Below are 62940 nucleotides of genomic sequence, written 5' to 3' on the forward strand. Positions count from 1 at the left end.
AGGTGCAAACGTATGCTCTGTAATGATTGAAGGACATATCGAGTCACTATAGAATTTCTGCTGACTTTCATACCTTCACCTCAAAAGAATTGGTTTCGCTCACTTCAAAAACATACTAAAGTACTGCCTTGAAATTCCTAATGGGCAGCCCATCCAGACGTTGATCAGATTCACAATAGTTAACTCCAAACAATGTACTAAACCAGACAGCTCCAGACCATTTGCTGAGCTCCAGTGAAACACCTCAGGCCCTTACACCAGCTCTAATTAATAACCAATCAATACTATTTATTAAGTAATATTTATGACTAATGGCACACAAGGCAATCAAATAAGTCACTGACTTTTTATGGGAAATTTAGCTCAAAGACTATTCTGAGATTAGCATACAAAGCAATACATCTATGGAGAATGTAATATATTCAATTCAATTAAGGAGAAACTGATAGTTCAAAAAAAAGATGAGAAAGCAAGGGATTCTGAGAAGCGGCTCACTTTAACCGAGCATATGCAGGGCTCAGCTCTAGAAGGGGAACACAGGAAAATAAAGATGTCACCTTAACATTTTTTGGTACAGCAAAGAAGTAGACAAACTCTAAGGTTTCTTGCTGCAGCATAGAAAGAAAAGCATCTGGGTAGGATAAAGAATTGGAAGATGGAGGCTATGGCATTGCAATGAAAGTTGTATCCCTTTCATTTGTCACACTCACATATGAAAAATAGAAGGGCTTGTATCATGGCATCACTTCTGCCAACTTTTCTGATTTCTCCCCACTGGATATCACTGCAATGGGTGGAGTGGAAGACAAAAGAGACACCAATACCAAAAGAAGCCCTGGGATACCAGCTCCACCTGTTTTCGGCTTATATCATGGTATGGCATGACGAGATCATTGAATTCTATGAATGCTTCAAAGTCTTAGTAACAGACAACTATAAATGAACTTCTATAAAAGTGCCTTCACTGGCTCCATTATTTTTCTTAATGTTTCCTATCCTCTGTTTGACATGTACAACCTGCATGACTATTTGAGTCCAAGGCTCAGCTATATCCACTTGCATGCTGAAGCAACTTTCAAAATTTCTGGTGATGAATCTGAATATCCCAGTACAATCCCTTCAAAAAGGCCTTTTAGTTAAAAAAAATATATCATTTACAATATCTATTACCCATCATTCCTTTCCCTCATCCCCTTAGCCTAGGAATGAGAAGATAAAAGCATCCTATTAATTCCCTAAGTTCTCAAGTCATTTGATTTTCATTTCTGTTTCATTTGCTGAACTTCCCTAGAAAAGTATAAAAATGATGCTCCCACATTAATAACAGAAGAGAAGAACAAGAATCCCAAAAATTTCTATCATTTTAAAAAAAGAAAAGGTTAAAATAAAACATTGTAATTTTGTGTTTTAACTTTATTTTTTAATATTTTTTTTTTATTTAGAAAAGAGAAAAGAAGAAGATTCAAAGATCCATTTTTGGTGACATCCAGGATCCAATTAGTAAATAAGCACCCCATTTGAAGACCATGTTCTGACTTTTTTTCTTCTTTTGAAATACATTTTGAAAGATCTTGTCAGCATTACAGACACATAACAGTCCCTTTTTTCAAGAAAGTGAGCGAGAGGGGCTACTTTCAGCATGTCTACCTAGCATAAGGCATATTTAATATTGTATAATAACAGTCATTCACGAAATGTAGAAAATGAACTAGACCAGGGGTGTCAAACTCGATTTCATTGAGGGCCACATCAGGGTTGCATTTGACCTTGGGGGGCCAGGGTGGGTGTGGCTAGGGTGGGTGAGGCCAGGGTGGGCGTGTCCAGCTCGACATTACTCGTGTGGTGGCCCAAACGCTCTGCCAGTGAAAACAGGCTCCCAAGCTCCGTTTCCGGCTGTGATGGCCTCATGCAACCCTCTGCAACGGCCTCCTGCGGCCCTCCTGAGCTCCATTTTCGCTGGCAGAGGCATTGTGGGCCGGTCCCTTACAGTTTCCAGGGTGGCCCTGTGTGCCAAATCTAAGCACCCTTCAGGCCGGATCTGGCCCATGGGCCTTGAGTTTGACACCCTGCCTGAACTAGATGAACACATGTCTTCCTAGACAAAAACAAGTATGCTCTGATGTGAGATTCCCCACTCTACTATGCTGTTTTACCCATGAATTACAAGTGTAAGGAATTCCACCACGCAACAGTGCTATAGCATAATAAACATTTGTAATTTAATGCCAGCACAGCAGTTTAATCATTTTATGTCACCAGCCACAGGGGGGAATGTTTTACAGAGCAAAGACAGGCATCTACTATACAATGTGTCTCTTTGGAGGCAGAAGAAATATTGATCTTTGGTGCAAAGAGATGGCATGCTTTTAGGGAGAAGAAAATGCATTTTAACCTCCTAGACCTGTCTTCTTTACAGTAGAGGCTTTCACGTTGAACTCTTATGCCACCTCATGGCCAGGGAAAGCAATTGTCAATGTCTCTCTCCGTCTCTCTCTTTCTCCCTCTTCAAGGCTAATCCAAAATAAGTGGCAGGCTAAGGCCAAAAGACTAGATGGCTTCATAGCATCCCAGCTACCACAAGTGACAAATCTGGGAGTTGATGGCCTAGCACAGGGGTCGGCAACTTTAAACACTCAAAGAGCCATTTGGACCTGTTTCCTAAAGAAAAGAAAACACCAGGAGCCACAAAACCCTTCCCGTGCCTGACTATTTCCTGAGCGGCCACAAAACTATCATATGTAGTTGAATTAAACATTCTGTTTTCTTCTGAAACTTTCCTTTTCTTGGATTTATCCATGGTTGGCCTACCGGGAGTCGAAAAGCTTAATAATTTGTATGCCAGCAGGTGTCGCATATTGGCGGTTGTGACGCATATTTTGAGCAACAGGGAGCCATAGCAGAGGGATGAAAGAGCCACATGCAGCTCCAGAGCTGCAGGTTGCTGAGCCCTGGCCTAGCATGTTCTTGAGAGTGGCAGACTATTTTAAAGGGGCTAAATGAAGTTATAGGGTAACCACAACTTGGTTCTTCAACAGAGGAAAAATGAACTTTGTCTTCCCATACGGTTGCCTAAGGTAGCTTCCTTCCTTCGCTACATGGTAGGACGGGTCCCATAGTGAGTACCTTTCATGAACTTTGGATTCTATGAAATAACAGTGGAGATTCTGATTTTATTTCCAGCTTAATTTCTAGCTGCAAGCCAGTGAAGCCCATATCCAAACAAAGCTTCCTTATTGGATTATCTCAGATGGACAGGTAGATAATAAGATTTGAGTGTCATGAATGTGCAAAGAATCATCAGATTGTGATCTGCTAACAAAGAAAAGTAAAAGCAGTAGGACATTCATTGCCGTATTAATGATAGATGCCTGTAATCTTCTGACTAAGACAGGAGTCAGCAACCTGCGGCTCTGGAGCCGCATGTGGCTCTTTTATCCCTCTGCTGCGGCTCCCTGTCACTGGTCAGCACCACAATTTTGAGAGGAGTTTCTGGTTGTGGGGGGAAGCATGGCATGCCAGGAGGAGACTCTATGGCAAGGGGCGGGTTTTCCGGTCAACTTCACAATTGATAGGGCTTTTGGTTAGGACAGGTAGAGGAAAAAGGACACCGCACTAGGAGGAGACACTATGGTGGGGGAATTGGACTTCCGGTCGGCTCCAGAATTGAACCGGTGGCTTCTGGTTAGGACCTTTGTGGCTCTTTGAGGGTTTAAGGTTGCCGACCTCTGGACTAAGAGATTCTCTTGTTCTTAGCCAAATTCATTAGCCATAGTCTTTGTTTCACATTAGAATAAAACATTTTATTCACGCTGACTTCTTCCCAATGCAGTCCCACCAATGCATGGAGAACAACATGGCAGTCACTAATGGCTTCAGTAGTGCAGCAGGGAAATAATCATTGATCAGATCTGGACCACAACTCTAAAGGTCAAGAGAAAGATGGTTGTGTTCAGATGTTTCAGGGCACAGAAACGTTTTCTCTCTTTTTCTCTCACCAGTATGTACACTTGCACATTTGTGTACACCATATTTGAAAAGCAGAGACCAGGATGAATGGATGGATGGATTGATTGTCCCCTGAATACTAACGCAAAGGATCTAAAGAGCCTTTGCACCTATAGTTCAGAAGCTACGACGTTCCCTTTGTACGAAAGTTTCCTTTTGCTTGCAAAATTCATGAAAAATAATGAATTATTTATTCTTTTAAATTTTATTTCACACAGTCTTGGTTGGATGGCCAGCCTAGTTTTGATACAATTTGAGTGATGTTGAGTTAAATATGATATTTACATTCTACTTCCCATGTTAGAAAACGCTGAGATGTGAAGAACAGTATACGTAGTCCTCGACTTACAACCATTCATTTAGCAACCGTTCAAAGTTAGAATGGCACCGAAACAAGTGACTTATTACCATTTTTCACACTTACGACTGTTGCAGTATCCCCCTGGTCATGTGATCAGAATTTGAATGTTGGCAACCAGCATGGATGTATGACGATTGCAGTGTCCCGGGGATATGTGGATTGCCTTTTGCAACCTTCTGACAAGCAAAGTCAGTGAGAAAGCCAGGTTCATTTAACAACTGCGTTGCTAACTTCACAATTGCAGTGATTCACTTAACAACTCTAACAAGAAACATTGTGGGGCAAATGGGGCAAAACTCACTTAACAATTGTCTTACTAAGCAATGCAAATTTTGGATTCAATTGTGCTTATAAGTCGAGATCTACCTACGTGTACTCCTGAGAAAGCATCAACATCATTCTTTTGCAACCTTCTAACAGAGCCTTGATAGTACAGTGGTCTAAGCACCCTGTTATTAACACAGCTGCCTGCAATTACTTGCTGGTTCAAATCCCTCCAAGGCTCAAGGTTGACTCAGCCTTCCATCCTTTCTAAGGTAGGTGAAATGAGGACCCAGATTGTGGGGGCAATAAGCTGACTTTGTATAAATATACAAAAGTATGAAGGCTATTGCTTAACGCATTGTAAGCCGCCCTGAGTCTCTGGAGAAGGGCAGCATATAAATCAAATTAAAAAAAAAAAAAAGCAGTCAACGGTGTTGGAAGAAATGTCCATCTGGGTTCAGTTCCAAGTGGGGAGAAAGACACTGGAAACATGGAGGCTATTTGGAAAGATGATCTAATGGTAGATAGGACCACTCGGTTTGAGGTTCTGGGCAAAATGAGCACATGGGTGAGAGAGAGATTTATACCCTCTTCTGGCCCCCGCCTTGGAGCTTCGTGTTCCTGTGTAAGAAATGTATACTGATAGGTTGTCAGACTCCCATGGGGCCATATGCAGGGGTAACTGTGTAGGTTGTCTTGAGTACCAGGCTTGTTTGAATCTTGCTGAGTGATGCAATCTCCCCAGGTGCCATGTGGTGAGTTCTGTTGCTAGATGGGTAGAGGGCTAATCCTATCATGTCCTGAGGGCCATGTCTTAATCCCATCACCCTGGAGCTGAAGGGGTGGTTGGGGAGCAGGGAGCTGCAGGAAGTTGACTTTAAAACATGTTTCTCTTTTTCTCATCCAGGGAAATATAATATTCTGCCTTTTTAATATTTCCTAAAATATTTCATTCTTCTAGGAGGGGGGTGGGTGCTAACTTTCTTCAACGGGAAGCCAGATTCACTTAACAATTGTGTTACCAACTTAACAATTGCAGTGATTCACTTAGCAAACGTGGCAAGGTCGTAAAATGGGCCTAAACTCACTTAACAGCTATCTTGCTTAGCACCAGAAATTTGGGGCTCAGTTGTGGCCGTATATCAAGGATACCTGTAATTAATACATGTCTGTGTTTTCCAAAGGATCGAACAAGGATTTGTTTCATAATTCAGACAATAAGACAAATGGATTGTGTTTTGTTTTTGTAGTTACCATGCTGTTCTTACTACAGCTAGGAGATTTGATTGTAGTAGAGGATTTGCTTCGCACAAGAGAAAGGAACATAGCTGCTTTGAAGTTTTGTCCCTCACTTGCCTAGTAAAGGGATGTAGTGTGATGATTATGAAGCAACAACTTGTGTGATGACTTGGAAGCAACAGTGCAATTTTAATCATAGTACAGTCTGAATGTGCTGTTTAATTAGGAAGAAAAGTGCTTGATTGCTAACCAAAAGTGTATTGAGACATAGTTTCCTCTTCTTTGATCAGCCCCTGGTGACCTCGTATCATGTTTTTGCTATCCTTTTATAACTTGGAATGTCTGTGTGTTTTCAGTTTGTTTCTTATGCTGGTTGGGAGATCTTGCCTTCTGGGACAGGTGGCCTCTTTTTCAGCACCGTTTGATACACTGCACTTCAGATCCTGGATATGCCATGTCCTGATCCAGATCATATGGACCCAGGGCAGATCCACCTTTTCTGCTTGCCTTATCACCAGTAGAGGACACCCAGCAAAGAAATGAATGGCATTTATTTTATTTTTATTTATTTTATTTTTGAATTTGTATACCGCCCTTCTCCCTAAGGACTCAGGGCGGTGTACAGCCACATAAAAACATAGAGTACAAATATTAAAATACCATTAAAAGTTATATATAAATTTGGCCCCATAATTAAAAACAGTAACAAACCAATTAAAACATTTAAAAAGTGTTAGGCCAGCCCGGCTTGCTGGAAAAAGAAAGTTTTAAGGGCACGGCGGAAGGCACCGAGGTCTTGGATTCTCCTTATCTCAGGGGGCAGCTAATCCAGAGGGTAGGTGCCCCCACAGAGAAGGCCCTCCCCCTGGGGGTCACCAGCCTGCATTGTTTGGCTGATGGCATCCCGAGGAGGCCCTCTCTGTGGGAGCGCACAGGTCGATGGGAGGCTGTCAGTGGCAGCAGGCGGTCTCGAAGATACCATTGTCCTCCTCCCACTCCCAGTCCAGTGCAAATGCATTCCAGGCCCATGTTTTCCAGCTTTGATTCAAAACTGCTCTTTTCCAGCCTAAACCATATTAAGCCACCAGAACAGAGGGGCGTCTATGTTTTGTTCTAGGAGCAGCTCTGATTGGCTGAAGTGGCCAGTATGGTTCCTCCTTTCCGTTTCCCCTAAAATAAGACATCCCCTGATAATAAGGCCAATCGGTCTTTTGAGTGCCTGCACTAAAATAAGCCCCCCCCAAAAAATAAGCCCTCCCCAAAAATATTTAACCACTTGTGCAGCTGGTCCCCGCCATTTCCTCTGGTTAGGGTTAGGGAGACAGAACTGGAAATCAGGTAAGAAGGCCCCAAAATAATAAGACATCCCCAAAAATGCTGGGGGCACATGTACATGCGTGGGGGTGGGGCTCGTTTGGGGGACACGTGCATGTGCGGAGGGTGTGGTGCATGCACATGGATGGGGTCCAGGTTGCGTGTGCGGGACCACGCACACATGCGCAGGGGGTAGGTCACATGCGTGGGGCTGCACACGCATTGCATTTCAGGGGTTCAGGTGTGCACGCTTTGGGCACTCAGCCCGGAAAAGGTTAGCCATCACTGGTATATTGATTGTTGGCAGTTGGCCAATAAAACCCACTGATAGCATAGTAAATATTGACAGCTGGAACTGGGGAGGGAGATTGGGTCTCTCTTTCCCCAGAGTCTGTGGGTCGTTTATGTAAATGAGGAGCTGTAGTAGACTCCACGACCAAAGTTCTAGGAAGGTGAAGGAGCAATGGTGGAAATGAAATCTTATCATTTGGGGCAAAAGTTTTAACATTTATAGAATATTGTGAAGTGGACCCCAGGCCTAAGATTTGGTATGGTGTAGTTTTGTTTAATTTAAGGCAGTGTGTATGAGCTACAGCCATGTCATCTTCTTTGGACTCCTCTCAAAAATGCATGGCCATTTAATGATGTTTTGTAATTTTGGTTCCATGACAGCACTGGAAGATTCTCTTACAAAGCTTTGGAACAGGATAACTGTAAAAGTAGACCCATATATCTAGAAGGGAAAGGGAAAACGAGAAAGGAAAGGGAAAAGAAGCCTTTAAAGTGCTATGTCTTATTGGCACAGACGGGGGTGCTATACAACAACTGCTAGAACAGCGGCTATCAGAAGACTCTTGATGAGGAAAACAGAAAAAATAAAAGACATTTAAAATGGAAAGATATGAGGGGGAAAAAATCTCTCTAAAAAAATTCTGTATTTTCTATAATTTCTCTCAGTGGACATTACAGTTTGCTCCCAGTTGCCTTTTACAGAAACATTAGCCATCTATAAAAATCAAGACATCTAATGACATGTTAGTTTTCCCATCTCTTCTAAGAATTACTAAAACTTTACCTGAGCACAAGAGGCTGCTTCCATGGGGATTCTGTAGGTGTAGAAGGGATCAAGATTAAAATGCCTCTTTTAAGCAAGAGCAGAAACCAGTGCTCCCAACAGAGGCCAAAGAATCTGGCAAGGAGAGCCTTTATATTTTAAAGATCAGTTGAGGGGGTCCTGGAGAGCAGCCCCCAAGCCAGATGTAGTATGGAAAAGTATCTTTCCAGCCATCGAAGTAAATGCTGAGCAAGGAAATCCAAAGTTTATCCAGTTTCACTCAACTAGAAACAGCCACGTTTATAAGGTATAATTTTAAAATGTATAGTGTTCCTTTTAATGTATTCAAGGATCCGTTTTGCATTTTTCTTGCCCTATCAATTATTGATACGTGAAAACAACAAAATACACTGATTCTTTGAGTTTTTGCTTAGACAAAAATCCAGAAATGATGTAGACATTCAACTCTTTTCTTCAATTTAGGATCATAAATTTCCTCAGAATGATGTACAATATTAACTATACCCCAATAATGTATATTGCCCAGCTACATTTGCCCAGAACAAAAGTATCATGGCAAAACCAGGATTTCACACCACATTAGACAGGCTTACATGATGTGGAACCCCAGTAAGTGAGCTAAACAACATATGATCAGTCACTGGTTTCCATTTGTTGTGGCCCCGCCCTCTGAGCCTATCTCATCGGAGGAAGAAGGCTCCAAACATGAGGGAGAAGAGTCAGCCAGGCCTCCCTCTCCAGGCCCCTCCCCTCTGGCACTGTCTCAGGTGCTGGCCGAGGGAGAGGAGATTAGCCAGGAGCCAGGTGTCTCTGATGAGAGTGAGGAAGGAGAGCCGTCGTTCCTGGATGCACGCCAACGAAGGCGTGATAAACGGTTGCAGCAGTTAAGGAGGCGTGCTAGGGATTAGAACTGAGTCACTGGACCACACCCCAGAGACTATATAAGAGAGGGTGGTGGCTGGTAAAACTCCGTGACGAACAAAAACTAACTCTGGCTAGTCACTTGAACAATGCCTGAAGCTGCCGAAGGGATATTGTTTTGCTGGACTATTTACAATGCGTATGTAATGTTATGTTATCTGTTGAAGTAAAGCTCTTGGCAGACGGTGCTTATATTGTTGCCAAGTTTGAGATAATGACCCTCGGCTGGCTGTGTTTGTGTGTGTGTGGAGACGGGGACAGATCACCATTTGAGAGAAGAAGAAAACAACAACTTGCCAGCCTTCCTGGACATCCTGATCAGTAGAGATCACAATGGCAAATTAGAAACACAAGTCTACAGAAAAACCACCCATACTAACCAGGTGCTCCACTACCAAAGCAACAACCGAACCTCCCACAAGACAATAGAGTAGAGTAGAGTAGAGTAGAGTAGAGTAGAGTAGAGTAGAGTAGAGTAGAGTAGAGTAGAGTAGAATAGAGTAGAATAGAATAGAATAGAATAGAATAGAATAGAATAGAATAGAATAGAATAGAATAGAATAGAATAGAATAGAATAGAATAGAATAGAATAACAGAGTTGGAAGGGACCTTGGAGGCCTTCTAGTCCAATCCCCTGCTTTGGCAGGAAACCCTACACCACTTCAGACAAATGATTAACCAACATCTTCTTAAAAACTTCCAGTGTTGGAGCATTCACAACTTCTGGAGGCACATTGTTCCACTGATTAATTGTTCTAACTGTCAGAAAATTTCTCCTTAGTTCTAAGTTGCTTCTCTCCTTGATTAGTTTCCACCCATTGCTTCTTGTCCAACCCTCAGGTGCTTTGGAGAATAACTTGATACTCTCTTCTTTGAAGCTACATAAAGATCTTATTTAAATGAGTCCAAACACACTATAGCAACCCAGAACAGCAGAGTAAGGAAATAGAACATCTATAAACATATTCCAACAAAATGGATATCCATGCAACTTTATCTAAAAGTCCCTGACCACTCAACCCAATATAACACAACCAACACAAACCTTTAAAAAAAATCACACTACCACACATCAATAATATCTCAGAAACCACCAACAGACTACTACAACCATATTGAATCAGCATAGAATACAAGCCAACTAAAGCACTTCAAAACATCCTAAGCAGACCAAAAGACACGGCAACCCCAGAAGAAAAAACAGGAGTCATCTACAACATTCAATGTAAGGAGTGCAACAACCACTATGTAGTGTAGGAAGTTAGCACCCACCCCTTTCCTGGAAGAGTGAAATATTTTAGGAAATATGAAAAAGGCAGAATATTATATTTCCCTGGATGAGAAATGGAGAAGCATATTTTACAGACAAAGCAGCTCCCACCTTCCTGCCCCCCACCCTTTGTCAATGGGCCATTAAGGCCTGGGCCAGTCTATTCTACATAACAAAGATCTGCCTCCTTCAGGCAGAACCATAGTAGGAATTGCCAAAGATCCAACAAAGATAGGATTAGCCCTCTACACAAAAGCAGCAGAAACTCACCACATGTGACCTGTGAAGCACATGTGACCATCAGCCAGCAAGGCTAGCTAAGACCCCCACCCCCTGGGAGTCTGACAACCAATCGGGATACTCTTTTGGGGCCCCAGGAAATGCAAAGCCAGAGAGAGCATAAAAACCCAAGAACTCCCTGTATCTGCCCTTTTTCTGTTCAGGAACTCAAGCCATGTGATCCTGTCCACCATTAAACCATCTTTCCAAGCAGTCTCCATGTTTCCAGTGTCTGTTTCCCCACTTGGAGCAGAACCTAGAAGGATGTTTCTTCCAACAGTAGGACAAACAGACAGAAGACTGGTAGAACACATCTACAATCATGAACTAGCAGTCAGAAGACACGATGAAAATTCTTTAATTTTATCAACATATAGACAGATGTAACCATAGTTTCAATTGGGAAAATGTCACCATCCTAGACCAAGCCAAGTCCAAAAATGCCAGGGAATTTCTAGAAGCCTAATACTCTGACAAATTAGCCATCAATAGACACATAGACATTAACAAATCTGTAGACTATGCAAAAGAGACTATCACTCAGCCCAAAAAGGAACAAAAAGACCCAAGCAGCTCTCCACCAGCAATCAATACCCAGATCAGCATAGATTAACTCCAAGGTTAACATCAGACCAACAATCAAGTAAACAACACCCCATCAAGAAACTGCCGAAGAGCCAACAGTTAACAGCCCAACCAAGAATCTCTAAGACCGCACCCACCCATACAGACAGGGCAAGCCACCAGAATATAAACTGATAGCAAACAGCACTCCATACTAGCACTGATGATGACAAGCAAGCTCAGAGAGCACCAAGGACCCCTCATTCTCACATATTCCATATTTTTCTGACTATAAGACGCTCCAACTATAAGACACACATTAGCTTTAGAGGAGGAAAACAAGAAAAAAAAATGTCTGCCTCTGCCTCCGCCACCCGTTCACCACTCGTTTGCTGCTGCCCGTTCGCTGCCGCCCATTCGCCGCCACCTTGGCCCATTCAGCGTGGCCCGTTCACTGCCACCAACCCCACTTCCCGCCACTGCAATATTCGCTGTATAAGACGCACAGACATTTCCATTCACTTTGGGGGGGGGGAGGAGAAGTGCGTTTTTATAGTCTGAAAAATACGGTATTTGTCATCACACACATGCCCATATGTTGTGTGTGACTCCATGATCAGCAGCTGTGGAAATCAGCAGTTATCAGGAGATCAATGTATAGCTAAGGTGTCAGTGCTGCCAGGGAGTTATACTCAGTGGTGGGTTGCTACCAGATCACCCAGGATTGGGTGAACTGGTAGCAGCGGTGGCGGGAGGCTCTGCTCACCTGCCCGGATGCTTCTGCGCATGTGCAGAAGTGTTGCGTGCGCGCTCTCACAAACAAACCGGTAGCAATGGATTTTGAAACCCACCCCTGGTTATAATTATTCACAAGTTAAGAATAAAACGTTTTCTTCATCTCCCGACTTTCCCCCCAAATTCTAAGATCCTATGTATGCCCCCCCACTGAGGGGGCTCCAGGTACTTGCCAGGAAAACAATGGAAAAGTATTTTCCTTACTTCTTTCACAAAAGGGTGGGGGAGGACCCTTTGAGATGATAATGTTGCATGCCACAGATAACAAGGCTCCGAGTGTGTGATTTGCTTAACCATAATTAGAGAGCTTTGCATAACATTCTGTGGGGAAAAAAGCAAATTACATTTTACCTTAGTGTAATGTGCAAACCCCATGCAGGAAGTTTTCAACACAAAGGACATCCAGAAGAAGTAAGAAAACATATCTTTTCTTAGCCAGCCTTGTCAAACATCTCTCACTAATCATAAAGCCCTTGCTTCCAAGATCTTTCTGATTGCTTCTTCCAGGCTATCATGGAAAGAGCTTGACCTTCAGGGGCTAAACTTTCCATCTTGCCTTTGCAAACAGGTGGCAGTTCTGCATTCTCCACCTCCTCGGCTAGTCAGCATTACAGTTCATTTGCAGTTGTGGAGAGGTAGCAGAATTGTTCTCTTCCTTTGCAACATGCTGCATATTCAGTTACCATATCCTCACTTTATTAAATTTATAGCCCAATTTTCTGTTTGGGTAAGTCAACTTTCATTTAAAGCATACAACTTTAGTGGCATCCATTTTTTTTTTTAAATCAGAAGATACTTAAAAAGCTCTGATTTAAATTATAGTAAAGAAATGTAAGGATATTTTAAAGACATCAAAATGACTAATGATACAGGAGAGACCTGCAATGTGATTGATTACTGCATTTGCTGGTAAGTTCCTCATAAAACACATATCCACACGCACCAATGAATCTTGCATTTACAAGTACAATGTTTCATCTGACATGGCAATTCACCACTTACTTGCTAATTGTGTGTGTGTGTGTGTGTGTGTGTGTGTGTGTGTGTGTGTGTGTGTGTGTGTACTACTTCAGAAACTGTTTGCCATATATATATGGTTGTGGTGAATAACTGAATAACACCAGGGTGGTTTATCTGTCTAGCACTGATAATTTTGGATAGGTTTTCAGAATGTAATATTGCAGTCTCCCTCAATTTGATGCTCCACAGTGTTGTGGAAGTAATGCAAACTGTACTTCAACAAATTTAGGAGCCCTCAGGGCAGTAGCTTGTTGTTTGCACTGCAACTACTGATGTCTTATTTCTTTGTGCATTTAGTTAGTTATTTAGCGTTTATACAAGAAAAGAAGACGTGGCTGCCTGAAGGAGGTTGACCATTTAAGCACAAAATGTAGAATAGCAAATGTTTAAAGACAAGAATAAGAGGACTAAGAAACCAGGCTACAGAGCAATTAATCTGTGAAAAGCAAAGAAAAGTAAAGTTGGGGGGTATCATCAGGATGTAACCAAAAGGAAACAGAGAACCACTTGAGGAATGAGACTCACCCAAAGGTACTCTCTTCATATCAGAAGGCCACAATATGGTGGGAGGAGTCTCAGTTATGACATCACCTGGTTAGACTATCCTTAAAGAAACTAGAACACCCTGGTGTGAGTAGTTGTTCCACCATGACAGTGGTTCTTTCAAACATAAGCACAGAACTACAGAGAGATCCACATTGTAGTTAGGCCCAACCTTCTACAAGATGACATTTGGAGGGCCATAACCTTTTTCCCTTTCTCCCAAAGTGCAAAAGAGAAGCGTAAAAACACATCAGCGCATATACGTCAAGCAACCTTTCTCACTAATACCGGACACTCTTCCACGGTCAAAAGCCCTATTTTTCTATCCTGGGGACATGGTGTTTTCTTTCAAAAATGTGCATCAGTAATATTTCCTGAGTTTGTTTTTTATATACACAAACCATTAAGTCTTTAATAGCTCACCTGCTACCAAGGATTTCTATTCCTTGTTATGCCAAAGACTTCTGAAGATGCCCAATTCATAAATGTTAGTAATAGAAGAGACTTTTGATGGGGCTTTGTAGCGCTGGAGATCATGAATATTTTAGCTGAAACCTTTGCCGCAAAAGGCAGCATGCATGGTGCGTAGGGAGACATGCCAGCTTCTTACTAAGGCTGGTAGCACTTTAGAATTTCCACTGCCTCATCCTTTGGAGAACTTATCAAGTCCTCTCTTTGCCAGACCCAGCAGGTGCAGCTAATAATTATGATTCTCCCTGAGTCATGCATGTAAACAAAGGAGAAGAAAAAAAAGCAAAGAAGGGGATTTGTTCGGGCTGTTGGTGAAAAGGGACAAGGGCACCATCTTACTTTCTTTTCTTTCCTTTCTTTCTCTCCGTTCATCCTTCCTTCCTTATCACAAAAATTGGAAATACTTAGACAGCAGCTGCCCAATCCCGATGCTGCCCCCAGAGAGAAGGCTGGGATCATTGCTCTTGGCACTGCAGAAAGTTTGGATGACACTTCTTTTCAAGTAGACATTTGATCTGTGTTAGATGGAGACCAGGGAGCCATTTTTAGTTACGTTGCACTGAGTTCGGAACACTGTGTTGTATTGTGGATTGTTTATTGTTTTATTATTCACCATCCAGAGTTGATTGATTTGGAGAATATAAACATGATACAAATACATTTTTTTAAAAAAAGTTCTTAGCCACGGTTTGTTGAGCAAGCCACAATTCATATGTAATGGGTTAAAATTCTGATTTAAAGTTTGCAAAGCTAAAAATAAACTAATGTCATTTTAATGTACTAAATGTGTGATGACACAGGTGTGCTGATACATTCACACTCTTGACAAAGAGGAATTAATTGAATATGATTAAGTCAAAATAACTCCCAGGGTGTTCAGTGAGATATACACACAAGACTAAGTTTATGACTATGAAATACAGTCCTGTGGCTTGTTTCCATAGGAAAAAAACTCTTTGGGAGCTCCAATCAATAAGACTAAATATAGTTCAAGACAATGGCCTCATAATCATGCGGGAACAAATATGTAATGGGATACCATTACATTTTAAACTGCAATGAAAGCAATTTATTTTGTTTATAAGAAAGATATGCATTTATGAAATGACTTTAAAAAAAATTCTCCTCAGAGTACTTGTACATAGATAGGTAGGGTGTATGTCAATCTAATAAATAACACAAGCTCTGGCTTTTAACCCTCTAATTGTGGAGATTTCCCCATTGAGAGTTAGAAATCACATCTTTGTGTTGATGAGAGAATTTCTTGAAGTATTTCATTTCATTAATCTAAATGTATAGTAGAGTCTTTACCAAAAACACCTGTTAGGAAACTTTTGGGAATGATGCACAGGAAAAGCCAAAAACTTAAAACTCAAACTTAAAAAGCCTTCATTTTGAATTTAAGGAGGTGAATCTTATATAGGAAGGCATAAATACGTTTATTCTGAAAATGTGTTGCAGGACTGTAGTAAGTCTGCTAACTTATGTAGGAGTATATTTTCTTGCACTAAGTAGTTCTTTATATACTTGCAAATGAAGCAGCTTTAATTAGAAATCCTAAATTCACTCTTTACCCAGGATCCCAGTGAATTTATAGAATATACACACACACACACACACACACACACACACAATCTCCCAAATTGCAGCACAGAGTTGTTGCTTTAATTCATATTGGGACTACCTTTTGCATTTTCATGCAATATTTACTGATGGAGGCTCTGTCTTTTCAGCATAGTCAAGCAGTATGTTCAGTTATGGATAGCATAATTCACATAATATAAAGATATAAAATAATCTCAAGATACATGCTAGTTTTGCCTGCTTAGAAATGACTTTTATTTAGAACATGATTCATATTTCATGCTATTGTCCTAGGCAAATATAGCCTTCCATAAACATTTATTAATCAAAAGAACAGAGCTAAAGTATTCCCAGTGTATTAATCAAATCTACCATGTGTGTGTTGGTCACAAGCGTTATTCAAGTACCAGTCCAAGGAACCTTCACTATTAGATATGTTGGCTGAGACTACTGGGAATCGTAGTTTAGCAATCATTGGAGGAAGGTAATTTCTTTGTTTTATTTTTTTACCAAGTATATACTGAGCCATGAAGCAAGCTTCCTTATTCCTGTTCCCATGACAATAAGGACTAGAGAGCTTGACTACTGTGCAATGATATATTTAAAAAGGATGGGGGTAAGCAGTATTTTTTTAAAACAAAAAACATTTACCATGAGGAAAAAAGACATGGTAATCTGTTGCCTGTTACTCTTAAACTGAAGGTTTCTGAAAGAAAATTGGAATAGAGGCATATAGTTTTTGCAGTGTAAAATTAATCCCTGAAATATATGATTAAATCCCCTTCCATTAGCAGTCAGCTCAGCTTCTTTTCAATTGCATACTTGTAAATTAGTTTGTCATTCGCTGCTATATTCCAAAATTATAAATCCTACATATCCAAATGTTTTGAATGAATTTGTCTGCAAGTGCTTAAGGTTGGTGGTAAGGAAATACAGGTAGTTCACATTGTTCACACTTATGACTGTTGCAGCATCCCCATGGTCATGTGATTTACATTTGGATGTTTGACAGCTGGTTCATATTTATGATGGTTGCAGTGTCCAGGGGTCATGTGATCACTTCTTGTGACCTTCTGACAAGCAAAATCAATGAAGAAGCCAGATTCACTTAACTTGTTACTAATTTAACAACTGAAGTGATTCACTTAACAAATGTGACAAGAAAAGTCATAGAATGGGGGCAAAACTTACTTAACAAATTCCTCACTTAGCAACATAAATTTTGGGCTCAATTGTGATCGTAAGTCGAGGACTACCTGTATTCAGCCTAATGTAAGGCTCCAAACTTGGCAACTTTAAGACTTGTGGACTTCAACTTTAAGTCCACAAGTCTTAAAGTTGGAGAAGTTGGAGAGCCCTGGCCTAATGCAAGAGCTACAAAAGACTTTGAAAAAAGCAGTATCTTGTGTCCTTGTTTTGGCTAAGAAGAGTCCTAGGTGATGTTTTTTGACTTCTTCCCTAATTTTGGAATCAAGGAGAACAAGTGAATGAATGAAATAAAATAAAATCACTCATATGTCACTCAAATATGCTTTGGATTTAGCCTTTGTATCCAAATCAATTAATGTTTTATATCTAGATGAATTTATGGAAAATATTGTTCACACCCAATCCAATGCTATCCCTTTGTAGAAGGAACACACTTCCTCTTATCACACTTCCTCTAATATTATGGCTATTGTCTGTCCTTTGAATGGAACATGCAGATCCAAATTCTTACTTGTTGATAAAGTTCAGTAGATGATTTTCTTCCAGCTATTTTTTTTTTCAGCCTAGCTTATGGCACTGAACTATCATGACATTTTTTTTTAAAGGACAGGGAGAAGAAATTTAATAAATAAATAAAAATAACTGTATAAATAAAATAACTGTACCATGGTCTAAGCCTGCGTGGGCAACTATGACAACTTTATGGCCTGTGATTGCTCAGGAATTCTGGGAGTTGAAGTCCACAGGTTGCAAAGTTTGCCCACCCCTGTTCTAAGCTGTACTTTTTTAAAATGATACTTTCGCTTTTGTGAGTTTAAAGCTGAGATAAGTTCTGATTACATATGTGGCTAAGCTTTATATGTGAAATAGCCTAAAATGAAGTTCTGTTACTTATCCAGGAGGAAAAAAAGGAAAACATCTCTCCCAGACTTGATGAAAACTGTTCCTGGCTGAAACAGTATTTTCATTTTAAACTGTGCCTTAATTTGAGATGTTTCTACTTACTCCTTAACCAATCTTAAAAATCTTTCACAGAGCTAAAACACAGACATGACACACAGAATGTACAACTGTGGCTTGAAAATGAAAAAAAAAAAAAGTAAGAATAGAATACAGTTTGAGAGAAACAGAATATTTACTCATGTTAACATGTACATAAAATACTATGAACTTAAAACAAAACCAGCTGTGGAACTATTATCATGGGTATAGCACTTTTTAGAGCACGCTGATTTACTTTGACTGAAGTGGCATAAAAGCCACTTGCTAACAAATAAGCAAACAGACAAACAAAGCTGGTTTCTTCCACTTAGACTTGAGTGATTCTATTTGCTTCTCCTGGATAAAAAGAAAACAGCAGCAGAAACATTTGTGTCACTTTGCCTTATCAGGAATCGCTTTGTGTTATCAGGAACCGCAAGTGGATGTCCTATAAAATAAGCTATCAGATGAATACAGATATATTGCCATTGCATGAAGAGAGAAGAGACAGATTAACTTAATCAAAGGTTGTACTAGAAGTGTAGTAAGCTACTTTCTTTAGGGCTCATGATTAGCACATGCTCAGATTAGAGTGCGCATAGTACTATAGTTTAAATTTATTATTTATTAAATTTATGTAGTTGCCCGACTCATACATAGGTGACTCTGGGCCGCTTCGACATTTATCAAGATAGCATAATTCCCATTTTTTGTTCGCTTGCTAGATTTGCAGAAATAAAATCTTCAATATTTAGGTACAGCTGAAAGATACAGGTCATTATTGCATACACATTCAGTGAACAAAAGCCATCGATAAACACAGTGAATAAATGAGAATGCATGTATGTACATTTGCCACATGGCTCTGTGGTAGGTGAGGAACACAAGTAACCTTGCTCCCATGTCTAATTATTTTCAACTTTTCAATAGTGTACAAGGGAAATAAGTGGCCATCACTGTTAAGTATTTTTTTGGAAAAGGGAAGTTTGAATGTCCCATTTGCTTTTGATTACAGGTTAAGATAACATGAACCAAAATTTAGAATTTATCTAGAGCAGAGGTGTCAAACCCAATCACATTGTGAACTGTATCATGACATATCGAGATATTTTTTGCCGTTGCGGGGCCAGATGCGCATGGCCTGCAGGGGCCGCCGCATGTTTGACATGCCTGATCTAGAATGTTGAACATCAGATTTTTCAGAGCAGTGAAAATTAAGAAGATTGAAATTTGGATGTCTGAAGTAATCCTCTGAACAGTGTAGAATTGTTACAAAAGCTGGTACAACTATATTACCCAGTGCATATATATGCACCGTGGATAATGTACTGTGGACACACAGTATATGCACAGTGTATAACACATAACACACTGTGTATACCTAGTCCTGCTCCCCTTTCTGAGAACTTTCTTTACGTAGGATCTGATCTGAATGCTGGCACAATCCAGCAGTCCCCTGGATTCCCTTGCAGGGGAACTAAAAGTAAAGGAAATAGCACAATTGACAAAAGCCCACACTGCTAAATTGCACTTTGGCATCAGATCTCTTGTTCAGTCAGTTTTTACAACAGAATAAGAACATTTTGTTGATCTGCCATAAACTTATTATTAGAAGTATAAAGCTATGGTGATTTGAAAACGAGAAGTTTGTTTGTACTCACACAGCATCAGGCACTTTATTGTTAAGATGTTGCTTTTCAAGAAACAAAAGATTTGATCTAGTTGAGAAGCTGCCAAATTAGAATGTGATTCTTGATGAGAGTTAATTATGTTTCCCAGTGAACACTTCAATCTTCTAGGATAATGATATGCAAAAAGGAAATGCTTTTAACTAAATACACGTTTAGCTTAGACTATGAATTACCTGTTAACGAGCTACTAATTTTATATATATAAAAAAGGAGCTACCGGTAAGTAATGATGTGAATTTCTAAATTCACTAGGCATTATCATCTGTTCCTTAGGGTGATAATACATTTCTGCTAAAAGCCTGCGAACCAAGAGAATCCCCTTGCCCAATTATCTTTCCAATATCCAGATTTTCACAGTGGGTAGGGTTTCTTTGCCCGAGCTATTGTGTATCTTGGGCTCCAAGGATCTGGCATCATAAGGATCAATTGCAGGATCAAAGGCCTCACTAGAGTTTATTGACTACTCCTACACGCATTGCTGGGATGGGAAGGGAAACCCTTCTCCATTTCTAAGTAAGAAGAATATCATTCATTGGAAAAAGAAAAGTGCAGATTCAGGACCCACGGCCTCCGTTGTCATTTTGTTCCCTAAAAAGCAAGAGGGGGTGTCGTCCTTCAACACGGGGAAGAGGACAACTGGTCATAATCAGGACATTTAAGCAGAGCCGGGTAATTACTGTTCATTTGGAGGGAGGCATCGCTGGAGATGTCAGAAGGGCTGCGTCCCCGGACCCATGCCTCGGGATGAAGGAACTGGCCTGAGTAATCGGAGCAGTTGCTAAGACGGGGTCGGTAGAAGCCAGAGTGTGGCCGGTACATTTCTTCAGCAGTGTACCTTTTCATGAACAGGTAAACAGACATGACACCTGCACTCTGGAAGAGAAAGAGAGAGAGAGAGAGAAAAAAAAAGAGAGAATTAAAGCAATGCCTTGACACTTGGTTGGCACTTCTGGTGGAAGGATAGGATGCAATGCGCTATTGATCCAAGTGGACAAGGCAGCCATTGCAATGAAACATGTAGCTTTCGGCATCAACAGCGCCATTTCTCACAATCTGCCATGATTAGAACTCTTCTCACTAAAAGGAGCAGATCTGTGGGAAATTTTTGCTGGTCAAACTACTTTGTGGTTAAAATATAACATCAAGTACCAATTCATTTGCTATTGACAGAAAAGCCATCAATCACTGTCACACTAGTCCACATTTTTGTCTGACAAAAATATTCCTTTGCGGGAATATTTTTCTAAATCAATAAGCAATTTTGAAACCTGTGATGTTTACAAAAATAGACCCTTGGGGGGGGGGCTTCTAATTCAAGGCTTTTGGGGGTAGCTGAGAATCACAATAACCTCACTGGATAGCTTAGAGGGAAAACGCTTTAATAGGAGTCCAATTTCGAGAAGACAGAATAATTTATTTGTTCTTTTTTTCTTATATGAGTAACATTCTTGGAAACTATCTTTTCCTGATTGCATTCAAAATTTTGTAATTTCTCTCAACCCCTTTTAGGCAGCATAGGATTATGAGCTACACCTTCAAAAGAAAATTCCTCAAGCAACTGTTCTCCATATAAGAGAGAGGCCCAATATATTTACCAGCTTGTCTTTCTTTCGAACGATAATCACAAGGGAACAAAATCTCACTTGTTCTAACAGAGGAATCAAGCTGAAGTAATCAAGACCAGAAAACATGGTGTTCAGGAAAACTACGATAAACTGCTTAGATGGAATAGAGTTTATGTCAACTTAACAGAGAAATACAGGAATTGGGCACAATTTAATTAATTCCTGGCAGTATAGAACAATTTGTTACTTTAGCTCAATTTACTGATTTGTCTATTGCCTGATCCCTCTTGTTCTACAAGTTTCACTCAGAGAAAATGGTTTTTCTCTAGTATCGTTTTCAAATGTTTTTCCAGTATGGATCACAAATGTGTATTGAAAATATGCTTTGGAACTGGGAGGAACCTGTTATAAGCAGAAAACTGAACAGACATTTACGACAGGGCTGTGATATGCCTAAGTGGACTGAGCATTCATTAGAGTTCAAAATAAATTTCTAAAAATATTTCACAGTGTGGCACATGTATGAACTTCACAATTTTGATTCTGATGTTAATGAGATCATAATGATAGGGTACGACTCTGTTGCATACTGTGTGGAAGGGAGAAAAAAAAATCCAGCAGTAAAGCTAATTTACCTTATTTTGAAGCAAGGAAAAAAAGCCCTCTGTTGCTATAATCAAAATGGTTTCCACAGCTATTAAAAGTCTGGAGTCTAAATTGGCCTGAGTTAGACTAATGTTAAGAGTTAAAGATTTAACTCTTTTATCTATTATAAATGGCAGACCTCTGACATGTAATCTCCAATACTAGAATTCTCCAGCTAGTATGGCTGTTGCTGAAAATTATGGGAACTTGATGGTCAGATAAGGACATCAAGGTGCTCAGATGGGGGAAGACTGCTCTGATGAAATGATTTTGTTATTAATTTAAAGGAACAGCAATCAAAAAATATGATTGCCATGCAATACAAGGGCGTTGCCAGTCCTCTTGGCCCCTTCTTGCCCTCTTTGCCCCTAAATAAATATACAGAAAATATAGCAAACTTATGTTACCGAGTTTCTCATCAGGTGACAACAATATGCACCTCCCATAGTGTATCCAATGTGCTCCTCTTACCTCAGTTAGGAGGAAAGAAATAGCAGAAAAACCAAATGACCAGCCATATTTGTAAGTGAAGTATGTCTCCGAATCCTTGGTTCTATTGAGCATTTCATCATTGATGGTGGAGATGTATAATACGAGCCCCACCACCAGAGATAAACCTGGGAAGCAAAAGGTTTTGGTCAAAATATACAAAAAACAAAACAAAACAACCTACTGCAGAGAATCAAAGCAACCTTCAGCTTGCTTTAGGAGAAGCACAGAAAACACATGATCTCTCCAATTGCTATAGGAGAAACCTCCTCATTCTGGTTCCTACTAGAATAGTGCATCATCACCACAGCAATACCAGGTGTGTGGACTTCAAGTCCCAGAATTCTCACCGAGGACTATGCTGGCTGCGGGATTTGAAGTCCACATAACTAGAAATTGCCAAGATAGGCAAACACTGTAGAATTATTGGAAATCACCTTCCAGATGACCATCCTGGGACTGGGGATTAAGAGAGGTGAAGTCCACACTTACCATGGACACAAAATTAGAGAAAGATGTTGTAGGACTCATCTCTACTCCTGGGTGTGAACAGGAATTAAAGTCTAAAAATATCTAAAGACCATAGATTTCCCAGTTTGTTTTAAGGTGGCACTGCATTTGCAAGTGTGGATAGGGAAGAGGCATTAGGCCAAAGTTGCATCTGTGGTTACTGAGAAATGAGGATTTAGTGCTGAATTAAGCGACAGACTTAAATTCTTAGATACTCTTCTTCTGATCTACTTGTAGATTGGGGACTGTAAGTAAAAGCTTTTAAGCTCTGCAGCTACAGTTGCTTGTTTAATACTCTGTTAATGCTATGAATAAAATATGGGCTTTCCCTCTCAGATGGAGACACGTTTCTAGAAATCTTTTTCGTTCAAGCCTCGTACATTAATTCCATTCACCATTATGTCATAGATCAAAGAAAGTTTGTCTAGAGCTACATGGAACTGAAATGTAACCAAGATTGCAACTGTGAGCAAACTATAGGCTTTTATTGCTGATTTTTTGCTTTAAGAACTTCCTTTACAATCTGCCCTGTAAGTACATAAATAAAATGTCTCTTTATATTTTTCTTTATAATTTTTTTTGTCTTTTAATGACTCCGTAATCCCTTGCATCGGGGTGGAGTGGGGGCAACTGAATGGAGCTGGGAGAGTGTTTACTGGCCCTTCCTGTCCCCAATGCAGAGTTTGCAGCTGATATTTACTCATTGTGCCCAGAGAGAGAAATACCTGCCACTACCTAGGATTGAACTCACAGCCTCCTGATTGTGAGGTGAGAACGCCACCTCTAGGCCACTGCACCACTCTATACTGTATTATTAATATATCTCCTTGATATTGCTAAGCTAAATAATCTTCCATATTGTATTTTATTTTGCCTTATGAATTTAGATCTCTATTTCAAATATTTCAGTTGAAATATACTCAAAAGCAATTTTATCAGAAATATGTTATTGTTCTTTAAATAATACGACATTGTAATGTCGTACAGGATGTCTCATTATCGGCTATTGCAAGAATAAGGCAAAACTGTGACAGAGTATTTCTAAAGTATCACGGAAACATTCAATTTAATGGAAATTTTAGCTGCACAGTTTCTTTTATCTGGTTTGGTTCTATTTATTTTATATTTAGAAATTCTATTTGACGTCCATTGTTATGCATCCTTGTAATAGACTTTGGCCCTTATGAAAAAGAGTCTCATTTAGTGACTATGTGAATGATATATCACTCAGGAACAAAAATTATCTAATCTGTTTACATGCAAAATTTAAACACTTTCAAAGGAGCAAACTTAAATAAATAGGACATTTTTATCAGGTTGCTATCATGGAGTTTGTCTGACTCCCATCTTCTTCTGTTTTGGGGGTATTCTTATAATTAACTATAATATCTGGCATTGAAAGGATTTGGTTGATTGATTCTGTTTCTTTTCCATTCTTCCTCCAAGTAATTCACAATGACTATAATCCTAAAACTGTCTTTGTTTTATTCTTACAATCTTGTGTGGCAGTATAAGTAAGCAATAGCCTCCACCTCAAAATCATCTAATGCCAACTTTAAAAAAAAATATTACAGTCACTGACCAGAATTCTACAAAAAAACAATAAATTACAATAATGGAAAAAGTTTCTATTTCAAAAAAAATAAGGTAACATTCAGTTGTGGCTAGATCACTGAGGCGACCAGGGTCTGCCTTTTACAGATAGCATAACATACTCAAAGAAAAACTAGCAATTAAGCAACTGCACAACTATGGCACCCTGTTCCAGTGAAGAGAGGCACGCTGTCATGTCACAGTACAAGGAAAAGCTAAATTCCACATATGCTAATATTCCCAAATTGTTGCCTATTCTATCTCACTTCTCAGACACCTGCTCCAAGGGATTGAATTCAAATGTACCTTCCAACAAAGGTTGTTTTGAAAAGAGAAAGAGAGAGGGGAGGGAGAGACAGAGGGAGGGAGGGGCAAGAGAAAGAGAGGGAGAGCGAGGGGGGAGGGAGGGAGGGGGAGAGCGAAGGGGGAGGGAGGGAGGGGGAGAGAGAGAGGGAAGAGGGAGGGAGGGAGATATGCCATCTTAAAACTCACCAGACAAAATAAAGAAGATTCCAGACACGAAAGCCAAGATGGTTCTATGTGGCCTGATATGCCCAATGTTGCTCAAGATGAATCCAATAAACATGAAAAAGAGACTCACCAGGGGGAACGGGGTGGCAGAACGAATCATTTCTATAAAAATCATAAGTGAGAAAGAGTCATCGAGGGTCAAAATAAGATCACAAGTAGAAGGGATATTGTTTTTTACTTATAATTCATGAATTTTCCAGTTTCTTTTTTCTCGTCTCTCTTTCTATGCAGTTTGTAGTAACGCTTAAATTTCAGGATCACTCCCAAATACGTAAATATATTCTTATCTGATATTTTGGAAACAAGTGTAATGAGTGTCATGGGAAGGGATTCCCTACATCACTACAAAAATATACAGACACATGCCTACAGAACGCCCACTAGTAGAAAAGATCTTTCTGCTTTGCATGCATTTTACATTATTTCTTTTCCAAATCCGTTTCCTTGGCTTGTGTTTTTTTTAATGTTAAGTCCACTTGAAAAGCTAAGGCTGCAGTAAGGAAATCTCAAGACTCCATATGATTAACCTTATGGAGGTAATGTGCGTGTAACCTTCTGAATTACTGAACCACTCTGTGGACAATGTGCATCAGTAGAGAACAAGGACCACCACCAGAAGACCTGTCAATCCAGTGGGAGGGAAGGGTCACCTCTATTATAGCTGCTGGGAGACTGAAAAAGAGGCTATGTTTGAGAGTAGTGGTAAAAGCATCAGAGTTAGAGCCATACTGTCCTACCTCTCAGAAAAAGAGACCTTAGGGCCCTACTGCTATGGGGTAATTCCATACTGAATGAGGCAAATGATACCTTCATGGATTACTGTGTATCTCCTTATATTAAGTCACAATGGCAGCTTCCCATCCATGAAGGTGGGCCCTTCACCCACAGGACATTTGGTTTCATTCATAGGCCTCCTTTTAAAATTTTCGTAACCAAATTTGTGATAGGGAGGTTTCCTTCCTTTCCATTTGCCTTTCTTCTTTTGTGGAATGGAGAAGGATTTGAAAGGAAAAGCTATCAGTATCACTTTCATCTGAGCTCTGGGTTGTCCAATGGTATCATTTTTGTCAAGGCAATCTGATTTCTTCCGGATGTTTTGGATATCAGCTCCTTCAGAGGTCAGGGATGGTGGGGTTTGCAATCCAAAACATCTACAAGTCATGAGGTGTTGTTGTTTTTTTTTTATTTATATGCCGCCCTTCTCCGGAGACTCAGGGCGACTTACAATGCGCTGGTTACAGGCTTACAGGTTGCCTACTTTGGGCTTGTTACTTGCATGATAAGTTGACTAGGATGACATTGCATGTTCTGTCCACATTATCCATTGCTTGGATTCTCTTTCTAAACTGTTTCTGGTGATTGGTACCATCCTTGATGAATGATGGCATTGTTGCCATGGACACTAGGAGAATGCCTGGCAGCATTGCTCTTAATGCATTAGCTCTTATTTGAAATAGTAACCTATTGGTTTGCTGCTTGAACAATTATCAGATCACAGCAATAGTACTTGGAAATCAACAGTGGCCCAGTGGAATGAGATAGCAAGAACAGCAGTGAAGCCTTCTCTTTTCCTTCTCTTCGCAAGCTACAATAGAGTTACCTAATAGAGTGCTTTCAAACCGCTAGGTTGGCAGAAGCTGGGACAAGTAACAGGAGCTCACCCCGTTACATGGCACTAGGGATTTGAACCGCTGAACTGCCAACCTTTTGATCGACAAGCTCAGCATCTTAGCCACTGACCCACCGCATCCCTCTTTTTCTATATAAAAAGTCCCTCCTTTTCTATATAAGGACACATAAATCTTCCCCGACTCAGAAAACAGGAAGCACCTACTTAAAACATTGATAGTTGATTCAGAGGTCAGCTGGACATTCATGGGCATGACATACTCTATTGTGAAACACCTCCCATGTTCTTCACCTGCAAGAGGAGAAATCTTAGAAAAATGCATTGCTTTCTTTCACACCCAAAAACTTTATTCAAAACCAATAGCTTTACAGGTTTTGAATCAATTGTTCTCTTCCCCAATACTGATCAATGAGTTCCTAAATTTCCAAAGATTTCAGGCTAGTCCATGCGAACAATTGTAAAAAATGGCATGAGTAAATAGCAAATATAGAGAATCTAGATGGATTTAGTGGTTTGTAAAGGATTGTGGGATAGGGGTTCTCCTAGAGAATAAAAGAAAGAATAAAAAAGAGTGAAAGCTACACAGTTAATGAATGATTGAGATAACTGGGTACGTCTGGTCTAACAAAGAGGACTATGGGAGATATGACAGTGGTCTTCCAGTATTTGAGGGGCTGTCATGGAGAAGAGGGAATGGACCTCAAAGTACCCGAAGGTAGGACAAGAAGCAACCAATAGAAACTTATCAGAGAGAGATAAGCAACCTAGAACTAAGGAGAAATTTGACTGTGAAAGCAATTAACCAGTGGAACAGATTGCCTTCAGAAGTTGTGGGTGCTCCATCACTGGAGATTTTCAGAAGAAACTGGACAGCCACTTGTCCAGAATGGCTGCTCAAGTAGGGGGTTGGACTAGGAAAACTTCAAGCCCTATTATTCTCCCTTCCAACCCTATTATTCTCTGTTCTATGTTCTAAGCATAAGAGGCCTTTACTTACTCTGAAGTAAACTATAGTGGTCCCAACCAGAGCTTTCCTTAGAGTGCCAAATGCAGGCATGAACCTCCTGTCCACATCAGAACTCTAGAGGAAGCAAAATAATTAAACTCTCTAATCCAAATAAACCCCCTAAATCTGCTCCTTACTTTTAAAAAGCAATTCACACATCCGCCCAAGTGCTAACTGCTCATATCGTGTCTCCAAAAATATGCCACTTAAACACAGGGTTTGCAAAGCATCATGAGCAAAAGAAGATGATTTGTATGTACTTAGACATTTTTCTGATTCATGTTAGTTCTGAGACTTTGACATTTATTATTGTTTCATCTTTCTAATGACAGATAATAAATGCAAGGCAGGGCATCACTTTCTTGTTCTTCTTGGGTTTCTGGCTCGACTATGGACAATTAGCTCTTGAAAGGATCCTGAATGCCATTCACCTAGCTAGGCAACTCATTGAGTCTGGAGTGTGGTATCCCTACCATTCATTATCGAACTGGCACTCTTTAAAATAGCAAAGGTCTAGAGAAAATTGAGAACTCATTACACAGGAATGTGGTCCTGGTCCTGGTGTTCTTATTAGGAGTTGTTCCCTCCTCTTTCTCTTAACTACAAATACTCCTCAACTTACAATCATCCATTTAGTCATCATCATCATCATCATCATCTTTTAATGATCCCATAATCCCTTGTGGAGTGGAGTCTGGGCAACTGAATGGAGCTGGGAGAGTGTTTAATGGCCAGATGCCCTTCCTGTCGCCAATGCAGAGTTTTTGTTCAGCAGAGAGAGAAATATCTGCCTCTACCTAGGATCAAACTCACAGCCTCCTGATTGTGAGGCGAAAGCTCCACCTCTAGGCCATGGCACCACTCCACAATCATTCATTTAGTGACTGTTCAAAATTACAACAGCACTGAAAAAAGCGACTTATGATCATTTTTCACACTTGGTTGTACATCTCCATGGTCATGAGATTAAAATCCGGACATGTGGTAACTGATATGTATTTATGATTAGTGTCTTGGGATCATGCGACCTCCTGACGAGCATAATCTTTGAGGAAGCCAGATTTGCTTAACAACCATGTTACTAACTTAACTGCAGTGATTCATTTAACAGTGATAAGAAAGGTCGTAATATGGGGCAAAACTCACTTAATAACTGTCTTGCTTGGCAACAAAAAATTTGGGCTCAACTATGGTCACAAATTACCTATAGACATTTCTGGATGGGTTTTTTGAACAGATAGATTTGCATTCAAATAATGATTCTGTCTGCATCTATGTACATCTACATTGGGTGTCAGATTTAATTCATTCCAAACCATTTAATAGAGCGGGTTCCGTCTTTAAAATAAGCTAGCCATTCCCTCCCCCTTAAAATACTGAAAATAAAAACAACGAAGTAATGTGGACATGCATTAAAAAAAGAGAAATATTTCATAACCATTCATATAAATTAAATCGTAGGGGAACATTGATGGAATTTCCTAATCCTTTCAATACTTTTAAGGCATGAAGCATGAGGGATGAAGCATGAGGAAAACCAGATTTACTTTTGCCCAAAGCACCATACCTGCCAAAAAGCAAACCCTCCAGAGGCCAGAATGCAGAGACATCTTGATTTCGGTACTTTGGTTTTGGGGCAGGATGATCCCTTCCTCCAGATACAACCAATAGTCGGTGCTCACTGCAATCCCCAGAAATCCCAATCCACTCACAGCAAAGACACTGCTGAGCAGTGTCAGCGCTTTCCTGCCACAGGTGCTCATTCTCCAAAGCATCAGGGTACGATGGGGCACCAGAGAATTCCTGCATGGACAAAGACATCCATCATCACTAACTGCAAACTCTTCACCTCTGTGGAACTACAAAACTACATCAACTCTTATAGTCACTTTGAGCAGATACATCATATTCCTAATAAGATAAGGCTACAATCACAAAATGTCAGCCAAGATGTAGATCCATAACCCACCCACCCCCAAGAATCTCTTAATTGCCATCTAGTGGTAGTCTGAATCTTGTTATCCCAGACAGTTGGCACATAAGAAGCTGAAAATCCAAGACATAAAGAAGAAACCTTCCTTCGACATGTCATAGAGCATTTTACTTAATTATTATGTAGTTTCTACAATCCAGTTTAGGCCACAAAGAGTCTGAAGTGTTGCCCATCCAACTGATTGCTCCAGGTTACAAATGCAATTAAATACATAAATAAAAAAACATTAAAACAAGGGCAGATACAGTAAAGAACTCATATAAAATCAAAAAGCCCTAACTCAAGGCCACTTTATCTGAATGAAATATCCCAGAGCTGGGAGTATAACCTGGGACAGATAAAGATAATTATAGAATGTGATAGATCACCATAAGTGTGGCAATATGCTGTCAAACTAATTGTTACCTGGAATATCCCTTTTTCTCTCTCCATCGTAACATGTCCTGTTGGCTCATCCAGTTATATCTAGTCTGCTGCTGGCAGCCCACTTGGAATTGGATGCTAGCAGCAGCCATGCATCAAAAACAACAGGCTGACATTGAGAGGAAATTTTCCCCACTGTGTCATTACATTAACAGCAGGCCAGTTAAACTGGATGTGACATGAATAGAAGACTTTGAAAAGCATGTGGGAATAGAACAAGGGGCTAACATAAGCTCTGGCTACTACAGCTGGGAGAATGTTGGGTGTCTTGTAAGCTGATGAATGTCCCATTTGAATTTGGGGCTTGTCCCACCAACCTAAGCATTGTGTTGAGGTTCTTCAACAGGCTTCAATCAATATGGAAAGATTTCCCTTAAAAAAGAAAGATCCCTGGTCTAGATGAAGGTGGACAATTTTTTTTTTCTAGGCAAGGGCTATTCTGTGTCATGATGGAGGCTACACTGAAAAGGTGATGAGGCCATGTCTAAAAAGTGAATGAAGTCAACAAAATGGGGTGAATCTAGATAATAATCCCTTGAGCCCCAAATAATTTGAAACGGATTGCTTCCAAGGTGTTAAATTATATATAAACATTTAGAACAAGCACAATATAATCACATTAAAATATAGGGGGGGGGGGGGAATCTGCCAATTTTCATCAGCAAACCTGCACTGGTCCAAAAGCCACAAACTGGTGAAGAGTGGTGGTTTCAAGAGCAACCCAATCCTGATCAGAATAAAGTACAATTTCAGTCATAAATTAAACTTTGCAATAGCAGATAGGGCAGTAATTAACTTAAACTAGGTCATTTTTATATAAAGGGGGGAAACCCTTGAGAAGGCAGTTGTAAAATGTAAACAAAGGAAAATGTAATACTACTGAAAATCAGAAGGAAATAAATTAAAACATCAAATTAAAAAAACCTCATACAGAGGCAACGAAGATTTCTTGACACTTTGCAAATGCCTAGGAGCTCTTTCACAAGTCAAAATTTATTCTATTTGCACAGATGATAAAGTAAATCAAAAACTTTGACACTCATTCACAACTCAAATTAAAGCTGACACCTGAGGCACAGAAGTGTCAATACGGTCATTAGAAACACTATCTCCTTCAGAATGAATGGATGTATCAAACAACTATATCTTTGACTTGATGCTACCATGGACCATAATAATACAGCTCATGATCTCTTTTGGAATTTAATCCAAAGGCCATGTCACTTAGTGCCAGTAGATCCACAGGGAAATGTTATTTGATTAGCCCAATAGCTACAGAGATTCCATAGTAGGACTGGAAAGCAGAAAAGGAATTGGAACAATTCTAGGCCTTCTTTAGTTACCCCTTCATTTCTAGCTTTCAAAAAGATGATACTCTGATAAGCTGTTATGTAAAACAGGCTTGAACAACAGCTATAGAAAACAAAGAACCATCTGCCAACTGAAAAAATATATATATGGGGTCATGTCTAACTAGAGGAGACATGTGATATATTTTGAGAAGAGAGGAGGTATAACTGAAGGCTGCCACACACTTTTATGCATGAAGCTGATAAATTATGATGGCACCAAATCAATCCTCATCTTCTAGGGGTGGGAGTTTTAAGAGTCCTCAGCTTCCAAAATGCCCACACAAATCATAGCGGTATCTTTTCTCTATTAAGATGTGTATATTATATTAATTATATTATATTATATTATATTATATTATATTATATTATATTATTAATTATATTATATTATATTATATTATATTATATTATATTATTATATTAATTATATTTATTATATTATTATATTATATTATTATTATGTCACTTTGTAGGACTGCCCCATCCTGAAGTAGTATACCAGATCAGGTGGCTATGGACCATGTGCACCATTGATGGCCATGCAACTTTCTGACCTCTCAGCACTCATTGGAGAGTCTTAAACACATTTGCTTAACACACCAGTGTTCCAGACTATATAAAGCTGACCCTGATCAAAAGGAAAGTCTCACCATCAGCACTTGCAAATAAGCCAATTGTAAGTGTAGCTGCTGACTGGCTGGTGCTGTGCTATTAATTGCAAGCAGAAGATGTTTAGAATCCCACACCAACCTCTTGTTCTCCTACTGCCACAGCAACAAAATTCAGTAGGACTTGTTCTTGAGTGCATTTATCAAATACAATTTCAAAGCCAATGTGTTAAGTACCCTTGTTTAACATTACTGGATCCATTTGCAGTGGGAACTTGGGTTTTCATAATTAAACCACTAATTTCTATCTATGATTGCTGACAGGCAAGGCCATTTCTAACACACTTCCAGAGATCAATCAAATATGATGGCCATGTTGAGGTAATCTTGAAAGGATCCAGTACATCAGAAATGACACCCATTCAACATCCCTCATGATTTAGTTGTGGCTCTTCATCCCTACTGAAGTGAACTGGAGGAAAACCATAGAATACTCTATCCAGAGGACAGAGCCATCAGTCGGTCAAATGCCAGTAAATTAGCTTTCAATGATTTGTGGATTTTATTCTCAGCAACTGCCATTAAATTCAGTTCTGAGTCCTGGCACACTGAGAACATGATATACACGTACTGTACAATGTGCTAAATAAAGCACAGAAAATCTTGCCTAATGCCAAGGCTGTTCAGTTCAAACTCCACTGCAACACAAAAGATGTGTTTGTTATTTTTGCACAGGGGGCATTTTCAGATGTTTTGGAGTGGATTTCCAGTAGCTACCGTATTTTCCGGCGTATAAGACGACTGGGGGTATAAGACGACCCCCTACTTTTCCTGTTAAAATATAGGGTTTGGGCTATACTCGCCGTATAAGACGACCCCTCTTCCAACGCACACCAAATAAAAATTAAAAAATATCAGATTTGATTTCAATATGGTAATTTTAATTCAAATGCTTATGCCTTTCCAAGAATCTAGTGCACCAGGATACAGTGGCCTTAAATCTGTTGCTGTGATCTGGGTTAGATTTGGCCCACTGAAGTGCAAACAAACGTATTTTATTTCGTGTCACTACATAACCGTTTTGGCGATACTCATTCACCATGTCTGCTACATGTTTTTCGAGTTCTGGCCAATGTGGGGTGCCTCTTCTTAATGCACACTTACCCCTTGGCATACTCTTTAACGCTTTTACATTTGCTTTCCAGTCCCGAACCATCTTTTCTGTTACTCCATATTGTCTTGCAGCAGCACAGTTATTATGTTCCATGGCAAAGTTTACAACTTTAAGTTTAAAACTGGCTTCATATTTCTTTCTTCTTGCTGGTGGAGCCATGATGGGGTCTTGACTGTTATATTTGTATGCTATACTGTATGTATTGTTGCTGTACTGTAGAGAAAGGTAATGGGCTACGCTACGTGTAGTGGCAAGAGGGCTATTTTGTACCAGGTTTTTTTCCTTCACCCATGCAGCCTTGTCGAGATCCGCACAGCTTCATGAATCTGAGTTGCTGGCACTGACTGATAACGCTACGGGAGCGCCGACAACATTGACAGAAAGCTGTGCCAATCTAGTCAAGGCTGCATGCTGCTGAATGCTGGAACCAGCTGGCTGCTGAGCGGAGCTTCTCCCAGGCATCTAGGGGGGTATTACCGACGCTCCGACTTCCCCAGCTGACCCCCACTGATGGCGAGCTCCACCGGTCTGGGGAAGTCAGAGCGTCGGTAATATCTCCCTGGATGCCTGGGGGAAGCTCCGCGCAGCAACCAGCTGGTTCCAGCATTCCAAGGCGATTCCAAGGAGGGCCACGGTGAAAGTGGCACCGCGATCGACCTGGGCCAGCGCCTTGCACACCTGGCTCTGCGTCTCCATTATGAGAAGCTCCATGCAACTTCGCATGTCTCCGCCCCAGTCGCGCAGCTCTCGCAATCCGCTCACCGGAGGAGCCATGAAGTGCTCGCACCGCCTTGCCAGATCTTCCTCGTCCTCCTTTCCCCATGGTTTTTCTGGTTGTAATTGCTGCTGCCGCCGCCGCCGAGGCTGCTCCTTCATCTCCGCCCGCCGCACCAGACCCAGCCCGGCCAGCACCGCCGTGGCTCCCGCAGTCCAAGCAGATCGGCACCCGGGCTCGCAGGCGAAGGGTGGGAGTGCGCAGCGCACTTTCCTGGCTTGGCGCCGATCCGGACGGCTGCAGAAGGAACTGGGCACTGGCTGTCATGTCTTTTCTGCTGTGCGGGATTCGGCACCTGGGCTCCCGCGGTTTAAGCCTCCGGGCCGGCCCGCGCTGCTCCAGGATGTTCGCTTCGGGCTCCTTGGAAGCGGTTCTTCCCGTTGGGGCGATGGTGGGTGGCAGCGATCGGCGTCGCTTGGACTGCGGGAGCCACAGCGAACTCCTTCCCCACGAGGTATTGCTCTGCATTTCACCACCTCTTCCAGGCTCGCAGCCACCCACCATCGCCCCAACGGGAAGAACCGCCCGGCAGCAATTTGAAGGAGCCCGAAGCGAACATCCTGGAGCAGCGCTAAGTTACCTTCCGAGGTGGAGGTGTGTGTGTGGAAGAATAGGTGAAGCTAAAACGGCTTTCTCGTTCATCCCGGTGTCGGGAGAAGCGGCTTGAGGGGCGCCCGAGCTTTTAAGATTTTAACCTGGGCTAATCGGGCGGGGGAAAGAAGTGCTCTAGTCTGCAAACGAGGCAGGGTCTTGGGTTTAAAGGGTGGGGGGGGCAGAGAAACGTTCAAGGCAGTTTTCTCTCAGCCAGAGGTAGAATCTGAACGGGAGAATATGGGCGTCGCTGCGTGGATTGCATTATTTCGCTCATTTCTGGAAATGATTAGCCCAGGTTAAAATCTTAAAAGCTCGGGCGCCCCTCAAGCCGCTTCTCCCGACACCGGGATGAACGAGAAAGCCGTTTTAGCTTCACCTATTCTTCCACACACACACCTCCACCTCGGAAGGTAACTTAGCGCTGCTCCAGGATGTTCGCTTCGGGCTCCTTCAAATTGCTGCCGGGCGGTTCTTCCCGTTGGGGCAATGGTGGGTGGCTGCGAGCCTGGAAGAGGTGGTGAAATGCAGAGCAATACCTCGTGGGGAAGGAGTTCGCCGTGGTTCCCGCGGTCCAAGTGACGCCGATCGCTGCCACCCACCATCGCCCCAACGGGAAGAACCGCTTCCAAGGAGCCCGAAGCGAACATCCTGGAGCAGCGCGGGCCGGCCCGGAGGCTTAAACCCCGGGAACCCAGGTGCCAAATCCCGCACAGCAGAAAAGACATGACAGCCGGTGCCCAGTTCCTTCTGCAGCCGTCCGGATCGGCGCCAAGCCAGGAAAGTGCGCTGCGCACTCCCACCCTTCGCCTACGAGCCCGGGTGCCGATCCGCTTGGACTGCGGGAGCCACGGCGGTGCTGGCCGGGCTGGGTCTGGTACGGCGGGCAGAGATGAAGGAGCAGCCTCGGCGGCGGCGGCAGCAGCAATTACAACGGGAAAGCCGTGGGGAAAGGAGGACGAGGAAGATCTGGCAAGGCGGTGCGAGCACTTCATGGCTCCTCCGGTGAGCGGATTGCGAGAGCTGCGCGACTGGGGCGGAGACATGCGAAGTCTCATGGAGCTTCTCATAATGGAGACGCAGAGCCAGGTGTGCAAGGCGCTGGCCCAGGTCGACCGCGGCGCCGCTTTCACTGTGGACTGCTGGGAAAGAAAGGAAGGTGACCCGAATTCTGGGGTAGAGTGGGGACGCGTTCCTTTCTCGTGGGCCGCGCACTGCCTGGCACCTCTTGTAGGTTGGAACTAATTTGGAGTACAGCTTCCCCTCAATGTTGCCGGCGCTCCCAAAGTGTCATCGGTCAGCGCCAGCAACTCAGATTCGGGTACCCGGCGTATAAGACGACCCCCGACTTTTGAGATGATTTTCCTGGGTTAAAAAGTCGTCTTATACGCCGGAAAATACGGTATTTCCTTTTTTAAATATTCCTTTTTAACCTTAGAGCTGTGTTTGGGGATGGGGTGGAATAAACAACTGACATTTTCAAAATCTTATTAGGCTTACGTTGGCTGAGTGGGCACAAAAGATAATTCACAAGTGATCATATTTTCTTTCTATCAAGACAATAGCTGGGGAATGAGAGAACTTAAGAGTCCAAAATCTTTTTATTTACTTCCGGATATACATCTTCTTCCCGCTATTGCCTAAACAACAATGGGAGATGGGCTTAAATCCCTACTAGAACATCACCAAAATAAGATTTCTTCCTTTGGCTATGGATTTCTATTGGCTTCCTTCAAAATGGTCTGCACTCTTTGGACATCTTTCCAGTGAACGATTGGCATCAAAACAAGTTACAAAATAGAACAGTAAGCCCTCTAGCTAGTGAAGCTTACTATATGAGCCCATTAAAAAGATAAGACATCCCACCAAGGACAACATTAATTCATCTATATAGTTTTCTTAGAAGTCTTGCTGTTGCCTTCCCTATCTTGCCCACAATCTTGGAGTTTGCTATGGTTTTCCATCTTTGTATTGACTAGCTTTTCTTAACTTCCAAGTTCAGACAAACTGCAGCAAGTGCTGAGGTAATAATAAACAATAAGAAATGCTTTCTTGGCATTCTGGGAAATTACATCTACTATAGCTGGAAAATATCAAGCTGGGAAGACTCCTCTTTTGTACATAATGGGCTACTTTGTCCTGATCCTAATAACAGGCTGAATCTATAGCCTGTTATATTCTAAAAACATCTTTTGAAAGAAAGCAAGTTTTAATGTCCGAATAATAGCTAGACAGATGCCAATGACCATGGTTACTTGTTGGAGCACTTGAGAGAGAACAAAGGGGGGTTTGGGAAGTCCTCTTTGGAATGACTTGGCTCCTATGCTTCTGGTTGCGCATCTATTACATTCCCTGGACATAATTCTATTCTATTATTTAATATCAATATGAGCTTTTTGAGAAAGGGCATTTATAGATTTGAAGTTAGATGGCACTAGTTTGCTGATGATACTCAATCTTTTTTCCATTCCTGCTAACTTAGAGATACATTTAGGGTGTCCTAAATGAGTTTGATGTGAAAAAAATAATTGCAGTTAAACTCAGAAACAATGATTCTGAAGAATGGATTTTAGGATTCAGGAAATATGCCTTTTAGGATAAGGATGCATCCCCATTTATAGGCCATATTCTAATCTGGCAAGATTCCTTGGATCCAGCTCTTATGATAGACAGCCACAATATTGGTGACAAAAAGGATTTGTCAGCTGATAAATCACCAGAAGTCGAAAAGACCTGGTTTCACTCACACAACTAGGCCAACTTATTGCCATGTGTTCTTTTTTTTATGGGGCAGTCCTTGAACTTGATGCAAAAATTGCAGCTGGCCCAAAATACGGTGTGTGGTGCCTAAAATCACACATTGTCCCCCTGATGAAACAGTTGGTGAGTACTTGCTTTTCAGATCAAATTCAAGATGTTCCCTGTGATGCTTGAAATGTTACACGAGTATTACCCCAACTCAGGGGTGAAATGCTCCCAGTTCGGACCAGATCGCCCAATCCAGTAGCGATGGCAGTGGGTGGTTCGGAGAACCGGTAGCAAAAATCCCTGCCCCCCCACCCCCCCACCATGCCCAGCTGAGTCGCATGATCATCAGAGGCTTTTTTTTTCTTTTAAAAGCATTTTTTCTACAACCTCTTCTTTTAAAAGTAAAAAAAAAAGCCTTTGATGATCGTGCGGCTCAGCTGGGATTGTCAGAGGCTTTTCAAAGCATTTTTTTCTGCAACCGCTTCGGCCGAAGAGGTGGTAAAAAAAATGCTTTGAAAAGCCTCTGACAATCCCAGCTGAGTTGCTGATCGGCAGAGGCTTTTCAAAGCATTTTTTAACAACCTCTTCGGCCAAAGAGGTTGTAGAAAAAATGCTTTGAAAAGAGAAAAAAAAAGTTGGCCACGCCCACCCAGTCACATTACTCCTCCAAGCCACAGTCACAGAACCGATAGTAACAAATTTTACATTTCACCACTGCCCCAACTCCCTATGAATGCCCATTTTTAGGACAGTGCCTTTTGTGAGTTCAGCCAAGGATGCATTTGGGCTCAAGGACTGGTGCTTTCTGCATTGCAGATCCCACAGGGTGTGACAAATTATCAGTGGAATTGAAGCAAGCCCCCTTCTTGCAACCTTTGTATTTTTAGCTATATCTTTTTATTAATAATTGTTTTTATCAGGTTTTTTTAAGAGAGGAAGATTGCATTGCTGCAAACAACCCAGAGATGTAAAGTTAGCTGGCCACATAAAACTTTGGAATAAATCAATTGCTAATTTCTTGCTGCAAAACCTCATTTTAGTTGTCTGTCATGTCAACTGGCATCATCCTCATTCTTTGCAGGCTCCTTCTTAAAAGCTCCATGCTATTCTCACATCTGCCCAGCTGCTCCTATGTAATATTGATGTCCACGGCTTATGACTGGCACTGTCTCTGATGTTGCTCTGTAGATGGTGCCAGCCATAAGCAGAGGGCATCAATATTACATAGGGGCAGCTGGGTAAAAGCAGGCAAGGGAAGAGGAACTTAGAAATTGCACAGAACGGACGTTGCTTACCTGAACGTCCCTTCTCGACGCGCAGCTGGAGAAGAGCTCCAGGAAGGAGGATTTGTAAATAAAAAGGAAATCATTGTTGTCACAGCAATCTTTGTCTAATGTTGTGTCCTCTACAGGTGAAATCTGGGTAATTAGACTGCTTGTATACCCAGAATCCTGATCAATTTCAGTTGGAAAAGTTTTCCAATGCTTTGCAAATGAACTCCAGATGGACTGAGTAGATGGGGTGGGGGAATCAAGTTATCATTTGCAGTCTTTCAGCTACTAGTGATGGAACATGTCCACTGACCTTATTTGCTATTCTATTCATTACCGCCAGGACATTTTTTTCTCCTTCAAAGTCTAAATATTTGTAGTTTGAAGACCCAGGAATTCCCCCATCATCAGCTTGAAACAGAAGCCTGTAGGTTGCAATCCCATAAAAACCCCTCTGGGAGTACATCCTGTTTAAATCAAGGTGACTTCCATCTTGAGGGCTGCTGTGCAGGCTTTTCCAGTAAGGGAGTATTCCAGATGGGGACAAATTTAAAGGCTAAGAGCAAATAGCTAGGATTAAGGGAAAGAAGGAAGGGAAGGAATGCAAATTATCTGACAAGGGCCTTTTGAAATTAGCTCTCATCTCAAAGCCAGATAATTGGTAGATAAAAGAATTATTGTCTATAATGTCTCACGTTGCTTTCTGTAATTTTCCTGCATTTTTTCCCCTCTTTTGCTATGCAACAATTTCTTCCCTTTCACTGCTTTAGGATCCATTTTTCCTCATGTCATTTGTAGCTGAATTTGTTCTTATTTATTTTTTTAACATTTACTGCCCATTCTGTTGTTAAATATTTCCTTGCACATCAGAAGTGATCCACTATGTCCGCTGTTACTGCAAAAATCAGCCCACAGTATTTCAATAGGACTTCCAGTATCAGAGTACAGTACTCTTTCTTCTCCTGGATTGGAAGGATTTCTTTCAGAAATGCCTTTTGCTTGCATTCTTTAAAATTCAATGATAGTCAAAATACCAAAATTAAAAAATAAAATAAAATCCCAACTGTAAGTCTATTTTGGGTGAAATTATATTCCCGCCCCTCCAATTTTTTGGTTGTACACCATGCTAAACTTTTTTTTTTTTTTTGCTCTATTCTCTCTTCAAGAACAAGCACTGAAATCTAAATGACAATCCTTAGAATAAAATACCTTTACAAATACTGGGAATGTTAAAATGGTTCTGGTAACTCAGTCCATCCCTTTTCAGAGGCACTCAAAGGGCAGTCAAGAGAGAAAAGCAGCACCACACTCTTGAGACGCAAGATTTACCCTTTTTGTACGTGCACTGGTATGTCCACGCATATACAAAATGGGCACAGCTCACTGGCACAGCGTGATTTTCATCATTTTGATTTAAACCTTCCAATTTGGCAAAGATCTTTTTTTTCAAACTTCCATACAAATTTGGAGCCATTAAGGTAAAATAGCTGCCTCTGATTGCTGGACTCACACATTAATTTCCAACCGAAATGAAGTGGGAACTAAGCTGCCTAGTACCTCAAAAAAGTCAATTGGTCCTAAAATTAACAATCAAATCTCCCCCAGGGTTGTTCCAAGGTTGCCTGGGCCTTTGCATCTCAAACTTGAGGTCCCAAAGATAGGTAGGGCACTCTCAACGCTTCTGTACATACACATCCTCTTGTAATACGTCTAACACCAGCCTTACTGTTGTGACCTGACAGTCAAAACTGGGAAACAAACTCTTCTTTTATCAGTTTCCCATTGGATTCCTACACGCAATACACTGTTCATCCTATTATTTTCATCCTAGCAACAATTATACAACAGCTTAATTTTAGTCCTACTTTATGCAGAGAAAGAAGAGACCAAGACACAACAAAGTCAGCTGAGACTAATTAAGAGGCATCTAAATGTGAAGGGCAACAGCAGTTTTACTTTCTATGGTTAAAACCATGCAATGAATACCCAGTAGGGGAAAAAAACAGATTTGAAGAGTTGCCAGTATAAATATGTAAATTAAGATTTAACTTTAATCCAGTGTTGTGATCTAGGCTTCCTGAGTCATTAAAACACACGAGTAGTTCCAAAAACCTCTTTTATTGCAACAGCTGTGAATTACGTTCATTCACAGCTGAGTCCCAATTAGTTGCAAAAAGTCCTTTGGGAGAATTCCTTCGGGATAATCACCAACCTTTATCTCCCTTGACACACTGCCAAAGACCTACTTGGCAAAGCCACACGGAGTCCAGAATCAAACAGAGATGCCAACTGGGAACAGAATTAACAATGTTGCTTTTCTGCAAAGGGCCCATGTGCCTTTGCTCCTCTTTTAAGCCTTATGGGAGAGGCCAATCATCTCCAGGCCTTACTCCCGAGTCGTCCCTTTTGTTTTAACTGTTCTTGCCTTCTGGCAGCTCTGCGCATGCGCGCACTAGGAACAGGCTCCTCCGGTTCCTCTGCCTCTCTGGTGTCCAACTCTGGAGGCTCAGGAGTCCGCACATAACTCCCAGATGGCCCTCGTCCCATCTCTGCCTCTGATGCAGAGCCCTCATCCGAGCCTTCCCCAGACTCTAGGACTGGCCCATTGTCCTCCCAGACTCCTTATTGTCTGACTCTGCTGCCAGCTCCGCAGGCTGCTGGCGGACCACAACATCCAGGTGAAATTCAATTTTATTCTTGCCTTACCTATTTTCTGGAATATGTTCTCAGCATGCCAGCCATGGGACACATATAATATATGCTCCGTATGCCTTCTCTGTAAAGTACTTTGATGATCTTTGTCAGGAAGCCAATGAAGCTTACAAACAACATCTCCCTATTGGTATAAAAGGCCTCATCCTGAGATGTGTCAGATTATTGTTTGACTCCTAGATGATTTTCTACTTCAATTGGCGGCAGCACCCATTCAGCCTTTTCAACCCCTACCTGGAAGTGCCTGTGATTTATCGGTAGATGTTTTGCAAGCAAAAACTGCATTTCTTCTCTAAATTGTGACCTTTCAAATGTGTGACTTTTCAGTTTTAAAGATAAACAAGGTCTCTGGCACATCACTGCCTCAGATGAAGAGGGTTGCCTTTAGATGACAACTGAATATATTCTTAGCTGGAGTGGAGTGAAAATCTACTTACTCCTGTTCAATTCATAAAAGATTACTGATTTAACCTCTTTCTATAAACAGGATAAAAGACACAATTCAAAGATAGCTTCTCTATCTTCTGGAATCAATTAATTATATTATGAGGTGTGATCTTCTAGTGAAACCAAAATTCCCTTTTTGTTAAATGAACATTAAGCGTCAAGACACATCCAGAGCTGATACTGAAATAGCCAAATCATCTTGCAAAATAAATATTACAACGCCCGTAATCTTCAACTAAGACAATAAAAAGAAAAATATTGTTCACGGCATGCTTCTACAAGGGAGTGGGTGAGTTTCAATAAAAATTAACAAATAAATTAAGTGGAATAAAACTAAAAAGATAGTGTAGATGAACTTTACTTGGAGGGCAGAAGGACAGAAGAATCTGAGCAGTTGGTGAGTGCCAGTTTTTTGTTGCACTAAAATCTATATAGACCAAATAGTTTACTGAATGAGAATTTCACTCCAAGGCAGATTCCTCAACCAGTCCATTGCATTAAAGGGAAAGTGGACTTAAGATACTCCTGGAACTATTTGGCTGGACATGTACTTTCATTTCTCTTTCTCTCATCTCCCACCTTTAGTATTTTTAGAAATAACCTAAGGCAGCAAACATATTCAATGTACCTTCCTCCAATTTTCCCTGCAACAATAACAACCCTATGAGGTGGGTTAGGCTGACAGAGAGTGACTGGTCCAAAGTCACCCAGTCAGCTTTCAAGCTCAAAGTTGGAGTAGAATTCACAGTCTCCTGGTTTCTAGCCTGGTGCCTTAAACATCAGACCAGATTGGGTCTCACTTTGAACCATGATTTACTCAATTAGTCTACTGAACCGTAAATTGGCACACAGCCTGGGTTTGCACTCCCTGTTATGTTAAAATGAGTTTGGCTCGTTTCTGATGTAGTTCTGCTCCTATATTAGTTTTATTTGGAGAAGAAACGACCAAAAGAGCTACCAAAAAATGTCTCTATTTCAAAATGATACATTTTTAAAAAATCAACTTTTGATTTTGGGACTTGAAGATTAAATCTGACCTGAATATGGAAATAATGTGGTTAGAGTTAAGATTAAAGATTTTTAAATATATAGTTATTCATATTTGAAATTTCTTATAAATTAGATTAAAATTAGAAGATTATATTGGTTTTTTAGAGTGTCATTGGTATTTTAATATATTGAATATTTATAATATTGAACATATTATAAATATTGAATAGTCATTTAAAGACAGAGGTTGTTATGTTCTATTATCTTTAAATTGAAAAATGTTGGAGTTCGCTTTTGTTTTATATTTGTTCAATGTATTCATGTGCCCCTTTTTAATCTCTCCTGTTATTCCCCTCCTCTTTTCTCCCCTTTATGTTACTTTGTATTTTAATATTTGTTTATGAAATGTAATAAAGACATTTGCAAAATAGCCAAAAAGATAAGCTGCGCTGAAGCAAGCCAGGATCGATGTGTGTGGAAAGGCAGAACTGTTATTATTGCTTAGAAAGAGAGCACCATTGTAGCAGGCAGTATGGTTCAATGGACTAAAGATAGTCCTTGACTTACAACTATTCATTTAGTGACCATTCAAAGTTACAACAGCACTGCAAAAAGTGACTTATGACCATTTTTCACTCTTATGAACCTGCAGCATCCTCACGGTCACATGATCAAATTTCGGGCACTTGGGAACTGACATGTATTTGTGACAGTTGTACTGTCTTGGGGACATGTAATCACAATCTTCTGTGATTCTGTTATTCTGTGAATAATCACAATTACAAAATTTTGGGCTCAATTGTGGTTGTAAATTGAGGATTACCAGTAACTGAATAAACTATTTTTCAGTTGTACACACTGTACAAAAACTAACAAAGTGGTTCATGTCCATCCTTTATGATACTGTTTAGCCTTTTGCAGAATCTCTGGGATGATTGGCTTTGTTCGTAAATGTCACGAGTGTTTCCAGGATTGCTGTGGCTATCTGCCTACTCACAAACAGTATGGTTTTAATCAAGCCATCTACTGTTGCCAATTACCTGCAAGCCTTCCCCGCCCTAGATAATTGCAGGTTGACTCCTTACATAAGCAAGGACCTTTTGCTTGCTACTGGGGCCTAGTCTTCTAGGCCTAAATGCACAGCTCCTGCAGGAAGCTTGTTGCAACGCCGCAGATGGGAGAAGAATGCAGATAAGGACTCCAGACGTCCCTACGGAGAGACTCCCACGGATGCTTGCCTTTTGCTGTTTTGAAACATGCAAGCTATCATCGGGACTGCTGCAGGACCTTCTTCCTCCCACAAGCTTCAAGAAATGTTTGCTGTTTGAACTGTTTTTACTTCAGGTGACTTTCAGCTGTGAAGCTCGTGCTGCTCCCATTATGATGGCCTTGATGATGTATCGACGCCGAAGCTGCTTACCTTCATGCTAGCTTTATTCTTTTGTGAACTGTTTTCGGTATTGTGGAGAGGGATCTAGGGAGATAGCCTTGCCTCACATACCCAGATAAGACTTTGTTTTTAATGTGTTTTCTTAAAGACATAGTGCTTTTTAAATGTTTTAAAGTAAATTATATTTTTACACAAGACGCCTCTGTCAGAATTATTTCAGTCTCAGTGTGTTTACTCATGAGCTGGTTCACGGTCCGGGGTACCCCTCAACCCCATTTTCTAACAGTTGGTAGCAGAGGATGGTTTAACGAACTTACGCTCATGTGGTAACGCGCTAGACTGGAATGTCTGCAGTTGAATAGATGTTGACTAGGGCAGCAGCAGCAGCAAAAAGTATGAAGTCACAAACTGGACTGTCTGGGGCTCAGGCCAAAAATGTTTTGGCTGAAAAACCCCAAACTCTAATTGATTTAGAGAATAGTGGAGCTGTAAGTTTTGGAGCAGAGGCCTCAACTTGTGAAGGGCCTAAGATAGTGAGTAAACCATCATCACCTAAAGAAGTAGAGACTGGAAGAACGCCACTTCAGGTCTTGAAAACAAATACAGAGGTGGATGATGAGTTTAGGAAGGCAATCCTTCAGTTTTTAGGTTTGCCCACAGTAAGTCAGAACCCGACTGCTGATTCTAGCGAATTATTAAAGAATTCAGCCGTGAAAGGAAAGAAGATCGAAGTCCTACAAAACACCGGATCGGTAAGAGACTTTCAATCTTTTCCTAAAACCCCCACCTCAGACCATAAGTGGAGAATGGGGGATAACAGACTGCCTGATTCGAATGTTCCTGCTTCTTTGTTAAACCAGCATGGCCAAGTTGATATTGCGCCACCTGCTGTTGAAGCCATCATAGATCAGGCTATAAAGACTTTAGCTCCCTTGATGACATCAGTGACTTCTGCTAAAATAAGAGACTCTCATGTTGAGCATAAGGTTGCAAGTGTGATAGAAACTTTGGCAACCATTTTAGGCGATGGTTTGCAGGCACCATCGGCTCAACAAATAGTAGCTGCACATACCAAAGCACCCCTGATGTCCGCGACTAATTTAGCGCACGCCACGAGTGGGATATATCAATCCGTGATGACATCGACATCCAGGACGGTTCCGGAGGCTGCCTCAACTGAAGATAGGAATTTGGGAGCATGTCCAAAAATTCCTAGAGATGTGCACCAGAGAGGACCCTCGAGCTTTTGTGATCAAACCAGGATGAACTTTGCATCCGCACAACCTGAAGTTTTAATCCCTCCCATTGGGGAGGAACGATTGTCAGAATGCCTGATGGAAGACACTGTGCTGTGTGCTTCCATTCCAATGCCTTATTGCCCGCTCCAGGATGGACCACATTTTGAACATCAATTAATGTCTGTTTCCATGTTTAATAATGTACAGGTCCTTCCTCCTAATTTTAAAAGTTTAAGTGTGGGTGGAGGAAATTTTAAGGAATGGGTTAAAAGTATTCAAGTAATTTTAATGAAAGAAAATGTTTTATCGTTGTTGCTAAAACCCCCACCTAGACCATGGTCCTTAGAAGTTGATCTTTTACATCATAAGGCCTTTTGTATTTTATTGATGTCTATTAACCCTGCACTATATCCCAGTATACCTAGTAACCTGACCGTAACAGAAGTTTGGGTGAAACTGCATAAGCTATTTTGTTCAAAAAGCTCCCATGTTACAAACAGAGTTTATAGGGAGTTCTATTCCGCAAGGTTGAAGGCGGGAGTAGATATTAATGAACACTTATGTGAGTTAAACAGGTTAAGGCAGGAATTGATGTTGAGGGGGGAAACAGTGTCTGAACAAACCCTCATTACTGTTATACTCAATTCCCTTGACCCTAGCTGGGATAATTTTATATCGCAACTGGATAATGTTAGTTGTAATAACTTATCCTTAGAAGTGTTATCTGGCAGATTGATTGCAGAAGATAACTTGCGAAAATGCAGGGCGGCTTTTCACAAAAAGGAAAAACCTTTAAGAAGGCCCGATAGTTCAAATAGAGCATATACTATCGGAGAATGCTTCAATTGTGGTTCAAGAGAACATTATAGAAGGGATTGCCCACAAAATGTAAATGCTAGGGCATGCTCAAATGTACCTTCTGATAATAAATGTAAAAGGAGGTCATTGCCTCCTGGTAGAAAGCCAAGTATAGATGTTCCTAACCACAGAAGGGGTAAAAAGCCAAATGAAGGCAACAAAGGGAACAAACCCAGGTTTAATGATAGCTCTGTAGGTATAGTGGAAACTACTGAGTCAGAGCTTACAAGGGAACAGCGAGAGCAACTGTGGTTAATGGACAGTGGAGCCAGTAACCATGTTGTCAGTGACCGAAGGTTGTTTGTTAATATGAGAAGGCATCAATCCATGGTCAAAGTTGCAAATGGTAAAAAGGTGAATGTTGTTGGCATTGGAGATGTTTATATTCCTGGGATAGGAAAGATTCATGGAGCATTGTACGTACCAGAGATAGATCATAATTTGCTAAGCCTAATGAGGATATGTGAGAACCCCAGAATGGAGATTCTGTTCTCAGGAGGAACAGCTGTGATCAAAAACAACAAATGTGTGATTGGGGAGGTTTTGAAGATAGGTGGTTTGCCTTATTATTCCCCCAATACGAATGCTGAGTCCTGCAGCGATAGCAATTACACTATCTCATTTGGTAGTAACAATGAATCACAGTTAGAACTAGGTGATGAGGATCAAGACTTTCACCAGAGGAAGCCTTGTAAAGACAAATGTAAAGTTAATAAAAAGTTTTTAAATTTTAACTTAGAGTCAGATAGTAGGGAACCTGAAAATGCTAATGCAATTTCTATAGGAGAGCCGTTGCACAATGAATGTGCTCACTTGATGCATCGCAGGCTAGGTCATGTGAGTTTTCCTGTAGTGAAAAAGGTAACCGAACACTCAAGGGGAACCAAGATCAATGACTGTAACACATTTCTAGATTGTTCAATTTGTAGGAGTGCAAAGTTGAAGGTGAAATCTGCGCCCAAGAGGTCTCAGAGGTACTCTGAACACCCGTTTCAGCTCGTCCACATGGATTTGGTGGGTCCATTCGCACCTTCCGTGGGTAAGAGACGGTACTTTCTTACCATAGTAGACGACCATAGCAGATTTGGATTCGTTTTTCCCCTAATGTCCAAGAGTGAAACGTTGACTAAGTTTAAGGAATTTTGTAACTTAGTCCAGAACCAGCACCAGGTCAGAGTTAAGAAAATCTTGACTGACAGGGGAACTGAATTTAATTCCAGGCAGTTCTCCAGCTGGTTGAGAAGTAAGGGGATAGTCCACTTACGCACCGCGCCTTACTCTGCGTTTCAAAATGGCGTCGCAGAACGACGCAATGGCGTGTTACAAACCATGATGCGGTGCGCCCTAGAGGACTCCGGATTAAACTTCGCGTATTGGGTAGAAGCAGTTAGATACGCGAATTACACCCTGAACCGTGTGTGGTCTAGTGTGGTGCAGAAGACCCCATACGAGGTGCTATACGGCCATAAGCCTAGCTTGGCACACCTCCACGTTTTTGGAGCGATGGCCGATGTTCATGTCCCGAAGGAGCTCAGGAGAAAGGGAGACCCAATCTCTGTTAAACTGAGATTTGTTGGTTATGAGCAGGGCTCCAAGGCATTTAGGTTTGCCTACCCTAACGGAAAATTGATGATATCAAGGTCTGCCACTTTTCACGAAGGGGCCAATTGGAGTAAGATCCATGCCAATGAGATTCTTACTCAGAACCCTTCCCGCAGTTGTCATAGGCGAGCGGAGGATGTATCAGAGGACCTACCTGAGGATAGGGATACATCTGGTTCTGGGAAGCGTGCATCCCAGGCACCCTTGAAAGGGGTATTGAAGCGTAAGATGGGGGTAGCCAGGAAGGATAGGCACCCAGCTTCTGAGACGCATAGTGATAGTCACGAGGTAGATGACTCATCGGACGACTCTGATGTGAGTGACTCTCCTAAAGGCAGACCAGTTAGGGTTACCAGGGGCAATAAGCCTAAGAGGTACGATGACTTTGTTACCTCAGTCGACCAGGTTTTGGCCACCCCTCAGAGATATGAGGATGTGTTGGCCTTACCTGACCATGAACGACAGAAGTGGCTGGCCGCCATGGATACGGAATTAGACAGCCTGAGAAGGCTGGACGTATTCACGCCAACAAGATTACCCAAAGACAAGAGGGTGATCGGCACCAGGTGGCTTTTCAAGCAAAAGCCCATTGAAGGTGGGGGCTTTGTCTATAAAGCGAGACTAGTAGCGCAGGGATTCTCGCAGAGATTCCCTGATGATTATGAGGACACCTTCTCGCCCACGGTGCGCCCTGAGAGTGTGAGAACAGCTCTCACCATCGCTACCATGCGAGGCGAACATGTATATCAGTTCGATATTCAGACCGCGTACCTGCACGCCCAGTTAGACAAAGAGCTGTACGTGAGGATTCCTCAGGGAGTAAGCCATCGGGAAGACGATGTGTGGTTGTTGAACAAGAGCCTATATGGCTTAAAACAATCTGGTAAACGATGGTACGAGTGTCTCACAAAAAGCCTGAGAGAGATGGGCTTTTTACCATCGTCGGCTGACGAGTGTGTTTTTGTCAAGGAAGATCAGGGCATTAGGGAAACGGTACTGTTGTACGTTGATGACATCCTATATATTTGCAGATCAGAGAACAGGCACAAGAAGTTCTCTGAGGACCTAAGTAAGAGTTTCGCCTTAAAACCATTAGGTCACATTAGCAAATTTTTAGGGGTGCAATTCGTAAAAACCGAGAAGGGGTTTCGGCTCTCTCAGGAAGATAAGATTCAGGAATTGCTTAAAAAGTGTAGCATGGTAGAGGCGAAGCCATGCGATACCCCTATGGCAACAGACTTCCTTAAGAATATGTACACTGAGAGCACGGAGTTTGAAGATAAGACCCTTTACAAGTCCGTGATTGGGTCGTTGCTGTACATTGCAAATTGGACTAGACCGGACATCAGTCTAAGTGTAAATGTGTTATCTAGACATTCTGAACATCCCACACAGTACCATTGGAGCGGAATCAAACGACTCCTGAGATACTTAAAGGGTACTGTGAACTATTCATTGTTATTGGAACCAGAAGCAATTAGAGAATTGAGATTGAGTTGTTTTTCGGATGCCGATTGGGCAGGGGATGTTAGATCTAGAAAAAGTACCTCGGGGTACATTGTATACCTAAATAGTAGCCCCGTGTATTGGTACTCTGGGAAGCAGAAGTTAATTGCAACCTCCACAGCGGAAGCTGAGTATGTGAGTTTGTCCAAAGCTTCCAATAACCTAGTTTGGTTTGACGATCTTCTGGTAAGCTTATGGAGGCAGCCCATGCAACCTATAAAAGTCTATGAGGATAACATGGCTGCCATTAACATATCGGAAGCCGATGCTGTAGGCCAGAGATCGCGCCATATTGATATACAAAACAAACATGTGAGGCAATTGGTGAAAACAGGTTTCATTAAGACTGTGTATTGTGAAACCAAGGAACAGGTAGCGGATGTGTTTACCAAACCGCTGCCCCGTGACCAACACCTCTATCTCCTGGGTAAAATGTCGATGGCTATGTGAATGTACTTCCCATTGATGTATATATGTACCCAATGTAGAATGTATGTTTGTTAACCAGTCAAATAGCCGCAGAGAAGGGGATTGTCACGAGTGTTTCCAGGATTGCTGTGGCTATCTGCCTACTCACAAACAGTATGGTTTTAATCAAGCCATCTACTGTTGCCAATTACCTGCAAGCCTTCCCCGCCCTAGATAATTGCAGGTTGACTCCTTACATAAGCAAGGACCTTTTGCTTGCTACTGGGGCCTAGTCTTCTAGGCCTAAATGCACAGCTCCTGCAGGAAGCTTGTTGCAACGCCGCAGATGGGAGAAGAATGCAGATAAGGACTCCAGACGTCCCTACGGAGAGACTCCCACGGATGCTTGCCTTTTGCTGTTTTGAAACATGCAAGCTATCATCGGGACTGCTGCAGGACCTTCTTCCTCCCACAAGCTTCAAGAAATGTTTGCTGTTTGAACTGTTTTTACTTCAGGTGACTTTCAGCTGTGAAGCTCGTGCTGCTCCCATTATGATGGCCTTGATGATGTATCGACGCCGAAGCTGCTTACCTTCATGCTAGCTTTATTCTTTTGTGAACTGTTTTCGGTATTGTGGAGAGGGATCTAGGGAGATAGCCTTGCCTCACATACCCAGATAAGACTTTGTTTTTAATGTGTTTTCTTAAAGACATAGTGCTTTTTAAATGTTTTAAAGTAAATTATATTTTTACACAAGACGCCTCTGTCAGAATTATTTCAGTCTCAGTGTGTTTACTCATGAGCTGGTTCACGGTCCGGGGTACCCCTCAACCCCATTTTCTAACAGTAAACCACCTCTGTTAAGAAAACACACACTGATCCTGGCAGATTTCCTTGGGTGGGTCTTTTATTTGGCAAAAGGGCCATTTGCCATTAAGCAAGTCAAGCCCAATTACCAGATGCTCTCCATCCTCACTGCTAAGTATTATAGCGGTTGGAACATTTGCTGCACACAAAGCTCCTGCACAAAGTTAGAAAAATCACCATTCTGCTACTTCAATTTACAATCCCTTAGGACAAATCCCACAAAAATGGGACATAACTCTGGTTGACATTTATTTTAAAGATATGGGTAGATATCAGTGCCCAAGTTGAAGAATAAAGTCTTCAGAACATGTTCTTCATGAAAAAGAGATGGTGGTATCCGGTTTGGATTAAGATTCATGTTCACCAAGCATTCAGTGACACTGTAGCATTATTTTGTGTAGCAAATTAATGTTGCAGTGCTGAAGGAGATGTGCTAGTTGCTCCAATCTCCTATTGGGCAACTCACCTCTTCCTTCATTGTGTGGCCAGAGTGGAGGCTAGATGAGCACAGAGGACTAAGATGCAGCTATCCACTGCAGTTTTTGAAACAGTCTCACATCACAACCTTACTGCATCATGAGCTTTCTCTGACAAATACCAATTCTAAACCCCATATTTATTCTAGGAACCTTATAGGAAAGTCACCCCTCAGATCTGGATTGGTATGTCCACTCTTTTTCTAATGTGATGTTGTTCACTGTTGATCAGCAGTGGCCCAATGTTTTGTATGTTGTTCACACGGGCCAGTCCCTGTGCAAAATGATAAATATGGTATCAGAAATGGCAAAAATCCTGTGAACATAACACTTCTGTTCTTTTCTAAAATCCTCTGACACTGAATTGCAAAGAATTATAAGCCAAAATTAGCTGAATTAGAATCGAAAGATTTAATTTTATTATTCAAAGACTGAACAGAGATAAAGGCCATTACCATACTACATGTGTATGACAATTAACAACTGTTTTGCGAATGACCATAATCAATTTTGTAAACATCTCTTCTATACCGTCTGCATTTCAGCATTCCCGGGACTTGTTCTTCCCCATCAATCACAGTATACAACTAAGTTTCTCACTCAGGATTGTATGCCATACATCTAATGAAGTTGGTTATTGTCAGGGTGCTAATTAATCCCATTCTGCTTTTGGGTAATTGCACCTTGATTTAGAGACGTGGATCGAGACTTTTCCGTTGAAGAATACATTAAGAAAATAATAAGCCCGAAGGTATTTTTTTCTAAGAAAAACTCATTTATTTGTTATAAAGAAAATAAAACATCTCACTATCTAAAATAATTACATTTTGGCAACATTCCTGCTGGCCACCTCTCCGCGGCCGGACCTCTTGACAGGAGAACAAAGAAAATTAGAAGAAAAGTGAAAGAATGTGGACATGCGTAGTTAGCTTACTGATAAGAAACTTGGCAAGCTACGGAAAGTCTTAAAGTCCAAAAATATGAGCTCATCTGGTAAATACAAAAACGCAGTGACAGTTAAGATCCACATAATTTACAGCGTCGAGGAAGAAATGGCAGACTAAAGACTTTTCCATGAAAAGTTGAGGGAATCTTGCTCAAAACAGAATAGTCAGCACCTTTGAAAGGACACTAATTCCCATAATTCTTTTTCTAATCACTTTCCGAAATTGTTTGTTAATTGCTTTTCAACTATTAGAAATCTTCATATTGACAAGTTTCACAGCACTATGTGGGTTCCCCTCCTTACAATGACAGAATGGAGTAAATTGTTCAAAGTTGGACATGCTGAAAGATATGTTTGAAAGATGGGATATTAATATTAATAGTATCAAAAGAGACATCTGCCTCTATGAAGACAAAGAGTTATGGAAGAGAAATAAGTTTTAACTGACAAGATTGAGACTGCATTGAATGTGCTTGCACAAATGCAAGCCATAATGAATGGCATGGAAAAAGATGTTATACTCCAATATAAAAGAAACAGGATGAAGTTTTAGTAATTAAAAAGGATATACAAACAATAAACCTGGCTATACAAATAGTAACCTGGGTAATTTTCCTATATTGGATTTGCAAGCAGGCTTGTTTAAATTTTGAAGAATCTTGTGAGCTAGAACAAAGGAAAAAACTGAAAAGAAATGAAGAGATTAAGTTCTCCTTATTTGAATGGAGTGCCGTTTAAGATTATTAGAAGAGAAAGAATATAAAGTTAGTTTATTTGATAAAATGTAACATAGATACATTGTTATTTCCGGTAACCCTTAAAGCAAGGGTGAAATCTAAAATTTGTTACTACCAGTTCTGTGGGCGTGGCTTGGTGGGGAGGGGGAGTAATGTGACTGGGTGGGTATGGCCAACTTTTTTTTTTTACACTTTTAAAAGCATTTTTTCTACAACCTCTTCTGCTGAAGAGGTTGCAGGAAAAAATGCTTTTAGAAGCCTCTGACGATCAGCAACTCAGCTGGGATTGCCAGAGGCTTTTAAAGGCTTTTTTTTTTTCTACAGCCTCTTTGGCCAAAGAGGTTGTAGAAAAAATGCTTTTAAAAGCCTCTAATGATCCCAGCTGAGCCACGCGATCATCAGAGGCTTTTTTTTTTTACCTTTAAAAGCATTTTTTCGGCTGAAGAGGTTGTAGAAAAAATGCTTTTAAAAGTAAAGAAAACAGCCTCTGATGATTGCGCAGCTCAGCTGGGCAGGGGGGGCAGGGATTTTTGCTACCGGTTCTCCGAACCACCCACCACATCTACTGGATCGAGTGATCCGGTCCGAACCGGGAGCATTTCACCCCTGCCTTAAAGGACTTTTGATGACACCAGGACTGAAATGATGGAAGTATATAGATTTGTTTATAGTTAAGAGATGTGATATAGAAAGAAATTATTTGTTGTGTATTAAGAGGAGGTAAGTCACTAAAAGTGTTTATTCTTGTGATGAGAATTGGATGTTGTTTTCTTATATATTATTTTTCTTTTTCTTTAGTATATACTTTTCTTTCTTTTTTAATTTTTTCTTTCCTTTTCTGCATCTTCTTCCTTCCTTATTAATATTTCCTACTGTAATTATAATAATAAAAATAAAGGAAAAAAGAGACGTCGATAACCTCATGAATTTGCCAGTCTTCAAAGTACAAAACACACACAGAGAGAAAGACCTGTTTTTTTAAAAAAAAAATTAAGGACAAGTCCTTTTGCTCAAGGACAATTGCCCAGGAGATAATGCCTGTGTACAGAGAGCACTGCCTGAGCTATTTCAGAACATATTTTGTCTGTAAGGAAACGATAAGAAGAATTATAACCAAAGTAATTGGAGTCACAATGTGGATCTTTTTTATCATGAATACTTTTACACTACAGTCCTGAGGTTTAGTTTTCCCTCTTTTGGCATGATTCTCCCTAAACAAAGTGGGGTTTTTTTAGCTGTTCTGATTTAAATTAAGGTTATAAAAGTCCCTGTAACTTTTTTAAAGACACCTTTAGACATAATAGAGATGTGGGGGCAACCAGTGATTTTTTCAACTCCAACCCTGTTGCTGCAATGGTAGTCAGCATCTCTGTGTCACTTTGTACATAATTTAAGCCATGATGCAGCAGTGAAGTAGTCCCACCTACAAAGAAATCACTAAAATTAGCCCAAACCATGTGCTGTTTCATGAATTCTAATGAGAAAAAAAGAAAATATAGGCACTGTGGGGGCAAAGCTTGTTCAAACCATGCCAATTTCTTAATGATCCTGCAAGATGGTGAAATAATGAGCTCCGCCTCTAGTTGACTTTACAACATCTAAAGAGGAGGGTCCTTTCTATTGAAAAGTCCTCGACTCAGTCCTATCATTGCCACAAACACTTGATGGTGAAAAATACTTCCCCCTCTGGTCCGCTGAAAAACCCCTCTCCACAGAACCAGTCCCTGGTGCCCAAAAGGTTGGGGGGACACTGTCCTAATAGATGGAATGGGTAGTACCAGTAGATGAGAAGGCTCACTCTGATACCTCCCATTTCATACTCCATTCATCAACCTCATTTCCATTTTCAACAATCCCTTCTACTATTCTGGGACTTTTCCAACTCACTTGTTTTTGTAGACTATAGACAATAATATAGGCTTTAAACTATTTTGCATAATGTGCTTCAATGGTTCCAATGAGGACTACCTGTATTGACTGCCTATCACTGCCATTAAACCTGCTAATCTTTCTTTCCTCCCTTCCACTTGTCTTTTTTCTTCCCTTACTAAAACCTTCCAGTCACTTAAACAAGACAACTTTTCTTGAAAGCCCTTTATATCTTCCACAAACATAAATTTTTAATGAGATCATTTTTAATCTGACAAAGATAACTTAAAGTTTCAATAAAATGAAATTAGAAGACCCCAGTCCTTCAAGGCTGCAACTTAATAGCTCACTGGCAGATGACAGTGTACAATAAATAGCCCTGAAAGTTTGAGTAAAATTTTTAGCGTAGGTTACAATTTTAGGCCTGAGCACTCTTACTCTCAATTTTTTTTTCTAAGCTGATTTTTAATAAGTCTTTTTTAGGGTTGTTTGTGTTAGAGATCACCCTGGTTTGTATTCCTTTCAGAAAGGAAGTAGGAGAATAGAAGTTTTGACTAATGTTCTATTAGTTCTAAAATCTGTTTCTGACTCATGAACAATTTCTGGTAATTTTATAGACACATCCCTAGTTTTGGTGTAACAGCAATAGGAGAGTGATTTGCTATTGGTTTTTTTTTTTTACAGCTTGCTGTTCAGTCTCTAGCCTACAGTCCTAGAGATTTTCTAGTGGCATTAATTAGACCTCACCTGGTTAGCTTTTTAAATCAGCAAAGGTGGGTTCAATGCTATTATCTAATTCAATATATTTTGAATACTATCAGCATGAAACCATCTGAAAGTGCCTATCTTGAATTACTGTACCTGTTTGTCTTTTTAAAAATTGGAACAATTTTAGAACAAATGGAAAACGGCTTTGGAAACAGGCATTGCATTGACGTCACTACATCACTGATTCACACTAATCAGTGCTTCTGCAAAAAGAACACGGAAACCGCTGATTCTTGGATCACTCCAAGTAGACGTATCTCTTTGGTGTTTCCCTCCAAACCATGATCAGGTTCAACCTGGCTTAGTTTTCTGAATCTTGTACAGGAAGTATCCTTCCGCAGTAATCCCAGGAATCGGTTTAGCATACATATATTTATAGGCCTATTAAAGGTTACATTTAGGATTGCAGAAGCTCAATGTTCAGAAGCTTACTACATCTGAAATTTGATTATATGCAGATGTGAAGGAATCCAACTGTATGCAGATGTGAAGAATTAGTTTAAGAGTAACACATCTGCAGTAATTCAGAAAGCCCAACTCGGGACAATAAACATCTCCAAATAAGAAGAAAGCAGTAAGAATATGGCAGGCTTTGGGACAGGGTGGATTTGATTTAAATCGAGTTGATTTAAATCACAATTTAAATCATGATTTAAATCACTAGTAAAAAGGCTTGATTTAAATCAACTCGATTTAAATCACAATTTTTAAAGAGCAACTGTCATCTCTGCTACTCCTTTGACCCACTGTTGACTCACCGATGGTCCCAGTGTTGCAGAATATACAGCCTCATGCTACTTAACTAAGCTCCATTTCATGCTGAATAAACTAAATTATTTATGTATCTTAAATAGAAAACTATCTTACGATAGATTTTTACCCCAAAAGTTTTTTATTAAAATAAATTCGATAAAAATCAAAAAAATCCGATTTAAATCAAAAAAATCCGATTTAAATCAAAAAAATCCGATTTAAATCAAAAAAATCTGATTTTTTTTTATTTTTTTAAGAAAATCATTGATTTTTATCCACCCTGCTTTGGGAACTGGGAAGACCTAGTACCGTGATGGCGAACCTATGGAATACGTACCAGAGGTGGCACTCAGAGTCCTCTGTGGGCACGTGCACCGTCACTAGCTGTTCTTCTGATTTCCGGCACACGCATGCGTGCCAGCCAGGTGGTCTTCACGCATGCCGGAGCGCTGGAAACCCGAAGACCAGCAGGCCGGTGCGCATGCGTGTGCCGGCCACCTGGTCTTTGGGTTTCTGGCGCTCCGGTGCGCGCGTTCCAGTTTGGGCACTCGGTGCCGAAAAGGTTCGCCATCACTGAGGTCCTAGTAGATGTTCTGCCAGCTGGCCAGCCTTACTCAAGGCATTTCCATCATCATGCATGTTCTCTGTGTCTTTTGGGTTACACTAGAATTGTCAGATTCCAATATTTTCATCCTTCAAGAAAATTAACTGCCAGAAATTGCAACTTTAAGCAAAAGGACAGCGGGGGTGGGGTGGGTAGTTGTTCAGCATCACAATCCTTTCATTAGACCATTTCCTTTCTCAGGATGGGACAAAAGCAGTAGGATCACCTGGCCTTGTGTGAGCACAGACTATTCTGAGCATGTCAAAGTGTTGCTTAGTGTGTATTGCCATCTGGTCTCACCTCCCCCTCGCCAGTATTTTTATTGCCATATCTGCAAGAATCTTCTAGAAAAAAAAACAACTTTTTTCTAACCAATCTGTCAGACTACAGATAAGAAATAGCAATTATTTCCTGGCTTCAGATGTCACCGCCTGTTCTCAGAGAAGATCTATCAAAGCAACTGATAGCGTAAACTTCTTGGCCAAAGGGAGTTTGCTCACAAATGAATTTATTTAAGCAAAAGATGCCCTCACATCTTGGTTGATTCTTACTTATCTCAAATTTCCCAGTTTAGACTAGATTCTCTGGTCTGGTGATTTACCCTTCAAATACTAACCAGGTTCAATCCTGCTTAGCTTCAAAGCTAAGTTCTATCACAAGCTGAAACTTGCATATGTATTTGGAACTAAATTCCACTGCTTTCCATGGGCAATGGGGAGAACCATAACAAACCACATATATATATATACAGAACATAACCACAACTCACATCAAATTACTTTTTAATTATCATGGGAAAAATATCCCTGTATGCTTAATTTTGAGTTTTTGAATATGCATCCAGTACTCACTTTCCTTGAACTAAGATCTATTTAAGATAATGCAACTTACTTTTCTTAGGAAAATTAATAGGATATTTCTGCAATCATACCCTTCTCACCATCCTATTGTATTAACTACTGTGTTTTCCTGAAAATAAGACCCTGTCTTATATTTTTTTTGAACCCTGAAATAAGCACTTGGCCTTATTGCCATGCGCTCAAAAGCCCGATTGGGTTTATTATCAGGGGATGTCTTATTTTTGGGAAAATAGAGTAATACTCTGGCAAACTTTTATTCCAACATAACATGACCTTCAATTTATGATACACTTTTCTAAAGTCCACATACCAAAGATTTCCATGTTTACATCTCTTGCAAGATTTACAGCCTCAACTGTTTTTTTCAAATATGTGTTCAGAAATGTACAAGTCTGGGATACATATATACAGTATCTTGAATGCTATAACAAATGCAAGTTCAAGAAGTAATTTCCCAGTCTTAGTTAGTTCCCTAGTCAAAACCCTACTATTTAAAATTAAATCTACTGTAATTTGTGATACCCATGAAATCTTTTTTGAATGGTCACTTTGAAGGATGCTCAAATTAACATTAAATTGTTAAACTGGAACCAGTACCACCCCACTATCGACTGTATGCAATTATAATACCCTTTCCCCAAAACTCTGTTCCATACCATTTCAAGTGGAATTTGTTTCACAAAATCTTATGGGGCAAGAGCCTAAAATTATAGCTCCTCTACCATCCCCTGAACAGACGAGACATGTTACCCTGCAAAAAAGTATTTTTTACAGCTGAAATCTTGTTCTTTTTGACCCCTTGGTCACCTAGAAGACCCCCCCCCCCAATCTGAGCTATAATGGATGCATCTGATCTGCTTTCCTTTGGAGTCATCTCTCCCCTGGCGCGTTGCTGCATTTATTATTAGGGTGCTAAAGCTGATGATCGGCACTCACTTTCCCTGCTCTCCAGATGTTAAGGTTGTGTAGGAGCTTCTAGTCCAATTTCTCCACTACCAAGATCACCACCCTGCCAGCCACTTGTTCCCTCACAGGCCCAAAATTATGTCTCTATTAATATTTGCACCCTGCCCCAATCCTTATAACTCTGGTCTGTTCAAGAAACAAAACAACAAAATAAAGACAAATATAAAAATTTCTTTAAAAAAAAAAAGCATAAGTGGGGCAGGAATCAAGCACAGCTTGGGAAAATCACAGGGACTAGCAACTCTCTGCTACTAAGCCGAGAGCATAGAGGCGGTTTCTTTACAAGCAAGGAAAATACTGAAGGGATAGGAAAAAGATACGACCCTTTTCCTTCTCTCTAGCGGTTCCGGACTCCTTTGGATATGCATGAGACTTGGGGGGTGGGGGTGGGGGGCATGCAGACTTTCCGACATTTCGCCAACTCGCGACAGCGGGGCTGCGTTCGAGAGCTCAGAAGTTTCCGAAAGGGCCCTGCACGTCTGAAGGCTGCCGCTATCGGGGCACCTTCGCCCCAGGCCGCGCTTCCCTGGGGGCTCCCGCAGAGGCGCTTCTTATGCCCATCCTAAATTCTAAAGAGGATTCAGCCAGCGTCACTCCTGCCTTCGGCCCTTCCTCCTTGTCCCCAAAGTGCACCTCTGGGGAGCCCCGCATCCGAGTCTCGCAGGGAAGGCGGGGGTTAGTTGCCTCTCCAGCGGCGCCCGATTCGAATCCCGCGTCGGCTACCCACACGCGCGCGCGTTCACAAATACATTCGCGCCGGGTTCCGCAAGAGGACTGGGACCCGCCACAGCCGCCTCCGCCTTCCAGTTCAGCGCATATAGAGCCTCGGGATTTCCAATTGGGGTCCAAGAGCCCCACCTCCCCATTTAAAAAAAAAAAAAAAAAAAAAAAGCTCAGGACCCCGGGCCTTATCCTCCCCGCCCAATGGCTCCTTCTCCCGCCAAGGGTTTGGAGGAAGGTGCCCCAGAGGAGGTTTCGCCGCCGATTCAGCCTCCTATCCGTTGCCCCGCTCCGGGTTCCCCTCACCCCCCCCCCCCGTCCATCCCGCCACACAGGCTACTTTTTACAGCTCCGGACCTTCGGTTGAGCAGGTGCTCCGTCCGACCCAAGCGGAGTGAGAGAGAAGCGGCGGCCACCAAAAAGCGAAGCAATGAGAAGCCGCTCTTTCCGCCCCGCTGGAAAAGCGGGAAGCGCGCGGCGGCGGCGGCAGCGGTCTCTGGCTGGTGCTGCTGCTCCAAAGCGGAGGGTTTTTATCCCTCGCCTTCCTCGGGGCGGGAGCAGGGAGTCGCTGCCAGGAAAGACGAGGACGGTGCCAAGGGAGGCTCCGAGAGGAGGAAGGAAGGAAGGAAGGAAGGAAGGAAGGAAGGAAGGAAGGAAGGAAGGAAGGAAGGAAGGAAGGAAGAAGATAAATGAGGGAGGGAGGAGATAAGAGGGAGGGAGGGAGGAAAAGGATAAATGAGGGAAAGGAGGGAGGAAGGAAGGAAAGAAAGAGATAAAGGAGGGAGGGAGGAAGATAAATGAGAAGAAGGAAGGATATAAGGAAGGAAGGACATAAAAGAGAGGGATAAAGGAAGGAGATAGAGAAGGGAAGGAGGGAGGGAGAAAGGGAAGAGATAAATGTGCGAGGAAGGGAGGAGAGAAGGAAGGGAGATAAATGAGGGAGGAAGGAAGGAGATAGATGAGGGAGAGAGGGAGGAAGGATCCAAGCAAGGGGCAAAGGTGCTGAGGAAAGAGTTGCTGGTCACCTTAGTTTCCTCCAATTCTTGAGAGCTGCTGGCCAGCAGTCTGGGACTCCCCTGGCCTAAAAAGGGGAGGGAGAAGAAGAGTAAGAAGGCTGAAGTCAAAGAAGAGGGAGCCTCATCTTGGCCTGATTTCACAGGGGGCTTCTGGGAAAAGTTCTGCACTGGGGGGGGGGAGATTTTTTCTTTTCCCCAAAGTACCTATGTTTGGGTGTTCTCTTCCGGAAAACAATTGTAGGAAGAAATATCCTTCTGGGTTCAGCTCCAAGTGGGGAAAAAGACACTGGAAACATGAAGAATGCTTGGAAAGATGGTTTAATGGTGGACAGGATCACATGGTTTGAGTTCCTGAACAGAAAAGGGCGGAGATGCTGAGCGTGCCTTGGTTTTATGCCCTCTCTGACTTTGAAATTCCTGGGGCCCAGGAAGAGTATCCTGATTGGTTGTCAGTCTCCCAGGGGATGGGGGTCTTAGCTAGCCTTGCTGGCTGATGTAATCTTCCCAGTTGCCATGTGGTGAGTTTCTGTTGCTAGATGGGTCCTATTGTGTTAGTTTCTGTTGCTAGATGGGTCCTATTGTGTTGCAGATGATGGTCCATTGACAAAGATGGGAGGGAATTGAGTTTGTGCCTCTGGCCCATTGTTAAAGGGTGAGGGGGGCAAGAAAGTGGGAGCTGCTTCGTCTTTAAAACATGCTTCTCCATTTCTCATCCAGGGAAACATAATATTCTGCCTTTTTAATATTTCCTAAAATATTTCATTCTTCTAGGAAAGGGGTGGGTGCTAACTTCCTACAATCCTTCCTTTTTTTTTTTCAAAACGTGAGTTTTGAAACATGTTCTTAGCAAAAGATTAAAATTGATCAGGTCAGGGAAGCTTGATGGGTGCTTTTAATTGTTCTGATACAAAGGGGAAGGCATTGATAGAGGCAACAGAAAAGGATTCCTTCAGTGGCTAACAAAAACTTTCAACCATGAAGGTCTAGCAGCCAGGGGAAAAGTTCTGGTAAGAATTTTACAGTATCCAATTTTCCATGCCAATTGTTTCCAGATGTTTCATGTCACTTTCTGTGAGCTTCCAGTCAGGTTTTGAGCAAGCACATGTCCCAAAATTTTTCACAGCCATGCTTTTCCTTTAAATTACAGGCTGCTCATTTCGAAGGGTTGGTTACTGAACCTGCCCTAGCTCTTACTTTAGTGCATCCAGGATTTGTGAGTCCAAGTTGAGGTTAGTCAGTGTGCAATCCAGGCTTTTTTTTTCTTTTTCTTTTTTAGTATTTTAGTTTTTTTTAAAAAATTACACACAATGAGCCCTGGGACCTCTACTCTTGAGACCACCAGTGCAATATATCTTTCTTTACTGGGCAACTGGGCAGCATCATTTGTGAGTCAAGGTCAGGGCTTGGGTTTTGGATATCACTTTTTCTGCTATCTCTTCAAGTGGGGGAATTGCCTGAGGGGGATTAGCAGGGAGATATGACTACTTGGGCTTTTAGTGCCACAGAGCAGAAATCAACCAAGCTTTGTATGGAAGTAAGTGGAAACATGGAGACTGCTTGGAAAGATAGTTTAATGGTGGACAGGGTCACATGGTTTGAGTTCCTGAACAGAAAAAGGTCGGGATGCTGAACATGCCTTGGTTTTATGCCCTCTGGCTTTGAACTTCCTGGGGCCCAGGAAGAGTATCCTGATTGGTTGTCAGACTCCCAGGGTGTGAGGGTCTTAGCTAGCCTTGCTGGCTGATGTAATCTTCCCAGGTGCCATGTGGTGAGTTTCTGTTGCTAGATGGGTCCTATTGTGTAGTTTCTGTTGCTAGATGGGTCCTATTGTGTTGCAGATGATGGTCCATTGACAAAGATGGGAGGGAATTGAGTTTGTGCCTCTGGCCCATTGATAAAGGGTGGGAGGTCGGCAAGAAAGTGGGAGCTGCTTCGTCTTTAAAACATGCTTCTCCATTTCTCATCCAGGGAAACATAATATTCTGCCTTTTTAATATTTCCTAAAATATTTCATTCTTCTAGGAAAGGGGTGGGTGCTAACTTCCTACACAATCAAATCCAATTTTAGTTCTGAGCCTGGACAGAAAAAGTCCTTTGCAAAACCCATCTAATCCCTCTGATCTCATCTGTTATTATTATTTCTTTTCTTACAATTTTATATTCCCATCAAGTTAGTTGGTTAGCAATGCCTTACAAAAATGCTCTAATACAGTTTGCTTTCTCTCAAAAGATTCCTCCCCCTTCAAAAATGCTTGAAACGCTGCTAATTAATCTTCATATTCTCTATTCTAGCCTATTAACGGCATTGGGTCTTATTAAGCTAATTGTTCATGTTAGATTTCCTGCAAAACAAGTTGCCCCCAAAGTGACATCTCGGGGTTATAATGCACCAAAAAATAAAATTAGTTCTGCACCTGACCGACTATTTTCTTTTAGAAATATTCTTTTTGAACAGCATCTCACAGGATGAAATTTTGCTTAGCTGCAAAGTGCCTTCCATCTCTAAGTAGGCATGTGGGTAGATCTGGCAAAGTAAGGAAACGTTTTGTTTAAAAAACTGACTTATTTAATAGGTGAAACCTTTTCCAACAGTTGTGGCTCTAGACTTCCAAATTGCAAGCAGTTCCTTTGGACCTGAGGACTTCAAAGAGAGAAGAAGGATTTTTAAACCTGATTGCATTTTTGCAATTTTAAGCTTACTTTGCACATACAGGT

The 62940-nt window shown here is 41.3% G+C and overlaps 1 protein-coding gene across 1 annotated transcript; it reads right to left on the minus strand.

Moving 5' to 3' along the window:
• Window positions 1-18031: 18031 nt before the first annotated feature.
• On the minus strand, window positions 18032-60374 carry CACNG5 (calcium voltage-gated channel auxiliary subunit gamma 5). The gene is made up of 6 exons (XM_034412650.3): window positions 59567-60374; window positions 29124-29359; window positions 26755-26841; window positions 24882-25022; window positions 22269-22414; window positions 18032-20460 (listed from the first exon to the last, which is right to left on the minus strand). The coding sequence occupies exons 2-6, from the start codon at window positions 29329-29331 to the stop codon at window positions 20203-20205; spliced, it is 840 nt and encodes a 279-aa protein (XP_034268541.1). The 5' UTR covers window positions 29332-29359; window positions 59567-60374; the 3' UTR covers window positions 18032-20202.
• Between the last annotated feature and the right edge of the window lie 2566 nt (window positions 60375-62940).

This window comes from Pantherophis guttatus, chromosome 2 (assembly GCF_059756535.1).
Source record: "Pantherophis guttatus breed Tessera chromosome 2, ASM5975653v1, whole genome shotgun sequence".
NCBI lineage: Eukaryota > Metazoa > Chordata > Lepidosauria > Squamata > Colubridae > Pantherophis > Pantherophis guttatus.

Bases quoted from the DNA above. Each gene is read 5' to 3' on its own strand.
- CACNG5 (XM_034412650.3), bottom strand. From the start codon at position 29,331: ATGCTTTGGAGAATGAGCACCTGTGGCAGGAAAGCGCTGACACTGCTC. The intron at 25,023-26,754 runs GTAGGTGCTTCC...TGATTTTTATAG, and splicing joins ATCAACTATCAATGTTTTAA to AAATGATTCGTTCTGCCACC. The intron at 20,461-22,268 runs GTAAGAGGAGCA...TTTCTCTTCCAG, and splicing joins TTTCTTTCCTCCTAACTGAG to AGTGCAGGTGTCATGTCTGT.